At 35.7% G+C, this 72,089-nt stretch overlaps 2 protein-coding genes and 4 long non-coding RNA genes across 12 annotated transcripts; 3 read left to right on the forward strand and 3 right to left on the reverse strand.

Moving 5' to 3' along the window:
* Nucleotides 1-28,207: 28,207 nt before the first annotated feature.
* On the reverse strand, nucleotides 28,208-28,736 carry LOC144999600 (uncharacterized). Its single transcript, XR_013660919.1, has 2 exons — nucleotides 28,598-28,736; nucleotides 28,208-28,453 (listed from the first exon to the last, which is right to left on the reverse strand). It is a non-coding gene; the product is annotated as an uncharacterized LOC144999600 (long non-coding RNA).
* A 14,228-nt stretch (nucleotides 28,737-42,964) lies between these two features.
* On the forward strand, nucleotides 42,965-43,996 carry LOC145000093 (uncharacterized). The gene is made up of 2 exons (XM_078959241.1): nucleotides 42,965-43,282; nucleotides 43,370-43,996. The coding sequence occupies exons 1-2, from the start codon at nucleotides 42,998-43,000 to the stop codon at nucleotides 43,994-43,996; spliced, it is 912 nt and encodes a 303-aa protein (XP_078815367.1). The 5' UTR covers nucleotides 42,965-42,997.
* A 1,362-nt stretch (nucleotides 43,997-45,358) lies between these two features.
* On the forward strand, nucleotides 45,359-46,906 carry LOC144999853 (uncharacterized). Its single transcript, XR_013661022.1, has 2 exons — nucleotides 45,359-46,486; nucleotides 46,587-46,906. It is a non-coding gene; the product is annotated as an uncharacterized LOC144999853 (long non-coding RNA).
* A 1,284-nt stretch (nucleotides 46,907-48,190) lies between these two features.
* Nucleotides 48,191-49,632, reverse strand: LOC145001855 (uncharacterized). Of its 2 annotated transcripts, none has more exons than XR_013661734.1 (2): nucleotides 49,039-49,632; nucleotides 48,191-48,526 (listed from the first exon to the last, which is right to left on the reverse strand). It is a non-coding gene; the product is annotated as an uncharacterized LOC145001855 (long non-coding RNA). The 2 variants fall into 2 exon arrangements; XR_013661733.1 differs by having other exon boundaries at nucleotides 48,191-48,576.
* A 2,605-nt stretch (nucleotides 49,633-52,237) lies between these two features.
* LOC145003193 (uncharacterized) lies at nucleotides 52,238-56,781 on the forward strand. Of its 6 annotated transcripts, XR_013661884.1 has the most exons (7): nucleotides 52,238-52,521; nucleotides 52,930-52,974; nucleotides 53,809-54,137; nucleotides 54,320-54,488; nucleotides 54,955-55,172; nucleotides 56,012-56,288; nucleotides 56,368-56,781. It is a non-coding gene; the product is annotated as an uncharacterized LOC145003193 (long non-coding RNA). The 6 variants fall into 6 exon arrangements; XR_013661883.1 differs by lacking the exon at nucleotides 52,930-52,974 and having other exon boundaries at nucleotides 52,242-52,521; nucleotides 56,368-56,776; XR_013661886.1 differs by lacking the exon at nucleotides 52,930-52,974 and having other exon boundaries at nucleotides 52,242-52,521; nucleotides 54,960-55,172; nucleotides 56,368-56,776.
* A 439-nt stretch (nucleotides 56,782-57,220) lies between these two features.
* Nucleotides 57,221-60,291, reverse strand: LOC145000846 (receptor-like protein EIX2). The gene has a single exon (XM_078960132.1). It carries the CDS (start codon nucleotides 60,145-60,147, stop codon nucleotides 57,322-57,324), a length of 2,826 nt encoding a protein of 941 aa, XP_078816258.1. The 5' UTR covers nucleotides 60,148-60,291; the 3' UTR covers nucleotides 57,221-57,321.
* Between the last annotated feature and the right edge of the window lie 11,798 nt (nucleotides 60,292-72,089).

The raw sequence follows: 72,089 nt of genomic DNA on the forward strand, positions 1-72,089 counted from the left end.
CCAAATTAACCCTATGATAGTTTACTGGAAGGTAATTGGTTGTTCAAGTAGGTTTATACACTCTTACTACTCAAGGGTGTGAGAAACTACATGAAAATTGTAAACTATAACATTCATACATATATAAGAATATAAGTGTACATGCATAGTTTGGTTCAATAATGTAAAATGGTTTTATAAGACCTCTTATGGGTTTTTGAACAATAATTAACAATGACTTGATGTCATTTATAATATACATATCAAAGGTAAAACAATTGATAACAATGCGTTTTTAAGATTTAAAACCATTTCATGCATCACATTTTGTAGTATGTGAAATCTGTTAAATGACAAACACAGTTATAAAATACATAACAATGATTTAATAACATGTTTTTTTCTACTTGTATTCCCCCCCCCCCCCTTTAAATCATTTAAAATCATTTAAAACATTGATTAGGGGTATGAACTCACCTGTAGTTGGTGATTGGAATGAACTGAACGGTATCGGATTGCTAGGTGTCAAGCGAGGACTTGTGAACACACTACGATCCTAATGAACATATAATCACACATATATGCACTCAATTAGACTCAAATGACTAATTGATAATGTTTAAGACATCCTAGACATAATAAACACTGTATATAAGTGTTTTAAGCCTTAAGGATTGCATCTAAGCTATTGTGGGACAGGGTATTTGTGTTTAGGGTTTCCAAAGGGCCCTATGTGAGAGTTTACTCTCTATTAACCATCACAGATGGAGTTTACGGTTGTAAACTATTGAGTTTACGGCCGTAAACTCCCAAACATGTGTGTTTGCTGTGTTTTGAAGTCCCAAATGCTTTCTAGAATTGTTCTAACTTAGTGGCTAAGTCCTTGGAAGGGTTTAAGGTCTAGAAATACTCCAATTAGGAGTTTACGGCCTCAAGGCCATTACCCTTAGAGTTTACGGCCGTAAACTCTAAGTATGGTGGGTTTTTGTTGTTTTCAAGTCTCTTGCATTTGAAGGATATGTTCTAGACAATTGTTTAAAGCTAATGAGAACCTTAGGCACACTTTGGTGCCATTCTTTTGAGTTTACGACCCAAGAGCATTCTCTTGACCGTAAACTCACTTTGATGAGTGATTTTTATGTATTTTGGTTCTTCATTTTTGTGGGAAACAATTCCATGAAGGGGTCTAGGGCTTTAGGTGTCTTGAAAACACCCTTTTATCCATTCTTATGGAGTCTACGGCCTAAGATACACTTGGGCCGTAAACTCACATTTGTTTGTGTCTTTTGATGTGTTTAAGGCCTTACACTTTATGGGAAAATAGCCTGGATAAAAGCCTTTAAGTCTTATAGTCCTTAAATCACCATTTTGAGCTTGAAAAGGGAGTTTACGGCCTAAGCAATTCTTGGGCCGTGAACTCCCCAAACTTGGGTGATTTGTGGTTGTTTTCTTGTCCCTAACATGTATACATAAGCATCTAAGGCCTTATCGTAACACAAGTGTCGGTTTTGGCTTCGTTTCGGGAGTTTACCGCTCAAGAACACCTTGAGGTGTAAACTCCTAGATTTCATGTTTTAGCCTTCTAAATCATGTTATAGACACGTATAAAGCTTTCTAACATTACTATAAAGAGTTACTCACGTTTTGGTATAAAAACCCGAAGATCCGTCAGAGAGAAAATGGCTTTTCTCTAGTCGGAAATGCGAATAATGAATGATTTTGGTTTAGAAATCTATTTATAGTCCTGAGATATTTTGGCAGAAAATATTTTTATTCCTGAAATGATCCCTAATAAAATAGAGTGTTGGAATAACAGTGTTGCACAAAAACCCTAGTGCACCCACTCTCCTGATATTTCCTGAAGTGTAAACCCTGAATTTCTCAAACTTACGCGAAGAGTCTGAAAATTAACTGTGACTGCTATAACTTCTATTGAAGTGATATAGTTTGTACAGAATGGAAATTTCGGGTTGCCACAGTCCAAGAGTTTACTCCCTTGGAGTTTACGTCCCAAAGGCCACTCCTTGGGAGTTTACGGTCGTAAGCCTCATGGCTTGGTCGTGAACTCTTGTTTACTCCCCCATTTTGATGTTAAAGCCCTTAAATCAATCCCTTAAATTTTCTAGTGAAGGTCTAGGGCTAATGTCACACCCCGAAAATCAAAGGCGGAAACATTTCCGGGGTTGACTCCAAGTTGTGTCAAATCCAATGTACATAGTAATCACAGTAAACAACCATTACATTACATATATTTGAAAGTTTACATTTGTTTCAAAAGTAAATTGTACAAAAGTTATACATATATCATATGAACAAAACGAGACGAGTCTTCCACGCACCCTGTCTTCACCAAAAGAGATCACCGGGTACCTGTCTAATGTGGACCTGAGAATACAAGCAATTTGAAAATCAGCATAAAGCTGGTGAGTTCATAAGCGGTTTTTGTTTTATGAAAATGTATCGGTTTCCTTTAGTTTTCCGAAAAGGTTTGTTACAAGAAAATCCCATATTTTCTTATGTAAAGTTAGTTTGGTTATCACTCGTTACAGTTCAGTTACGTGTTATATGTTAACCCCAGGAAAATCCCATATTTTCCTAAATGCAAGATTGATTAAATAATACAGAGTATAGTTTAATACACAAAACTATATATTGAGAATCAATTAGATATGAAATACCATAATATACACGAACTGTAGATAGAAAGTAGTTTGAAAACCTTGGGACTAACATCCCGAACTAGTTACAAGATAGTTTGATATACTAGGAAATATAGATTGAAAACCATGGGACTACTCTCCCGAACTAGATATAAGATTGTTTGATAAAACCATGGGATCACTATCCCGAACTAGATATAGATTCTAAAACCAAAGCTGTGAATAAACTTATATTAATACGTATTGTGAGTCGGGTAACCATGCTGATACGACAACGAGACCTCCTTGATGTTTGTCAGACGTCGGACGATATCCAGAATTTGTCACCCCAGGCATGCCCGCCTAACTGTAGCTAGCAATTAAGGTGTGGGATTGTCAGTCCCGAATAGATCTATTCACAAATTCCTCGCTCTCCCTCCAGGAGACTCTGGTTACACTTCCGGGGAGGATTTACTGATCATCCATAAAGGTTAGTGACTAACTCACAAACTAGTACTAAACTATTCACAGGGTTCCCATACAATATCAAACATACAAAAGATTATGAAACATAATACAATGAATATAGATACATACAATGAAATTATCTGGCAATACATTCAAATGATACGGAGATAAATTGAATCAGACATAGTTTATCTAATAACTTTATATAGATACCAGAACATGATAGAAAGAGAACTACAGAACCCCAAATTATTCCCATAATAATTTGATTAGTTTGGTTATTTTCTTAACTAAAATCCATTTAGTTGTAATTGATAAATCATTCCTTATGCTCAACATAATACATAAGGAGTAAAAGTTTTTATAAATTTGCCAGGTATTATTTGAAACATATCAATGTTATGATTTGAAAACAGTTATAGTTTGCTTGTATTCCCCCCTGAAAACATTGAAAAACACGGAAAAGGCGTAGGGGTATGAACTCACCAGACAAGAAATGTGACGATTTCGGATGCTAAACGTTGGTCCGGGGCTTGCAAACGCACGAGGTTCCTAAGTATAATGTAAAGATACACATTTGTATCTAATTAGGACTTAGATTTATTATTTGATAGGGACAATTGCTTCTAGTCGTGAAAACACCCCGATACAAGTGTTTGGAGGGACCCGGGTGACATCTATGGACATGAAATGGCACTATGGACTTGGAACTTCAGTTTACTCCCCATGAATAAACTTATACAAGAGTTTTTGGTCTAAACACCCATTCCCCATGAGTTTACGGCCGTAAACTCATGGTGGGGTGGTTTATGGTGCAAAAATGGCTTAAAACATTTAGGGAATAATTTCTAGGTTTGGTTTAAGGGCTTGGAATAATTTTTAGACACCAAATAGACACATTTAAGGGAGTTTACGGCCTAGCATGGGACTCATGACTGTAAACTCCTATAAACCCATGAAAAATTGTGTTTTTGTATTCCAAACAAATCACATGTGATTCCTAAAATTGTTCCAAGGCCTTACATGAATTTTTATGGGACATTTGGGGAGTTTTTGGAGTTTACGGCCCATGAGACCCCCTCATGGCCATAAACTCTCCTAGAGAGGTATTTATTATGTTTTAAAGCCAAAAACTTGTTTGTAACACTTCTAAAAATTATTCTAAGGCTTTAGGGGTGTTAAAGTGGCATTTCTAACACCTTTGGAGGAGTTTACACCCCAAAATGAAGGGTTTACGGCCCAAGCACAATTCTTGGCCGTAAAATCTCAATTATCCTTCAAATAATGTGTTTAAGGTCCCCAAACTATTTTTAGATGGCTCTAGAATTTACCACAAGGTTATTGGTTAAGTTTGAAGGCATTTGGACATGTTAAAATGAGTTTACTCTCCATTTTTGAGGGGTTTACGGCCCAAGCATGAACCTTGGCCATAAAATCCTATTTATTCCCCAAAAATTATGTTTAAAGTGTTCCAAGGCTAAAACCAATATTCTAAAATTCATATCTAAGCCTTATTAGTGTTTTAGAAGGGTTTAAGGTCATAAAAACCCCATATATATGAGTTTACGGCCCAAGCATGTGCCTTGGCCGTAAAATCCTTCAAATCCTTCAAAATTCATGTCTAAAATGTTCTAAGTCCATTCCATGAAGTCATTTAGCCATATCTAAAGTCTAGTTGTGGTTTGGAAGGGTTTTAGGGCTTAAAACCCCTTCAAATATGGGTTTACGGCCTAAGCATCATTCTGGGCCGTAAACTCATATACAAGGCCTTAATTCATGTTTAAATCTCGAATTTGAAGGTCCAATATGATACACAATGAGTTTAGGAAGGTACCTTAGAGATTTGAGGCCTTAAATTTGAGTTTTGGACCCTTGAACTTAGATTTAGGAGAGAGGTTAGAGAGAGAGTAGAGAGAGGAAGAAAAATCTTCAAATGAATGTTTAAACACATTTATATAGGTCCCAAAACTTGGACACGGTGGAATTTTACCCGATACCGGCATTAAACGGGGCTTTAGGTCGCACCCGATTAAGTTTCCGTCACCCGGCGGGGACGTTTCTAACTTTTTGAAATAAACATTTTTGGGCTAGATTTATGAGTTCCTAAGAGGTTTGGACACTCATTGGATTATAATAAACATATAAATTTATTTATTTTAACCCAAAACGGAAACAAAACGAATTGATTAACGACGAATTTTACGGGTAGAACGGGTTTTTGACAATGGAAAACTTCGGGTTGTTACAGCTAATTAGGGGGTTTAAACCCTCATTTGGTGAGGTTTGGGGGAGTTTACGGTCCTAGCTTGTTTTTGGGCCGTAAACTCTAAATTACCCCTCAAAATGTGATGTTTAATGGCCCCAAACTCGAAATGGAATTTCCTAAAATCATATCTCAAGCCTAAACATGCATTGGAAGGGTTTTGGGGCATTTTTACATGGAAAAATGGTGTTTACGGCCTAAGCATGTGCTTGGGCCGTAAACTCTCTTTAAGCTGCGCTGATACTGCTGGAAGTGTAAATGGTTTGAAAGAAGAATCATATATGAGAGAGAAAAGATTTGGCCAAAAGGATAGCCAAGAAAGATGCCTGCCCGACTTTCCCAAATGCCTACCACTGGCCCTTCCCCTTTCCGGGTGAAAGACTTGATTCACAGCAAACGTTATGTCGGGCCGAGTCAACGTGAAAGACTTTAGGCCTCCTACCACGAAGATATGAGTAAAAGTAGGTAACAGAAGGGGAGGGTTTGTTGTTCAATGATGGCTAAATCAATGCCATCAGGCTCTCTAGAATGTTTGCCCTAAATGACATGGTTTTGATGCTCAAACACTCCTAAGTAAAATCCCTAACTAGTATCCAAGCTTAAAAGAAGGAAATTTGGGACTTTTGGCCAACTTTTGAATGTTTACGGCCAAAGGAGATTCTTAGGCCTTGAACTCCTTTTCCATGTCCCAATCATGTGATTTTTGAGCTATAAAGACAATAATGTATGTTTAGAACAAGTTAGGGTTGAAGATCTTACGTTTAGGAGTTAGAAATTGCGGTTTTGGAGCAAAAAACGAGCTAGAGAGAGAAAGTAGTGAGAGAGAGTGTGTGTTTGAGTGGTAAAAGAGTTCAAGGAGGTGTTTACCTTCCTTATATATGCCTCGGGTATTACACCCGATACACGACTACCCGATGCTAAGTTTAACGGGGTTTAAACTTTTTACCCGGGTTAAAAGTGGTTGAAAAATAATATACTTTATTTCGTTAAATGGAACTAACATTAACGAGTTATATTTATTTTTACTAAAATGATAATCCCATGAATTATAAACAAATAATCAAATATTCATTTATTTTATGACTCCAAATTATGGAACTTTCATAAATGACATATTTCATTAGCGGAAACGGAAATTGTATAACGGACTTAATGTTGGGTTGTCACATCATCCCCCCATTAGGGGAATTTTGTCCCAAAATTTAGAATTCATACAAATAAGTTATTATAGTACTACTAAGCGAAGAGATGGGGATATTTGAGTTTCATTTGATCCTCGCGCTCCCAAGTGAATTCCGGTCCCCGCTTGGCGTTCCACCAAACCTCCACAATTGGGATGCGGCTTTGTTTCGTTCATTTTACTTCTCGATCCATAATCTCCGCAGGCTCTTCAACGAAGTTGAGGCTCTCGTTGACCTCGATCTCGTCAAGCGGAATCACTAGAGTCTCGTCGGACAGGCATTTCTTCAGGTTTGAGACGTGGAAGGTAGGATGTATGTTACTTAGCTCGTGGGGTAGGTTGAGTTTGTAGGCTACAGGGCCGATTCTAGCGAGAATCTCAATAGTCCCTATGTACCTTGGGTTCAATTTTCCATGCTTTCCGAAGCGTATCGTGCCCTTCCAGGGCGAGACCTTCAAAAGGACTTGGTCTCCCACCTGGAATTCCAAGGGTTTTCTTCGCTTGTCTGTGTAGCTTTTCTGTTGATCCCTAGCGGCTTTTAATCGTTCGCGAATCTATACAATCTTCTCGGTTGTCTCTCGAATGATCTCCGGACCAATGAGAGCGCTGTCAGGAACTCGTCCTTTAGCTAACTGATTGTCACCCACCTCAACCCAGCACAAAGGGGATCTACACTTCCGGCCGTAGAGGGCTTCGAATGGAGCTGCCTTGATGCTCGTATGATAAATATTGTTGTAGGAAAACTCCACATGGGGTAAGTGTGTATCCCATGATTTTCCGAAGTCAATCACGCAAGCTCGCAGCATATCTTCTAAGGTTTGGATTGTCCTCTCACTTTGTCCGTCAGTCTGCAGATGGTAGGATGTACTCATGTCCAGCCTCGTCCCTAGTGCCTTTGTAGTGATTGCCAAAATCTCGACGTAAACCTACTATCTCTATCCGAGATAATAGATATAGGGACGCCATGCAGTCGTACTATTTCCTTAATGTATGTTCTTGTGAGTTTCTCCATGTTGTCCGTCTCCTTGATGGGTAGGAAGTGTGCAAACTTGGTCAATCTGTCGATGATGACCCAAATGGTATCCAACCCACCCGTTGTCTTGGAGAGCTTGGTTATGAAATCCATCGTGATCCGCTCCCACTTCCATTCCGGTATCTCCGGTTGTTGAAGGAGACCTGATGGCTTCTGGTATTCGACCTTGACCTTCGCGCAAGTAAGGCACTTACTCACGAAGGTAGCTATCTCTGCTTTCATGTTAGGACACCAGTATAGCTTTTTGAGATCCAGTTACATCTTATCTGAACCTGGGTGGACGGAGTATCGAGTGTTGTGTGCTTCCTTCATGACCAAATCTCTGAAACCTTCGTGGCGTGGAGTCCAGATTCGGTCCATGAGATAGTAGGCTCCATCACCCTTTACCTCCAAACTCTTATCCATTCCGCACAGGGATTCTCCCGTCACATTCTCAGGCTTTAAGGCTTCAAGCTGAGCCTCCTTGATCTGTGCGGATAGATGCAAATGGATAGTCATTGTTAATGACTTGGTTTTTCGACCATAATACTCTTTCCTACGTAGGGCGTCTGCTACCACATTGGCTTTCCCCGAGTGGTAACGAACTTCACAGTCGTAATCGTTGAGTAGCTCGACCCATCGGCGTTGTCTCATATTGAGCTCTTTCTGGTTCAATATGTGTTGGAGGCTTTTATGATCAGTGTACACTATGCTCTTCGTCCCATACAAGTAATGTCTCCATATTTTTAGAGCGAAGACGACGACCCCCAACTCGAGGTCGTGAGTGGTGTAATTTACCTCGTGTGTCTTTAGCTGTCTTGAGGCATAGGCGATGACCATGCCTCGCTACATCAAGACACAACCGAGCCCCTGATTCGATGCATCGCAGTATACAACAAAATCTTCTGTTCCTTCGGGAAGGGATAATACTGGTGCGGTGCATAGGGCTCGCTTCAGGGTCTGAAATGCCTTCTCTTGTTTCTCTTCCTAGTCAAATGCTACGCCCTTCTGTGTCGACATGGTGAGAGGTTTCGCAATCCGAGATAAGTTTTGGATGAATTTGTGGTAGTAGCCAGCGAGGCCTAGAAACTGGCGAATTTCTATAGGCGTCTTTGGTGCTGACTAGTTCTCGATAGCTTTAATTTTAGAGGGGTCCACGTGGATTCCTTCTTCACTGACCACGTGTCCTAAGAATCCAACTCTTCGGATCCAAAATTCGCACTTAGAGAACTTCGCATATAACCTCTCTGATCGTAGGGTTTCCAGGACTCGTTGTAAATGATCCATGTATTCTTCCTCGCTCCGAGAGTAGACGAGTATATCGTCAATAAAGACGATGACGAATTGGTCCAAGTATGGACGACACACTCTATTCATCAAGTCCATGAACACTGCGGGGGAGTTAGTCAGTCCAAAGGGCATCACCACGAACTCGAAGTGCCCGTAACGGGTTCGGAAAGCTGTCTTCGGAACATCCTCTTCAAGCACCCGTAACTGGTGGTACCCGGACCTAAGATCAATCTTGGAAAAATAACTTGCCCCTTGTAGTTGGTCGAATAGGTCGTCGATACGAGGGAGAGGGTAGCGATTTTTGACCGTGAGCTTGTTGAGTTCCCTATAATCGATGCACATACGGAACGATCCGTCTTTCTTCTTTACAAACAAGATCGGAGCTCCCCATGGTGAGAAGCTCGGTCTTATGAAGCCCTTGTTGAGCAGCTCGTTAAGTTGACCGGATAGTTCTTGCATCTCGGCAGGCGCTAAACGATAGGGCGACTTAGCTACGGGGGTGGCTCCTGGGATTAAGTCGATTCTGAACTCAACCTGACGTTTGGGAGGTAGACTTGGAAGATCCTCTGGGAAGACGTCAAGGAAATCACATAGAACGGGGATGTCTATTGGATTTTTCGCTTTCCGGCTTGTGTCGACGACGTGAGCCAGAAAGGCGTGATATTCCTTACGCAAGTATTCTTAGGCCTGAATACTGGAGATGATACGAAGGCTCATACCGGGTTTGTCTCCATAGATCAATAGAGTTTCGTGATTCAGAAGATTCAGGCGAATGACTTTGTCAAAGCATAGGATATCGGCGTGATGAAGACTCAACCAGTCCATACCAACAATGACATCGAAATTCTTGATTAAGACTGGTATAAGGTCGATTGGAAATGAGTGATTGTCTAACGTGAGGGTACAACCTATGTACATTTCATTAGAGCTGTCAGTCTTCCTGTTAGCCATTTCTATGACGAATGTTTCTTTTAGTGGTTGTAGGGATTGTTTGAATAAGTGTTTAAAGTTTTGGTTTATGAAGCTCCTTTCTGCACCATTATCCAAGGTGATCCATAGCCCAAATGCAATTATCTTATAGTTACAGTTCCAGTCCCTTAAGTTTAATTAATCTTTTTTAGCCACAAAATTAATTATCAATTAATTGTTGACTAATATTAATTAAACAATCTGATTTCTCCTTTAATATATTATTCTCATAATATATTAATAAATCATAATTAATCTTTTCTCTTCATAATTCATCCTATCAACTTGCTTTGGTGAAGGCAACCCAAAAGGACCATGCACCATCGGGTCAAGTACATACCAAAATAGTTATGGACTTTGTCACAACCCAAAACCGATAACGGTGGAATACGTTTCGGGGTGGAGGACGTCATGTATAGTATCATCACAATTGCATAATAGTAAAAACAAGAAAGATACAACCATTTCATTACATAGTGAGTTTAACTACAAGTGTGTTCTGTAAAGTTTCAATAGACACCAAAAGTAATACAAAAATAAGAGATGGATCTTGTATGCTCCATCTCCTCCAAAATGCTGTACCTGTACCTGTCTATCTTTGACCTGAGGATACAAGTTAATTTGAAAATGAGTATCAGCATAAAGCTGGTGAGTTCATAAGAATTTAGTGTGGATTTTGTATAAAATGTATTAGAACATATAGTGTGAAAAACTGCAATTTACATTTATAAGTAGTAGAAAACTCTAGAAAATACATTGTAAGTGAAAAACTCTAAGTTGCATGTAAGTTTTATCATTGAAAACTGTTTATTGTAAAAGTGTGGTACTAAATCTCCAATATGTAGGGTAAATAGAAGAAAGTTATGCCTGTGGATAGTGATAGTGGTGCGAACTTCCATTAGTAATAGATACTTATTTACTTCGGGATATTAACTGAAACTTTAGTCTCAGTATTTTAGTGTGGATATAGTGTATTCCTTTTATGTGACCAATAGTGTGAGTAATAGAGGATCCCATGACCTTCCCGGTCATACACAATGTAGTGAAGTAGTGCCATCCCTGGGCCTGCTCGGCTCGGACTGAAGTTATCAGTCGGGATCTAATAGTGTCTGCCCCGTATAGATCTATACATGTAGCATCGCCTTCCTTCCGGAAAGTTTTGGTCACAGTTTGTAGCGTGTAGAGTATCTTATAGAGTTAGTGTGTTATCTTCCGGATTAGTGCTTTCTCTTGTAATATAGTGTAGTAGTCTTGTATGTAGTTCATAGTGTGTTCTCTTATTCGTGTATCATCTTGTATAATAGTATGAATTATAGTATGTATAGTAGTAGCGGTAACAAGTAGTAGTGACCTTAACTATACCTATTATAGTTAACTTAGTGTGTATGGTTCTTGGAAATTAAGTAATATAGGCATCGAATGAGGTGAAAATGCTTGTATCTAACACCAATATACATGATATATAACTAAGAAATCAACGACAGTCGGACGGATAACAAAGACCCTAAGCCCACATCAAACAAGAACAGGAAATAAGGCGAGCTATCAGTCTTAAGTCCATCAAGTCTTACTTATATAAATATCTTAGTGTAGATACATTTTATAAGAAAAGTAATTTAATAAAAATCTTGACTAAAGAAAGCATTTAGAAAATAGTATATTTTTCCAAAGTAGTTTTGAAAACGTAAAGTTCTTTTATAAAGCATAGTGATAAATCACATGTGATTTGAACTACGGATAGTAAATCACATGTGATTGGTTTTCATAAAAATGTATATTTGACTTGTATCCCCCCCCCCTAAAACATATGAAAACATTAGAAAGGTTCATTAAGGGGTTTGAACTCACCTGGAATCGAGTAAATCGAGTGAAAGTGTCGGTTGCGCGTTTGGTGTTAATTTAGGACTTGTACACCTTTTAAGTCCCTATTAACATATGATATATATGTTTTACAAGAAATTAGTCACTTATACTTTTATTTAAAGACTTTTACATATTCTAAATTGATTCGAGGCCTTATGGATGAGAAGTGGTTCTCGGGGATTGTACAAGGCCAAAAGGGGTACTAAGGGGGGTCCAAGAGTTTACTCCCTTGGAGTTTACGGCCCAAAGGCCACTCCTTGGGAGTTTACGGCCGTAAGCCTCATGGCTTGGCCGTGAACTCTTGTTCACTCCCCAATTTTGATGTTAAAGCCCTTAAATGAATCCCTTAAATTTTCTAGTGTGTTCTCTTATTCGTGTATCATCTTGGTGAGGTTTGGGGGAGTTTACAGTCCTAGCTTGTGCTTGGGCCGTAAACTCTAAATTACCCCTCAAAATGTGATGTTTAATGGCCCCAAACTCGAAATGGAATTTCCTAAAATCATATCTCAAGCCTAAACATGCATTGGAAGGGTTTGGGGGCATTTTTACATGGAAAAAGGGTGTTTACGGCCTAAGCATGTGCTTGGGCCATAAACTCTCTTTAATGCCCTAAATGACATGGTTTTGATTCTCAAACACTCCTAGGTAAAATCCATAACTAGTATCCAAGCTTAAAAGAAGGAAATTTGGGACTTTTGGCCAACTTTTGGGTGTTTACAGCCTAAGGAGGTTCTTAGGCCGTGAACTCCTTTTCCATGTCCCAATCATGTGATTTTTGAGCTATATAGACAATAATGTATGTTTAGAACAAGTTAGGGTTGAAGATCTTACGTTTAGGAGTCGGAAATTGCGGTTTTGGAGCCGAAAACGAGCTAGAGAGAGAAAGTAGTGAGAGAGAGAGTGTGTGTTTGAGTGGTAAAAGAGTTCAAGGAGATGTTTACCTTCCTTATATATGCCTTGGGTATTGCACCCGATACACGACTACCCGATGCTAAGTTTAACGGGGTTTAAACTTTTTACCCGGGTTAAGTGGTTGAAAAATAATATACTTTATTTCGTTAAATGGAACTAACATTAACGAGTTATATTTATTTTTACTAAAATGATAATCCCATGAATTATAAATAAATAATCAAATATTCATTTATTTTATGACTCCAAATTACGGAACTTTTATAAATGACATATTCCGTTAGCGGAAACGGAAATTGTATAACGGACTTAACGTTGGGTTGTCACAGACTTAGACACTAATCCAACAGTCTCCCACTTGGATATGTCTAATAACTATTCTGCGTATGACTTCATATCCTGATCTGCAATCGTAGCTTTCAAAAAACCGTTGTCAACTCTGATCCTATCAAAAGCGTGTCCTTTAGATAAGGGATCATATATTCCTTCATTCTAGATATCGTATAAACGTGAGACATGGATTTCAATCATTCTCTCTATATTGTTTCTTGAGTTCTGATTTATGACGACTGACAATAGACTACATTTGAACACATCAAATTAGTCTCGATTTGGCCAAGCGCTTAGGTGCCATCACTAAATCATCGAGGGCCCAAAGATATCACTTTTATCCTACTTTGGATAAAAGGAACGGATAAACTTAGATTCAATGCTTGCTTGCACTCACTCACCGAATCACACACTACAATATGTTTTATAACACCAAGTTACTGGTGCGTTTACATATTATCAATGTGTAACCGACTCGCAAGATACAACTCACACATCTCGGTTTCAAGAATATAAGATATTATCGTCTCACCAATCACTCGTGATAAAATCCATGAAGTGATCCAATGAGCGTGGGTTTAATCCAATGCTCAAATCATATTCATAAGCACTCGTGAACATTGCAGCAAACATTTTCTTATGTCTAATATGTTGTATTAATGTCTAAGTCCATAACTATAATTGGTAAGACTTGACCCGACCCGGCATGGTCCATTTGGGTTGCATGGCATCATGCATTTGGGTTGCATGGCATCATGCATTAGTATTGATCAAGAATTAATCTAGAATTAATTAAGTGATCAAAAGAAGACTAATTAAATATATGGGTTGATTGTGTAAATCATCCATACTTGTATAGTGGGCTAATGCTCCATGGATTATCAAGTTGGGCTAAAACCCATATGATGCTTCATGGATGCTCCATGGTGTATTTGAACCCATGGATCCAAGGAAATGGAAAGCCATGACAATTAGGGTTTACCCTAATTGTAACAACTATATAAGATCATATTCTTTGACAAAATCGGCCACTAAGGTGAGATAGAAAAGGGCTAGCCGATTTCAAGTGTTCTACATTTTCTCTCAAGGTTATTCCAAAAGCAATTGATGTTGTGTGAACCATTTGAGGTGTCAAACTTGGGGCACTAGGCACTCAAGCTTCATGAGGACATTCTACATCAAAGAGGTATGTATTCTATCTTGTTATATTCATTGTTTTGTATGATAGATTAGGATAATACCTTGGATGTTCATATTTGCATGTATAATAGAGAAAACATAGATCCAAGGTATTTAGGGTTACATGTACACTTAGGAGTGTTAGAATGCTCAAAACCCAACATAATACACTTTAGACAATCCACACTCCAATTCACGACAATCTTCATTCATACCTACTTCCAACATATGAACGACTGTGGTTCGTTCGAATAATTCGATTGTTTTGAACCAATTTAATTATTCAGGAAGTCAAAACATGCAAAGTGAAACACAAGAATAATACTAATCCCATATGGCCCCAAACTATGGGTATAAATAAAACATTTTATTTAATCACCATATTGATTACTCATTATTTGTTGTTTCGGGTAATCAACTTCTTACCTGAATTATAACTACACTTGTCCCATGCTCTCAGTATGCACACAATGTTTATCTACAGTCCTTACTTTGTGAAATAGATCAAATGAAACCATTTCCAATCATACTCATTTCACAACTCCCAATCCTTATCATAAGTATAAGAATATCAAATTCTTGTTACTTATGCTAGATTCTAACACTTTATGTAATGATTCTTTCGTAAGGTCATAGCTCAAAATCATCAAGACTTGGCCAATCTCTATCAGAAACAATTCTATAGATATGGTGTCTCTCACTCAAAGTACATTCTTTTGAACATCCTTCTTGCATAAAAGTTTCTAATCTAGACATAGATTCTCAATATCCAACTCCCAATATGGAAACATTTCCATATTTTTTCATACGACAACTTATTCTTAATAGAATCTTATCTATTCATAATAATGTCGATATGGTCCATCCAATACCATACTTCCAACTACTCACAAGCGACCAATCATCAGCGAGCTTTGGATCGTCCTTTGATAGTTGTTTAATTATTTTAGTCAAAACCGATTCTTGTCCTTTTTCCCTCAAAATGCGCTAGACACTTGGAAAATTTTAGTATGGTCAAATATAATAGCATTTGCAATTGATCCTATACCCGAAGTGTATGGAACTCAATACATAATGTCTTACATAAAGATCTGATACTTTATCAATCTTCTGTCATAATATTTTATGTGCCACGTTCTCACAATTCGAACTATGAAGAGGGATGCCATAATCATAATCGAAATTTGAGAACACACTATGTATCCTTTACTAAATTTATTAACATTCCACAACCTAAGCCTTTAGATTTGAAATGAAGCATAATATTCTCTCCCTTAATTATAGCAAAACAACTATTCAACCCTTACGACTTTGCAAAGTATAACTCTTGTTTTTTATAATTAATATTTCTAACTTGCAATACTTGTCTCAATAATCATACTAACACAACTTTTATGCTCCCACTATCATGATTATTATTATCATATAAGCATAACACTTATGCTCCCACTAGCTTTGACATGTATTCAGAAAACAGCTAAACTTCCAGAAAACAATACATATTGAATTTCTTAAGTTCATATTTCTAATACCTAACGCTTGGATAATCTTTTATCTAAGCTTCTTAATCTTATACACCTTTGCCTTAGATAGCTCATATGTGTGTCTAAACAATTCAGACTAATTGCCAAATCTCACAATTCGGATTATGGAAAGGGATGCCGTAACCATAATCGAATTTGAGAATACAATTTCACAATCACTATCTTCTTAAAATCTCTCTTAGTGAAAGCATTTCCTCACAGTCATCTTCATGATGGAGGGAATCTTATGACACTTAGATTTCAATGGTGTATGTGTTCTTATCCATGCGAATTTGTCAAAACCAAAGTTTGCGACAAATCCAAACTCATATGGACCGAACATTCTCAATCTTGATCTCTTGCCTTATGGTAACACGGCTGCCCACCATGTCTTCCAAGTAGTTACGCAGCTCACCCTTTCCTATCAATGTACTTTTCATTGATCAAAGTGCTTGCCTTTTATGTGTTCAAATGAGAACTCATAGAGCTCACATACATAATTAACTCAATTGGAACCGCACAGATTCAAGATAGTGTCAACACGATAGGTTGTAAACCTCAAGTCGTGTGCTGGTGATGATCGATAAGATTTATTCTTGATTAGTTCTTGAAACATTTCAAGACCATTAAGACTCCTACTGGCTCCTTGACATATAAGATTTTTTTTGTCAATAAACATTTCTCGACAAACAAATATTCAAGAGGTAGTGTAGCTTTTAGCAAGACAAAACACTTCACAAAATTGGTCCTAGTTGGTCTTTGTCTTATCCAAGACATCACAACTTTCCAATTTCAAATGTGCAAGAATAAGAAAACCTTTTCAAATTCTACATTTGATGAATGTTATAAACCTTCTTAAGACTTGTCACTCAATGTTACAATCTTAACTCTAAGACTTGTTTTGGAACGAAGTATGATTGGCTTCTTGATTTAACTATTTCTTCAATTCTCGATTCCTCTTCTTAGACATACAATTGCACTAAGAATCACTTAGAGGATCAATTGAGATATGGTTCTTAATCATTAAGACCTATCATAAAACATAATAAAAGGTACTCTCCCTTCTTCTTAGAATAGAGAAACTTTTATCTTTCTGCCTACTTGATTCTTCTTATTCGTTCTGCTATTGATTGAAACTCTTTCAATCAATTCAAAATTACACTTAATCTCATAAGTATAATCATATTTACTTAACCTTATTAAATCATGACGAATATCTTTGTTACTCTTGTGGTGGATTTGATCAACACACAACTTTGTGTTCTCGATCTCCTAGTCCTTCACTTGACACTTTGTCAAAGAATTTGTCTAAATTTTCAAATATGAAATTTCTCATTCATCATGCAACCAAGTTGTATAATTCCAAGTTTCTGTCCAATTGAAACTTGGGCGATGAGAAACTTTCCCTATTTGGTAAATTCTTGACATTTCCACAAATAACATAATTAAGAATTAAATCCATTATTGCTAATAATAGAAAGTTACAAACATCAATTTTCATACACGCCATTGCAAGGATAAATAAATAATATAAAATCAAAATTTATTTTATTGCGGAAAAATTTGTCCTTATAATGCAATTCAATTGAAAACTATGTTAATACATATTTCTTAGCAATCTTATTTTAACTCCAAGTAGTAGCTCAAGATTCTATCTAATCTTCAAGTAATGCGATCAAAATCCATCTCTTCACGATTAGATTCCGCTCACTACTTCCCTTAAGCTTCCTCTCTTTTCTTCGATCATACAAAACATCAAAATGTAATCTTATCACATCATGTATTAAGAATCTAGAATAGGAACTTAAAAGAGTTAGTTAATGGATTTTACCTAAAGTAGAGTCATACGTTTTGACTCTCCCATCTCTTAGATCTCTTAGGTAAATAGGGCAGCTTCGTCTCCAATGCCCCTTCTCTTGGCAATAAAAGCAAATTGACTCTTTTGGACCAACACACTAAACTACTTCTGACTTTGCCTTTCTCTGATGATCAAACTTTTCGATCATGGCATGCCTTTCGTTGCCATTTCCTATGTCCATAGAGGTCTGGAAGGCAGATCCACCAATCAACTTTGCTTTTCCAGTGCGCCAAATCATTGTTGGTTCAACAGCAATAAGCATATAGGTGAGATAGATGAGGGTTACGTCATGGTTCATTATATAATACTCTCTTACGAACTTACTATATGAGTTAGTAAGCGATTGAAGAACCCAGTCAACAGCCAGCTCCTCACACACAACGGATCCCAACATTCTTAACCTATCAATGTGTGACTTCATCTCTAGGACGTGTGCACACACTGACTTTCCTTCTTCATGTTTACTTGCCAAAAGGGCTTGAGTGAGCTTGAACTTTTCAAGCCTTTCAACTTGTGGGTTAGGGAGAATAATTGGAGGAGGTGGGGGAAGTGAAGCATGATCTCTTGTTCCTCGATCGAATCATGGAATATCATCTTCATGTGGAAGGCTTGTCCCACGGGATTTAGGAAGACCATACTTGTCATACTTTGACAACTACAAAACGGGAGAAAAATTCAAGTTAGTTGATTGATTGAGTCCTTAATAAATCACCCAAATGAGATATTAAGGCTAGGACCCAACACAATATTCTACAACTTGGGAGAGGGATGCCGTAACCCAAATTGCAGAACATTTAAAGGTAAGTGAATGACGATTCACTAATTTCCACCATGAAAAACGAAAAAGAAATTTACTTTTTAAATCTATTGAAAATTCCTAGATCTTTTGAGATTCATTGAACTTTTCAATGGCATGTTTAAATCTCGATATGCCCTTCGATTTGTGACTGGGATGCCGAGGATCACAAAACAGGGTGTGAATAACCATGCAAACTTACATGGTGCCCTCAATGTTACAATCACCTATTCGATGTGCCAGTTAACCACACACGCTCCACCGAACTATGACAAACAATGAGTCACCCTTCGCTACCTTTGCTTAGAACCATTTAGTGTGCCGGTTAACTACACACGCTCTACTAATTTCTTCGCAAGGGCACAAAGTGTAATTTCATGGAATTGCATCAATTCACTTTTGCCTAAAGTAACTAAGATTGGGAATTTTGTAAAAGCATTTAGTTACTTTTATACTTCATTATACTTATAATGGAAGGTTTCTGTCCTATCCTACCCGTTCGGCTAACGACCCTCCACTGGTCAAGAGTGCCGTGGGTAAGAGTGGATACCCATTCAATCGCCATTTTATAGGCAATTTCCTTAAACACACCTTATAGACCAGCTTCGTGAATGAGGCCTACTAACGGTAAGACTAACTATTTACTCATACATATATAATACTAGACTTTTAATGTTATATATAGTATAGGGTGTATTTTACACTTTTAAAATACTAGGTGGTCAAATTTAATAATTATACTTTTAATTTAACTAAATTGTAAACCAAAACTTTATGGATTTATTAAGTCTCTTTTAATTATACACTTTAATTAATTAATAAAACCATAAGGGTGTGAATTGAACTTTTCAAAACAATACTATGGTTTTAGAATTTAACATTTCTAAATTAAACTTTTAATCAACTTTTAAATTCCAAAACTTGAGGGCAAGTTTTGAAAAATTTCAAAACATTTGGGTTTAACTTACATATATAATACTAGACTTTTAATGTTATATATAGTATATGGTGTATTTTACACTTTTAAAATACTAGGTGGTCAAATTTAATAATTATACTTTTAATTTAACTAAATTGTAAACCAAAACTTTATGGATTTATTAAGTCTCTTTTAATTATACACTTTAATTAATTAATAAAACCATAAGGGTGTGAATTGAACTTTTCAAAACAATACTATGGTTTTAGAATTTAACATTTCTAAATTAAACTTTTAATCAACTTTTAAATTCTAAAACTTGAGGGCAAGTTTTGAAAAATTTCAAAACATTTGGGTTTAACTTATTTAAATTTCAAAAACAAAACTTTTAAGTTCAAATTTAAACTCTAAAACCTAAAGGGATTAATTTGAAACTTTTCCAAACTTTATCAAGAATATTCTAGATCACATAATTCAAATAAGACAATTAACAATTAATTGGTGGTTATCTAATTAGATCTAGTTAAAATTCTTGCAAGATAATGATCAAATAATTCAAATAATTTAACATTTATCAAATAAGGTTACAATTATCTAATTAGATGACCAAAATCTTTTATTTTGACAAAGATAATCATAAGGAATAAATAAAATTCGTATTTTATTAATTTTAAACAATTATGGCAATTATCTTAAGTCAAAACAGGTAAAAATCCTGAAATCTGCTCTAACTGACCCTCGAACTCGCCGAGTTCCTCTATGGACTCACCGAGTTGGAGCTACTTGTCGAGTCCACATTGGAACTCACCGAGTTCATTAGTCAGGGGGCCAAAAAATCGTTTTTACAACAAGAATGAATGTACTAGGCATCAATACAATAGAAACCAATCAAGGCTCTGATACCACTGATGGGTTTTAGCCATAAGAACATCCTATGTGCTCATGTAAACCCTAATGCTTGGATCTAGGTTTCTCTATTGTACATGCAATTCATCCAAGATTTTAAACGCTAGATCTAGCATACTATTAATCATATTAACATAAGAATGGGGCTTAGATCTTACCTTGATTGTGATGTAGCAATAACAATCTCAAATCCTCCTTTTAATGGCTTTAAAAAGCTTAGGGTCACAAGTCTCACTCCTCTAATGGCTCACAAACACCAAGAGCAAGAGGATGAAGAATAAGGAGAGAGGAGGCTGCCCAAAAACATCCAGAAACCCTAGTGTAACTCTTATCCACTTTTTTTGGGGTTTAAGGGTACTATATATACATGTATGCTATTAGGGTTTTCAACTAGGAACCCCTAATTTGACTGCTTAAGCCCTAAGCAGCCCATGGACCCTTTTAGAATATCCCTTGGACGATTTCTAATGGGTTTCCCCATAGAATTCATCCAACCTATTATTCCAAGGTGATCCATAGCCCAAATGCAATTATCTTATAGTTACAGTTCCAGTCCCTTAAGTTTAATTAATATTTTTTAGCTACAAAATTAATTATCAATTAATTCTTGACTAATATTAATTAAACAATATGATTTCTCCTTTAATATATTATTCTCATAATATATTAATAGATCATAATTAATCCTTTCTCTTCATAATTCATCTTATCAAATTGTTTTGGTGAAAGCAACCCAAAAGGACCATGCACCATCGGGTCAAGTACATACCAAAATAGTTATGGACTTAGACACTAATCCAACAAAATCAGAATAGGTGAAGTTCGAGAATAGCAGTTGCTCTACATGGATAGTGTAGAGTGGAGTTAAACTCAATGGCACGCGCAGGCGCGTAAGAGTTGTTGAGTGGATTTCCTGGAAAGGAAAAGGTATGTAGCTCCGGAAGGAGCGTGGGTCCTCTGTTAGGGGAGGAAGTGGAGTAAATGGATGACCGTCGTGCCTTAGTCGTTAGTAGGAGGTACTGGATTGTACTAGATATATGGAAGCACCTGCGGGTTGGCTGCTCGTTGAGGTAGTGGCAATTTTGAATAATGCACAACCATATTTTCAGTCCCCTTGGAAAAAGAGAAGGTTAGTGGCTCCAGATTGGAGATTCGAAACAAAGGAAGGTGAGACAGCAGGTTAACAAACTCGGGAGTAGTTTGGACCGATGTTGAGGACGGTATTAAAGATTTCGGTCGGAGGCCAAGGACCTAGAGAACGTGATAGAGAAGATGCGGTAGTAGGGTTGTAAAAACCTGAGTTGATATAGAAATCAGAGTCTGCAGTGCAAGGGTTGTTCTGAAATGTATACTGCAGTAGGCTTTGAGGGCGAAGCCTAATTTAAGTGGGAGGGAATTGTAACGCCCCGTTCTTAAAATATCTATTTATGGGTTCCCGAGATCAAGAGTAAGGGCGTTTCGGTCTTTCATGAGCAATGGGTTATTATTCGGGAAGTTTTCAGATCGAGGTGTGTTGCTAGAAGCGTAGATCTTCTCGCCACCTTTCCGTGTATATAAAGTTCGTTGGAAATGGATCAAGAATGAAGGAGTTATGACATTTTAAAGATATTGACATTTATGGCCCATAATGGAAAAAGTGATGAAAAAGACCATGCATGCATTTGGGGACACGCGTGGGTACGCCCAGCGTAGTAGGGTGAGTGATCACGGGTACCAGGACGCGTACGCCTAGCGTACGCTTTCCCTTTTTTCTTTATATAATTTATCTAACGTAAGTTTTGTAGAGGGGAAGAAAAAATGGGGAAAGAAGAAATGGAATATATGTCGGCTTCAATCTGTGTAGACTAGTCTAGTGCTCGATCATCATTAAAGAAGGAGGAATGATATAGAGATAATTTTTTTTGGATTCTAATTTAATTTGGTCGTGGTTTACATCAATTTTGGGTACGTTTTAGATTACGTTTCTTTTATTCTGTTTCAACTATGAAGTTCCAATCTATAAAACTTTTCGATTTAAGTTTAAATCCATAATGGTTACATTTTCTGAATTTGCTCAGATTTTTGTTCTTATGATCTGTATTGTTGATTTTGCTTTTTTAAGTTATAGATATCTGGAGAGCATAATGATGGACACAGCAACACCGCTACCTCTCATCCATTGTCTCAATTTGAAAGATATGTCCACTAGGTAGTGAATTTGTATATGTCAATTTTCTTTATTATTTTTACATTTTTGTATATTCATTTAATCAATGATATTTTTGTGACTTACCAAGTTGTGAATGATGATATACTCGAGTCAATATCTGTAATGCTTTACCCATCCGATCCCTTCCTGTATTTGGAGATGGAATTTAAACCCTTATACCATTGCGTGATCCACATATTCTACAACTCAAAAAACCCAGTAGTGATATGTGTTTTGATTTATTTTAAAAAAACATCTGTAAAAATACAAAGTGGGCATAACCAGCATAAACAAAAAAACCACCACTACCAAAAAAAATGAACACAACAAAAATACCCAACAACACCAAAACCCAACAACAGAAACATGTCTTAAAAGGAGTTAAGGACCAGATTAACCCAACAAGACGATGTGAGAGAAGAGATAATTGTACTGCTCCTATTTGGGATTAGTTTGACATAGAATGGATAAAGGATGAAGATGGAATTGAAAGAAAATGGGACGAATGTAACTATTGTTTAAAATTACTTGTCGCGGATGCAGACCAGAATGGCACAAGTTCAAGAAACAACCATTTTAATGGCTGCATGTAAAAGGAACAAAAGTAAATTATAACAATAGTCTCTAAAAATAGCAAACTAGGAATGGTCTTTATGGTTTGGAATTTGCATCGATTGGTTTCTAACTCTATTTTTTCTATTTTTTCCAATTAGAAACTTCTTATTATTTGATTTTATTTTGAATTTAGTCACTAATCAATGTAAAAAGACAAAAATAATAATTAAAAAGCATTTTCATTATTCCATTTGTCTTTGAATTGCTATCAAAATGCTTTCAAATTTTAGGCAATTGCTATCAAAATACAAAATATACTCTCAAAATGTGTTAACTTTAGTCGAATGTTGTACATTCTAGAAAAAAAATGGAAGAGGCTTATATATTGTTTACAACAATACACACATGAAAACGAATATATACTAGAAAAATAGTTTTAAAGAATACATAAAAAGAAAGCTATAAAAAAATTATCGAAAATTGTTAAAAGATTGAACCAAAACTCTTATAAAAAGAAAGCTACAAAGAACTATGGAAAATTTGTAAAATAAAAAATCGAACCAAAAATCTTAATAAAAGCTAAATAAAAAATATCCCAAAATGTAAAGAAAGAAATTTGAGGAACCAAATACATAATAGATCACAAATGAATTGGAAGGGTAACCAACTATATACTTTATATATATTTGGCCGCTTAACCTTTTTAAATGCATTGTAAGCTCTTAAATTTGTATTTTTGTTTAAGACATATCATTATTACCGACATGTAAACTTGTTTTTATTTATTTACTTATTTATTTTTGTTTTTTGCGAGGGAGGGGGGGGGGGGGGGGGGGGTATTTCAATAATTTGTCTCACATAATTTTTAAATGAACGTGTCAAATAAACTACTAATACAACCATTACAATCGGTGGAAGCATTTATCATATTTTAAACACCATTTAAACCATGCCCTTAGCTACCTTCTGAGGTGTAGAATACCAACAATATAATCGAATGCATTTACATTTTGAAAAATGACGGCAAAAAAACAACAAATAACATACATTTCCTTCTTCGTTTCAAAGACTCTCAACCACCATCTTTTTCTCCAAGCACTTACAATTTGGACTCAAACAATTACGACTCATAAGGTATGTCAATTGTGAACTCTTTCTTGCTCTTAATACATAACAACTTTCTCTAATCTTTGTGAATATGTGTAAATTCCCACCACCATCGTATTAATTCATTCTTTCTTTGATTACGAAATTTGTGTTTGACGTTTCCACTGTCTTTACCTTTAAGCACTTAAAATTAGGAATCCAACAATTCCAATCGAAGGTATGTCAATTCAAACTCTTTCTCTATAAATACTATTGATTTTTGAAATACTATATCGCAATTCACATCTACGTAAGCTCTTTATTGTTTATATCAGATTGGTTTTCTGTTCCATTTCCATATAAATTTCTTCCTTTCCAAATCTATACGTTTAAGTTTGCATTCTAGGTTTAATGTTTTTGTCGCCAACAAACGGTTTCCTTTGTATCCACCTTCAACCGACTACACTCAATTGCAGTTTGAATTTCTAGGTATGTTGTATGTCCTTTGTATTTGATATTGATTTCTATCCATATGCATATTCAATTTCAATTTTTCTCTCTTTCTTCCTTGTCTCTGCAAGTTAGACATTTTAACACCCATTGGTTTCTCATGAATTTATGTTAATATAAGAATTATAAACATTTTGTGATACATGAATCTATTATTCAACTCTACCTTGGATCTTCGGAAATTGGGTAAGTTGTCTTTAACCCTTTCACTGAATATGTTTTGTGTACATAAGTTTACAAATTTGGTCCTAAATCAATACTCAATTACAATAATGGTCCTTTAGGCATAAATTTTTATAGAATGGTCCTTTTTTCAATTTTGTCCTTTTTTCAATTTTATCTTGTTTACAAGCTTTAGTTGAATATATAGCATTGTCAGTTGGTTAATGACTAATTTTGTTGTTCCAAATATATTTCTTATCCTTGACGTTTAATTAATCCATGGGTTAAAACAATTATAGGGTACGCTATTAATCTCTTCTAAATGTTTTTTAATATATACTCCAAAAGTTATTTACTATGCATAATAGTTAGTTTCAAATATACGTTTTTAGAATCTAATTTTCCATATGAATTACATATAAAGTAAGTTAAAAGTCGATGAAAATTGGATTTCCATTTCAATAAATGCCTTCTTGTGATGCCTGCAAAATGGCGACAAATGACTTCTACTTCCAATACAATAGCCCCCCGTCATTCACGCAGGAGTTCACTTTTAGTAGAGACACCAACTTTGCATGTTTATTATGATTGTGGAATTATTCCTGTATGTGTGAGAATTGTGGGGCATTTTTTTGGTATCAAGAGAGAGTGTTGTATTTATCCCGGGCCAATCATCCATGATACGCGAAATGTTGTAAGTCAGGAAATATTGCTCTTCCCTACCCTGTTCGTCCGCCTAAAATGCTTATGCAGTTTTACGAAGATGATCACTTTATGTATAACATAAGAGCATATGATTCCATGTTCTTTATGACATCTTTTGGTGTAAATGAAGATCAATCAGTTAACAAAGGTCGTGGGCCATATGTGTTTAAAGTCAGTGGTCAAATTTACCATTGGATTGGATCCTTTTGTCCTCAGGACGTTCATCAACCTCGACTTCTACAATTGTATATGTGTGATACTGAAAATGAGGTTGCTAATAGACTTCATTCTTTTCATGGTAAGGGTGAAGTACTTTTGTCTGCAGATGTTGTCGATTCATTGAGTCATATGTTAAACACACATAATAAGTATGTTCGTACATTCAAGACTGCAAAAGAAATAGCTCAGTCAATGAATTTAGATTCATATGGTGTGCTGTTATTTGGTAATGTACCTGACAGAAGATATGGGCCACCGGCCCCTACAAGTTTGGGTTGTATTGTTTGTGGTGATGATGTTACTAGGGCTGTTTATGGCATTGTTGTCTATTCAAAGTCTGGCTCAGCTTGGCGAGTTATTAAGCTTCATCCAACTTATATGCCTTTACAATATCCATTACTATTCCCATATGGTGAAGAAGAATGGTCTCCCACCTTGCATTTACGTATTGACTCTAATAGAAGTTTAACAAATAATATGTATTATAGTTATCAAATTCATGATTGGCAAAATTACTCTCTTATTTTACGTGCACGCCGCCTTTTCCACCGGTATTTACTGGATGCCTATACTTGCATTGAACGATCTAGGCTTGACTTTATTGAACACCATCAGCAGCAATTGCATTTAGAGTACATCATCGGTGTTTACGATGCTTTGTCCAAAGGCGATACGGACAGCCGTGTCATGGGTAAGCGTGTCTTTCTACTTGCAACTTTTGTGGGCGAACCTAGGTATATGCATAAACACTATTAGGATGCTCTAGCCATATGCAGGGTTCATGGTAAGCCACAATATTTCATCGCTTTCACTTGCAATGTCAAATGGTCTGAGTATAGAAGATACATGGATGTTGTTGGTCAGCATGATATTCAAAACAAACCAGATATCATGGCACGCATCTTTTAGATCAAAGTTCATGCTTTCATTAACTTTCTTAAAGAATACAAAACATTTGGAGATGTTACTGCATGTATGTTTCTAAGCACTTATTTCATTCTTCTTTTTTTTCGCTTTCTGTTCCTTTTATGGCTTAGAATAATATATTATATTTTTATTACAGACTTTTACACCATGAATTCCAAAAAAGGGTTTTAGCACCTTGTCATACGTTATTGTGGCTTACATCGCCCTTTAAAATACAAGAAGGTGCAGATATTGACAAATACATATGAGTGTAAATTACACACATAGAGATAGAATGGTTCAAGTAAAGACAATAATTGAGAACGCGTAAGAACAAATTTTTTTTTCCTCTTTTTTCATCAATATGGAAACATATTTTAAGGCTACAAAATAATAAATTCTGGTTTTCTTTAATAATGTAAAACACTGTATGATAAAAAATCAACACCATTCATCAATGAATACAATTTTAAAAAAAATATATTTTTTATTTCAGTATGGATGTTTAATTGTAAGGCCTAATAAATATAGATTTTGGTATATTTGTTAAAAATAAATAATTAACATTCATCCGTCAAAACAACATATTCATCAATGAAGTAAATTGCTATAAAACACTTTTGATATCAATATAAATGTCTATTTTTATTTCAGAAAAAGATATTTTGGTATATTTGTTTTTTTTTCGAAAAAGATATAAATAATTAAGCAAATTCATTAATGAAAACATCGTATTCATCAATGAACAAACCATTAATAAAGACTTTGTATATCGATATGGATATCTAATTGTATAATCAACAAATATATAAATTTGGGTATTTTTGTTTTTATTTTTCAAGAAAAATATATATATTCTTAAAAAAATAAAAGATAACAAAGGATAGGCATGTTCATCAACAATAGTTTTGTTATTTCTCATTTTTAGAAAAAAACTATAAGAAAAATTAGAAAAACAAAATTGAAATAAACTGCCCCAAATCCAACGTTAAAAGACTTATACATCGCGTGGGCCATAAAACCCTTATTTTCCTTTAAAATAGAACCATTTTATAAGGCAGATTAGAAAAAGAAGAATTGAAATAAATTGCCCCAAATCATACGTTCAAAAACTTATACATCATGTGGAGCATTAAAGATGAAAGATTGAAATGAATAGCTAGCCCCATATTAGACGTTCAAAGACTTCCAGGTCTTGGAAATTTGTATTTTTCTTATACATATCTTTTTTCATTTTCTGATATCTTTTGGTCCTCATGTTTAACTCAAAGTGGAAAAATAAATAAATAAATAATAATAATCAGCCTCTACGGGCCTAAGTGCTGAGTGATAAATGATGTGTCTTCAGAGAATGTTTTTGGATAAAATAAGACTAATTGTTTTTGTATTTTGCAAAGAATAAACCGTTCAAATTGGCAATTTTACCCTTGTATCTAAAAGTGATGTAGAATTAGAATAGCAAATTGTTGTTTATTTGAGAAATATTGTAATTTGAAACTAAAAATCAATGTGATGCGACCATGAGACTTGTATATGTTTGTGAAAAACTACCATAACTGTCTTGGTCTTGTAGTTTTTAAAGAAGTTGAGACACGAATGAACGCAACATGCATGCTGTAGAAGACCTTTATCAAAGCAAACTTGCAGTGTAATCTTACCAATTTGTCAACATAATTTGGAAATATCATATGAATTCTTTCCTACAGATAAAGCAGAACCTTTTTCAAAGCATGGTTTCCCAGTATAACAAATCAGAATGCAAACGAGTTGTTATATTCAGAAACATTCAATTAAAACTCAATCTAACAAGAATTTATGCATCTCGTCTTCCTTTTCAGTTATTAAACAACTTCCATTTATGTCTAATTGACACAATTCTTCCAATCCTATGCAGATTTACTATCCTAAACAGATTTATGATACCATTTATAAAAGTTCCAACTTACAACGTAAACATAAACCCATAAACAACTCTAATTTATGGAATCTATTAAAAATTGTCAATTGAAGCAAAAAGGCACCGTTTAACGTCAAAACTGAAAATTTTCAAAGAAACAGAGAAACATTATTAACAGAAATGGGAGAACAGAGAATGGAGAAGAAGAAAAATCGAGATTGAGAGAACAAAAAAGAGAATAGAGATATCGAGAATGAATAGTTGAGATGATCCAACAACTTACCTGATGGAAGACCGAGGGAGGAACGACGAAGACATCTTGGGACAGTGATGGAAGATGGAGAAAAGTAGACGAAGCAAAGGCTGTAAAACCTAAAAAGAAAAGTAGGGTTAAAGGACGAGGGTGAACGAGTAAAAATCAAATTCATAAGCTAAAAGGGGCGAACAAAACCAAACCCACAGACCAAAAAATAAATACAAACCAATAAAATCAAAAAACCAAAAAACTGATCCCAAAATACTTTGAGTTTTTAAATAAAATATTGGGTTTGGTTTCACTTTTAAAAAATATAAAAACTAACAAAAACTCAAGGTACGAAATATATTTATTAACTGAATTATATGGTATTAATTTATTTATTTATTGCGTGAGAGATAATAATAGGGATGAACATTTGAACCAGAAAACGAAAACCGGCCTGAACCGGATAGAACCAATCGGGCCGGGACCGGAACGATATTCTTGTGCATTTTTTGAACCAGAACCGGTAGGAACCGGTCATTGGAGTTGGCCCAAAACCGGAACCAGACCGGATTAAATATAACTCATGTCTGTGGAACTTCCAATAGTTCTTGGAGGCCTTAAAAAACGATCGGTCCATAGTAAGTAAACGAACAGCTATACAAACAAAGCATATTAGATTAAAAAAAATCCTGCTTGAACCCTAGCGACAACTTGTGTAACGCCCCATTTCTAGTATGTAAATTAAATATAGTATTTTCCCTTTCTTAAGAGGAACTCGACGAGTCAGTAGCCCGACTCGTCGAGTAGACACGGGATTTGCACGCGTCTTGAGTGAGCAACTCGACGAGTTCGTATCCCGAACTTGGCGAGTCCTCCAGGATGAAACCCTAAATCCCAGGGTTTGTACCCTATTTAAATGTCATTATAGCCTCCCACCCCAGCCTCCAGCACCTCTAGAGCATTTCTCTGTAAACCCTACTCCCCATTGTTGAGCTTGAGTGTTTTGTGCTAGCTTGGAAGTTGTAGAAGAGAAGGGAGGAAAGAAGGCCTATAGAAGAGAAAGGAGATCCAAAATCTAGCTTCCATTTGCTACACATTCTGGTAATAAAGTTATTACCTTGCTTATTCTTCCATCAAACCATATTTTTATGCTTGTTTATGGTTCTCTTGGAACTTTATATGATTCAAACTCGAGAATTGAACTCTCCTTAGGATGGAGACCATAGATCTGGATGTTATTGAGCTCTAGGAGCTCAATGTAGCTACCTTTATGAAAGTATAGCCTTGTTCCAAACTCTAAGTGCTTATTGTTGGATGATTTTGGTGTTTTAGTCCCATTCTCGTGTGCATGCACATAAAGTTGGAAACTTTACGTCTAAAACCAGCCCTAGAAGCCCAAATATATGAATTGGATGCAATAAAACTGACTAAAATCGACTGTATAGTAATGGCATGCATGGAACTCGACGAGTTGTTCATACAACTCGTCGAGTCATAGTCTGGACGTGTTCATATGATAAAGGAGAACTCGACGAGTTGTACATACAACTCGGCGAGTCGAATGAAGTTAGACTCGATGTTAGTATCAAAGAAGAACTTGTCGAGTTTTTGCCAAACTCGACGAGTTGAAGCGGTTAGAGGATTAGAAAGGATGTTAGGGACTTGGCGAGTTGGAGGCCCAACTCGATGAGTCCAGTCAACTAAAAGTTGACTTTGACCAGAAAATTGACTATGAACAGGGGTAAAATAGTCATTTTACCCTAAGAGTAGTTATCAGTATATGATTTAGTGTTTATGGGATTTGTAGTCGGGGAGTTCCAGAGCAGCAATCAGCCAGTTTCAGATTTAGCATCTCAGCAGCCAACGTTACGAGGTGAGTTTCCTTCCAGTAGGAACGGGTCTACGACCATAATGTCAGGCCGTTTAGTTAGCAGTAGTTCCGTACTTCGGTCTGATGCAGTAGTTTGGTGTGCTTGATGTCTTTGTGATTCACACATTTCTTTGTGTTATGTGTTACGAACTTCGGTTCGATGCAGTATGCAGTATATGTGTTTATGCTAGTAGATATGATTACGATATGCTATGTTCAGTCAGTTTCCGGACTTCGGTATGATGCAGTTTCCGGACTTCGGTCCGATGCAGAGGGCAAGGCCCTGGTTAGTTCCGAACTTCAGTCCGATGTAGTTTCCGGAATTCGGTCTGATGCAGAGGGCAAGGCCCTGGTTAGTTCCGGACTTCGGTCCGATGCTGTTTCCGAACTTCGGTCCGATGTAGTGGGCAAGGCCCAATACGTGTTTATATGTTATTGTATGGTATGTGGTAGCTTGGGGGAGCTCACTAAGCCTCGTGCTTACAGTTTCAGTTTTGGTTTTAGGTACTTCAGCTGGCAGGGGGAAGGGCTCGGGATGATGGCATGGCACACACCACAGTTTAGCCTGGGAGATTGACTCTGATATTTTGATATCATCTTGACACTAGTTTTGATTTGATAGTTTATTATGACATTTGATATACATGATTCTTGGTTTTTATCTTTTGATATTTGATATTATGGTTTAACAATGTTTTTTAAACAAAAATTTTTAGGTTGTATTTTTGGGATGTTTCAACTTCAAAATGCATGACTAAACCAATATCAAAGAAAAAATTAAGTAGGCTGTTCATGTTGGACTTCGATTGTTCGATCATCAATTCATCATCATCTTAAATCGACATATCCACATCTTGATTCCATCCACATATGCTCTTAATCTTAAATCAACATTTATTATCCACCAATCCACCATCATTGATCTAGTTCTTAATGCGTAACCATCAATAGGCAATGCCAAAAGGTGAAAAAAGTAGTCTACAACCATCAACTTCTCAACAATCAGCTTAAAATAATTCGATATACAGATGCTCATGAAGATCAAGTAAGATTATATATTTGTATTTCATGTTTTAAGTTCCATTTAACAATGTAGTTTGTAGTTTATTGATAGTTGATTTTATTTACTTCTTTTTATAGTTTATTTTAACATATTTCATCCATAATTTAGTTAATTTCCATGCATATTTTCCTTTTTGTTATTTTATGTCCATTTCGGGTACTTTCTAGTTTTGTGAGCTTAATTGCAGATTTTAAGAAGATTAGTGGAGTGGGATCTTTAGGAAGCGATTGGACTTAGAGGATGTCAAGTATCTTGGGCTTTATAATAATGGAGTTAATGCATGGAGTGGGCTTGATGATTATTTGAAGGCTTGGAGAAAATGAAGTTTGAATTTGTAAGATGCGGGAGAATATTCAAGCGTGCGTAGATCATTAATCGGGCGAGTTCACGAGCTTTGGAGGATTTGGAGAAGTCGAATTGGGCTTAAAATGAAGAAAACATGAAGAAAAATGGGCTAGGAGCTGATTGGATACGAACTGGGCCAAGTGAGCTAAGCTATGGAGGCCCAAACCTCAAAGATGCTACGTCCAGGGACCACGCGCGCAACCCCCTGCAGGGGTAATTACGAAAATTCTTCTTTTGAGCTATATGGGGAAGGTTGGTGTGCCACTTTTGCAAAACTCTTAGACATCCGACTTTGGAGCATTCTCTCTGGAGTTTTGAAGATTTTTGAAGGCCAAGAACACCTCAAGAACATCATCTTTTCACCTCTTGATTCTTGTTTAGTGTTTGGTACAATCTTCTCTAACTTTATTTCTTTGAGTTTATTCATGCTTGGCTAAACTAATCTTGGTTGACTTTTGTTGAATCCTTTGAACTTTTGTATAATGTTGAAGAATCCATGAACATGTTCTTAAATCTTTATGGGAATGTTTTGTGTTTTAACATCTTATCATTACTTGTATGTTTTTATTCATGAGTTTAAATGTGTTTGTGGTGATTAGTTGGCTAATTTGTTGATTAAATAAAGGATCCTCAAATTAGCAAGCAACATATGATTTTTGTGTTGTTTTTGCTTCACACAATCATAAAAACATTTTCTCCAACATGGTAGAGAAAGCATTCGACTCCTCTTGGATTTGGTGAATTTTTGGTTCTTAATGCTAGTTGACTTTCACTAATTACATGCTTAATGGAAATTGTGACTTTAACTAAGGAAATTGTTATGAGCTTCTCTAACCATTTTAACAACTAAGAAAAGTGTAGGTAATCTCAAGCTTCTTGGATTACTATATCCAAATTAAGGATTTAAAACAAGTATTGCACCATTGGATTCTAATGATATGTTCATCAAAAGTCAAAGTGAGGAAACCTTAAGTCAACCATCTTCCCCTTATTGATTTTACATCAAACTTGTATTTTGTTGAAATTGTTTATTTAAATCTTAGTTTAATTATAGTTTATTTCAAGTATTTCAAAAGACCAATCCCCCCATTTTTAATTTATTGTTATTTTACAAGTATTTTTACAAAGAGATTTTTTCATAGAGTTATAAAATTGAACCAATCTCCGTGGATCGACCCCTTTACCACTATACACTATTTTAGTGTAAAAGATTTAGGGTTATTTATTTTTGTTGTCCTCGACAACCACCAAATTTTGGCGCCGTTGTCGGGGATTGGTTTATTTTTAATCAATTTGTTTCTTTATGCCTAGATCTCATTGTGCAGGTACTCAAATTTAAAATCCCGAAAAAAAAAAGTATGGTTCGAAAATGAACACTCCTTGCACCGAAGACCAACTTTCTGAGCTAGCTCTGTTAGTTATGATGATTGAAAGTGACCAAAGTGTGCAACCCACACCTCTTCTTTGCGATTTTTGTGCCCAAAATGGACATCATTCTGACATGTGTCCATATTTATAAGGAGAATGGGGAGACGTGCAAGAGAATGGAAGCTACTGCTAGTCAAACCAATCGAGTTATGATCAACGTCAACATGATCAATGGTGGGACAACAACCAAGTTTGGGGAAATAACCAATACCAAAACTCATACCAAACTTGGGGAAATAACCAATACCCACCAACTCCGCAGTTCCAAGAACTCTATCCTTACCCTCCTCAACAAACTGAAATGCCAAGCATGTCATTAGAGGAAATTGTTAAAAGCATTGCCACTTCTACCCAAATTTTCCATGAAACAACCCAAGTTGGCCTCAAAAGCTTAGAGCAACAAATAAGACAAATTGCTCAATCAATTAGTATAATGGAAGCTTAAGACAAACTACCATCAGAAGAGAGCCCATCACATAGCGCATGTTCCATTCCTTTGAAAGATGGGAAAATTTTTGATGGCCCAAGAGTGTTATATGAAGAAGAGGACGAAGAAGTAGAAATGGAAGAGGCTGTCAAAGAAGAAGAAGAAATTGAAAAAGCTGACAATGAAACTATAGAGGAAGTGATAAGGGTTAATGAAAGAGAGGTTGAGCCACCGACTACCATTAAGAAACTATATCCATTGGTAGACCAACCACAAGAGCTGGAAGCGATAAATTTGTCGGACTCTTCAAAAGATACGTATCCCAAGAAAGAAGACGCTCAACCGGTCACCTACTCGAAAACCATGTCAAAGAGGGAAGAGTTGGTCACATTAATGAACAGGTACAAGAAAGAATATGGTTGCATGATTGCTTTTATCAAAGGTCTAAGTCTGGTGTGGTTCTCCCATAAAAAGAAAGTCAAATACAAGAAAAGAGTCTCAATGGAGGTGTGGAAACTAAAAAATGTAGACACGGGGAAATTTTGCAAGGTTAATGGACATCGATTGAAGCCATTTAACGAGGGTTTTGATTCAAATGTCCAAGATGTCGTCCATTTGGACGCCCCAAAGTGTTAAAGTGAAGTTTGGAGGCGTCTCGCCAAAGACATCAAAGAAGGGCATTTTTGGAAAGCATTGTGCTTTCGTGTTTTTAATTTGAATAAATGAGTTTTGAAGATGTTTTTGGGATTCAAAAGAGTTGTTTTTGAATAAATCAAGAGTTTCTAGGTGTTTGGGGCCTTCCAAAGCAAGAACGGGTGAAAAACGAAGAAAAATGAAGCAAAAATGAAGATCAGGAAGTTGCACGACCCGCGTGCTGTTGCGCGGCCAGGTGTGATGAAGCGACATTGGCCCAGGAGTTAACTGCAAGGTCCGCGTGACCCTCATGCTACTCTGCGCGACCCGCGCACTGTACTGGGCATTTTGGGCTATTTTTGGCTATTATTTGACCAGGTGTTTACCAAAGGTTTTAATGAGTTGACCTTTTGACTTTTCTTGACCAACATTGACCATTGTTGACCCATAGATTAAAATGTTCAGCTTCCCTTCTTCTTCTTCATTTAACCATCTTGACCTCCCACTCCATTCCTCTCAAGAACATGACCTTCCAATACCCACCTTGCCGAAAAAATCAAGATTCTCGGAGTTCTACTGGTCGGAATATCACGACACCACCATGGACACTTTCTGTCGCCCGATCCTCCAATTTAGGTCATTTCTACCCTTACCTTAAGCATTGAGGACAATGCTTGTTCTTAAGCTTGGGGTGAGGCATTTCATTTTCCTTCTATTTTTTCATGCATTTTTAGTTAGGTTGCATATCATTTTAGTTTTAGGCTAATTCGCATTCATTTTTTTTTAATAAAATTTCAAAAAGATTTTATTTTCTTCTTTTATACTTTTTATTTTTTGCATAACATTTATCTTAGGGCATTAGCATTCATGCATTTTTGTTGTCTGTTTATTCTCACCCCCCTTAGATACCATGGAACAGGTTCACAGTTATTGTATCATTATTGGTCCAGGATCTTGTTGTAATCTCACCCATCGAACCGGGACCACTAGCTGCAGTTTGGGACTTCATACTCGGGATCATATGCTGGAAGCTTAAAGGGGTAAGTGATCATGGCCAGGTAGCTTTCATGAAGAATTGTGCATGCGATACTAACAACTGTAGGATATACTATAGCAATGGATGGTTTTTTTTGCCTTGCAGTCAATACTGCCGAGAGGATCACACTTGATCATGTTTGAACTGTTAGGATGAAGCACTGGTGCTTGTCCCCGAGTAGAATCTATATCCGGTCTCTTTACATCACCATATCTTTTTCGCGATTTTTTTTAGGGTTTTAGAGAGTCTTTTAGTCCGCATTTGGACATTTTCATTATGATTGGAAAACTCACAAGTTTGAAGAGGAGCCTACATCTTTATGCTCCACACATGGTCATTTTCACACTTAGACCATTCAGATTATTATTTTTACTCCCTCGATTCCACTTACATAATTCTAGGAACCAAATTTTGAGTCAAAAGTTTTCTTGATAAAAGCAAAAATTCAATATGTTAGTTTTAAAAAAAATCAAAAAAAAAATCTCAAAAAAAAATCTTAGATAGGTCATAGGTTCAATTATTGAACAAATTTCCCTTCATTTTGGTCACCCAATGTTTGATATTTATTTATTTAGGATTGTCTTATTGTATATAGATCGAGTTGTTGTTTTTCGCAAATTGGTGATGTTAGAGAGACTGTTGAGTCGGATACTACGGGAGGTTTGGGCCAACACTAAGTGAACCGATTCCTACAATGGTGACTGAGCGATTAAACCCAATTACACACGAGAGTAACAGGCAGATGTGAGATCACGCAACTTTCGTGATAAGAGTGTACACTTAAAGAAGAGCTCCACATGAGCCCATCCAACTACTTTCTCCCTACTACAGATGTTCTTCATTGTATGCATGTTCCATTGAGGCTGCGACTGACCATCCCTCCTTACACACCTAGAGGAGTTGTCCTAGCTGTGGTTTATGGTCCCATTGTCATCGGATGAAAAAGTAATGAGATAATAGCAAGATCAATTTTGACCATGTTGACTAACGGTGATCGGGTTCTATGGTTCTATCCATTCTTTTTATTTCCCTTAGGATAGTTCATCCCAAGTTCATCTTAGTCTTGTCTTACTTGAGGACAAGTAAGGTTTAAGCTTAGGGTGATTTGATAGTTTATTTTATTTACTTCTTTTTATAGTTTATTTTAACATATTTCATCCATAATTTAGTTAATTTCCATGCATATTTTCCTTTTTGTTATTTTATGGCCATTTCGGTTACTTTAGTTTTCTGAGCTTAATTGCAGATTTTAAGGAGATTAGCAGAGTGGGATCTTTAGGAAGCGATTGGATTTAGAGGATGTCAAGGATATTGGGGTTTATAATAATGGAGTTAATGCATGGAGTGGGCTTGATGATTATTTGAAGGCTTGGAGAAAATGAAGTTTGAATTTGCAAGACGCGGGAGAATATGCAAGCGTGTGTAGATCATTAATCGGGCAAGTTCACGAGCCTTGGAGGATTTGGAGAAGTCAAATTGGGCTTAAAATGAAGAAAACTTGAAGAAAAATGGGCTAGGAGTTGATTGGATTTGAACTGGGCCAAGTGGGCTAAGCTACGGAGGCCCAAACCTCAAAGATGCTACATCCAGGGACCACCTGCGCAACAGCACGCGGGTCGCGCAACCTCCTGCAGGGGCAATTCCGGAAATTCTTCTTTTAAGCTATATGCGGAAGTTTGGTGTGTCACTTTTGCAAAACTCTTAGACATCCGACTTTGGAGCATTCTCTCTGGAGTTTTGAAGATTTTTGAAGGCCAAGAACACCTCAAGAACATCATCTTTTCACCTCTTGATTCTTGTTTAATGTTTGGTACAATCTTCTCTAACTTTATTTCTTTGAGTTTAGTCATGCTTGGCTAAACTAATCTTGGTTGACTTTTGTTGAATCCTTTGAACTTTTGTTGAATGTTGAAGGATCCATGAACATGTTCTTAAATCTTTATGGGAATGTTTTGTGTTTTTTAACATCTTATCACTACTTATATGTTTTTATTCATGAGTTTAAATGTTGTTGTTTTTGCTTCACACAATCATAAAAACATTTTCTCCAACATGGTAACGAAAGCATTCGACTCCACTTGGATTTGGTGACTTTTTGGTTCTTAATGCTAGTTGACTTTCACTAATTACATGCTTAATGGAAATTGTGACTTTAACTAAGGAAATTGTTATGAGCTTCTCTAACCATTTTAACAACTAAGAAAAGTGTAGGTAATCTCAAGCTTCTTGGATTACTATATCCAAATTAAGGATTTAAAACAAGTATTGCACCATTGGATTCTAATGATATGTTCATCAAAAGTCAAAGTGAGGAAACCTTAAGTCAACCATCTTTCCCTTATTGATTTTACATCAAACTTGTATTTTTGTTGAAATTGTTTATTTAAATCTTAGTTTAATTCTAGTTTATTTCAAGTATTTCAAAAGACCAATCCCCCCATTTTTAATTTATTGTTATTTTACAAGTATTTTTACAAAGAGATATTTCGTAGAGTTATAAAATTGAACCAATCTCCGTGGATCGACCACTTTACCACTATACACTATTTTAGTGTAAAAGATTTAGGGTTATTTATTTTTGTTGGTCTCGACAACCACCATTTATAGACATACATGCAAGATTTTTGTTAGATTAGTTTGTAGTATGAATGTATGATTGTCAAAACTAAGAATTTGTTTAGTAATATAATTAATGTATGATATTGACAATGTAGGATTTGAATGGGTTACCAAATATACCATCATCAAGATACCGAAAATCGGATGTTCATGATGCTAATAATCAAGATGACATTCCGACTAATTGGATTGGAAAAGACTTTGATGACCAAGTAAGAATTGTACTTTTTTTTTTGTTTCAACAATCAATCGTAATATGACTTTTTCTTAAAATGTTTATATCTCACGAATTTGAAGTGGGTTTGACATTATTATTTTTCTTACATGTTATTTAGGTTTTATAGATAACTTTAAACTATAAAATCTCTTGATTTGGTTAAAAATTGAATGAGTTACAAGCCCCGCAAGGAAGCATATGAAATCAGATTTTTTTTTTTTTTCTATTTCAACTTTAAAACGTAATCTGACTTTTTCTTAAAATGTTCATATCTCACTCATTTGAAGTGGGATTGAGATGATTCTTTTTTTCTACATGTTATTCACGTTTTGTAGCTAATTTTAGACGATAAAAACACTTGATTCGGTAAAAATTGAATGAGTTACAAACTCCGCAAGGAAGCATATCAAGTTAGATTTTTTTTAATTTTGTTTCAACACTAAAACGTAATCTGACTTTTTGTTAAAATATGCATATCTCACTCATTTTAAGTTGGATTGACATGATTTTTTTTCCTACATGTTTAGGTTTTGTAGCTAATTTTACACTATAAAAACTCTTGATTTGGTTAAAAATTGAATGACTTACAAAGCCCGCACGAAAGCATATCAAATCTAACTTTTCTTGTTTCAGCAGCATTTAACAATGTAGTAATTTTATGTTTTATTTTGAGAATATAGGATTATGAAGAAGATACAGAAGAAGTTTCAGTGACATGCCATGTTATGCTAAGTGACGAATCAGAGCAAGAACAGGGGCATAAGAACAACAACCATAAAAAAAACCAAAATTTGCAATCCAATAGAAATGAAAACAACAACAACAAAACAGCACACGCAAAAAAAACACCACTACCAAAAAAGCGAACATGACAAAAATATCAAACAACACCAAAACCCAACAACAAAAAAATTTCTCAAAAGGAGTTAAGAGACCGGATTAACCCAACCAGGTGATGTGAGGGTAAAGGTAATTGTACCGCTCCTATTTGGGATTACTTCGAGATAGAATGGATAAAGGCTGAAGATGGAATTGAAAGAAAGTGGGACAAATGTAATTATTGTTTAAAATTACTTGCCGCGGATGCAGATCAGAATGGGACAACTTCAATAAACAAACATTTTAATGGCTGCAAGTAAAAGGAACAAACGTAAATTATAACAATAGTCTCTAAAATTAGCAAATTAGGAATGATCTTTATGGTTTGGAATTTGCATCGATTGGTTTCTAAGTCTATTTTTTCTATTTTTTCCAATTAGAAAGTTCTTATACTTTGATGTTGTTTTGAATTTGGTCCCTAATCAATGTAAAAAGACAAAAAATAATTTAAAAACATTTTCATTGTTCCTTTTGTCTTTAAATTGCTATCAAAATGCTTTAAAATTTTAGACAATTGCTATCAAAATACAAAATATACTCTCAAAATGTATTAAATTTTAGTCAAATGTTGTACATTCTAGAAAAAAAATGGAAGAGGCTTATATATTCTTTACACTTATACATACATGAAAACGAATATATACTTGAAAAAATAGTTTTAAAGAATATATATAAAAAGAAAGCTATAAAAAATTAAAGAAAAAATATTAAAAAAATTGAACCAAAACTCTTATAAAAAGAAAGATACATAATAAAAAATACATAATAGATCACAAATGACTTGGAAGGGTAACCAATTATATACTTTGTATATATTTCTGACATTCCTTACCTCCAGCCACACTTTTAATCTGGGTTTTTTTTGGGAGGAATCGAACACAACAAAATCAGAAAATGAACTCATAGAACACAGCCAACTCTGTGTTCTTGGTGTTTGTGTGTGAAAATTCAAATATTAAAAAGGAAGATAAAACTGTTTGAGGTTTTATTCCTGAAATTGAAGCTGATGAAGACAAACACATGAAAGTCCTAAGGTTTTTCTGGTTCAATATTCTCCAGATTTCGATAAAGAACCCTAACACCTCGTTCCCTAGTGCCATTTAACGAGGGAAGTTGAGAGAAAAGGAGGGAATCCGAGAGAAAGAGGAGTACGATCGTGTTCCCAAGTTATTTTATTGGGATGATTTGGGCAGAAAAGAAAGGAAATCAGAGGATAATCTTCCCTCCTAATCTTCCTCCCAAATTGGAGAGATTTGGAGAGAAGAGAATCAAGGATAAAGATTAGAACACACGGTTTTTTTAACCTATCTATATAATCACGTACATAAAAAATCATCCTGCATCTTCTCTTTGGACGTCCGCTACAGCTTCAATCCTCGATCAGGTTACACTGTCTTCTCCAATGAATTTTTTGGTTGTTAAATCTTGTTCATTAGGTTACACTTATGTTACAACCTTTTTTTCTGGTTCATATAATATGTTTACTGTTCATTATTGTTCTTATATGTTTCAGATCACATTACCTGTGATAATATGTTCTTATAGTTTGTTTCTTCTCATTTTTTGTTATTAAAGTTGAATTGATTCATTAGGTTATTTGTAATAATATGTTTAGAACACCATTACATGTTTCCTCTTATGATATTATGTTTAGAGCATCAATACAAGTATCCTCAGGTTCAATATATGTTTACAATTTTTTTTTTCTGAATTTGTTTCTTCTTCAAGATCCATTGATCCGATCCTCATACACACTCATTCTGACGACCAAGGGATGTATAACATGTCAACAATATTTTGTGATAGTTCCTTTCAATAGCAAATACGTGCATTAACTATTACTCAATGCAATTCTCAAAGTATCTCTTGTTGGACTATTTTGCCCTTGCTTTTATTTTGGATGTATGGCTGTTTTTGCTGCAAAAAAATAAACAAAAAATTTTCTAATGATTTTTATAGAGTGTTATGAATAGGTGGGTCAATTACACGTTTAAAGATGAAAATAATAAAGCTTTTTGTTGGCCTAAACGATGACATAATTGAAACTATAAACAACTTATCAAAGTTTACATACAAGTATTGCAAAATATTTGATTAAAATATCCAACACTCATATAAACCGGATATAACCCAAGTCAAAAATTCATGCCTACCAAAGGAACTATGAGTAAATTTTTATTTACTTTAACTTTTCAAAAAGCTAAGGTGATTCCTCAAATTTTTCAAAGGTGGTTCCTAAGTTTTTTTCTACAATAATTATAAATAATTTTAAAAATTAAGGTGGGTTAGATGACCCATGTAAGCCCTTCTTAAATTTTCCATTGCCTCTTAATAATCCTTCACATTTTTTACGTAAAATAGGTCACATTGATTTCAATGGATATTGACCTTCCTTCACCCGCTCATATTTTGAAATCAAGACAAATGCAAGTTGTTCATCTAATTTGCTTGTTGATTGCTATTCTGGTACAATACAAACTTACCATCAAGAATGGTCCTAATTTACCTACTAGAGAAACTCTTTTAAAACGTCGACGTGTACGGGAAGAGTTGTTACATAACCTTTCAAATGGTGGTCAATGTCGCCAGCTTATCCGTATGAGTGAGCAAGCTTTTAAGAAGCTATGTGTTATCTTACGACGTGATGGTGGTCTTCGACCTACTCAACGAATGTCTGTTGAAGAGCATGTTGCAATATTTTTGCACATTGTAGGTAATGATTTGAGAAACACATTTGTCTCTTGGATGTATCGGCGCTCGAAATCCACAACGAGTAGGTGTTTCCATAGAGTTTTGCGCTCGGTTATAGCATTAGAAAGTCTTTATATTCAACAACCACAAGGTGATGTTGTCCCTAAAGAAATTCAAGAGAAAAAGAGATTCTTTCCTTACTTCAAGAACTGTGTAGGAGCAATTGATGGTACACATGTTCGTGTCAAAGTACCTAATAGAGATGCCCCTAGATATCGTGGCCGCAAGGGTTACCCAACGATAAATGTGTTAGCTACTTGTTCATTTGATTTAAAGTTTACGTATGTCTTAACCGGTTGGGAGGGTACTGCATCAGACTCAAGGATACTAAAGAATGCGCTTAATAGAGATGATAAACTAGTAATACCAAATGGTAATTTCTAGTATCAACTTTTTATTTTTTAGTTTAAATTATTATTAAAAAACTAATTACAATTTAATTATAGGTCGCTATTATTTAGTAGACGCGGGTTTGCCTCACTCAACTATATTAATGGTGCCATATAGAGGTGTTAGGTATCATCTAAAAGAATATTCCACTCGGGCACCACAAAATGCTAGAGAGTTGTTCAATCTTCGTCACGCTTCATTACGTAATGCTATAGAAAGGGCATTTGGTGTTCTAAAAAGAAGGTTCCCTATCATCAGAAGTACACAAGAACCTTTTTATTCTTGTGAAACACAATCAGACATTTTTTTGGCGTGTTGTATTTTGCATAACTTTTTGATAGTTGAAGATCGTGACAAAGATCTTGAAGATGAGGTATTACAGGAAGTGTTAAGTGCACCAACAGAGGAAGTCAGTCATAATTCAAGTGGTGCGCGTGAGGGTAACAACATGGCAGAGCCATTTAGGAACTCAATTGCAAATCAAATGTGGACTAATTACTTATTGAATCCAAACAATGAAATAAATATGTCAACATAGTTTAAGAGTATTTCGTTATATTACTTCATTTGCGATTTGAATTTTTATTGAACATTGTTTTGTGAATTCATTTGTGTTATTTTAAATTTTTGTTTATGTTATTTTTGATAAATTGTACACTTTATAACTATGTTCTTTTTATAATAATGTATGTTTTTTTATGTTATGTAGAACCCGATAATGAACAAGCAAGAACCTATTGTAAATACTGGTAAGAAATCACTCTTGAACTGGACAGAACATATGGATGTTGCATTTGTTTATGCAATGGTACAACAACAAGAAAAAGGAAATAGGCCTTATGGAAATTTTACATCACAAGCGTATGCGAATATGGTTGAGGAGATCAATACGAAATTTACAATGAATTTAACTAAAAGTCATCTAAAAAATCGTTTGAATACTTTGAAATCTACTTTTTCACAATGGTATGACATGTTCAATGGGATTTCCTTGAGTGGGTTTGGTTGGAATGCTGATACCCAACTAAATGAAGCAGATGAGGAGGTTTGGGATAACTTAATTAAGGTTAGTTTTCATTTAAGGTTGTATATAGTTTGTTTTTATATTATGTTATTGTTAATAATTTTAATGTATTTTGGGGTTTTTAAACAGTCAAAGTCCGATGCAGTTGCACTGAAGACAAAAAAGGTGGCCCACTTTGAACAAATGTTGGTATTATTTGCAAGAGATAGAGCTTCAGGAGAAAATGCTGAAACTGCAAAGGAGAGCAATGCTAGGTTTAACAACACTACGAACATCAAAATAGAAAGTATTTCAGAGGTTGATTCTTTATTAGCAAGTAATGATGTTAGATTGGAGAACCAACGTGTAGATGATGATGAAGATGACATTCAAGTGGTGTCTCCTACACCTGAACAAAATTCAAGTGCGAAAAAATGTAAAACTAAAAAAAGAAAACTCGTAGATGAAGTAGAACAGGAAGTTGAACCTCAACATCAACCTGAACCTGAAACATTTGAAACAAAGATTATGAATGCTGTTAGTGATGTGGCTAATGCAATGAGGGAAGGTAACAAAATTTTTGAAAGAACTTACCATCATGAGTTAACAGGTGATGAAATTTATCATGAATTGCAGCCGATGGGATTGGAAGCCCATGAAATACCAGGTGCTCTCATGTATTTGGCTCGTAACCAAGCAGATGCGAGGACGTTGTTTACTTGTCCAATGAACATAAGGAAGGATATACTAAAAACAATGATGGGTGCAGGTAAATGATGAATTGGGAGAATCGGTGTTTATTTCTTGGTTCTTTGTTCAACTTTTTTTGGGTTTCACGAATTGAATTATGGTTTTTCGAATCGTAGTTGAATTAAGTTGCATTGTTTTGGATGATTTTTATAGTTTGGTTTCTTTTCAATTAGACAAATGCTATTAAAAGATATCCACAACTTTTTTTATTTTAATATTATTTATGTGTTGCTATTCATTGGTAATTTAATTTAATATTATATGTAGGTTGTATTTGATAAAATATATATATGTATGTGTGTAAATGAATGTTTAGACAACAAATATGACGTTAACATGCAAATCAAATTTTTTTTTTCAATTTCAACTATGTATGTAATAATCTTGCTAAAAAATAGGATAAAATTGTAATGTTGTTATTTAGCTTTCTTTTCTTTTCTTTTCCTTCAAACTCGGGAACACACTTTTTAAAAAACTTCCCTTCCTTTCCTTCGGACTCGGGGACACGAAAAAGTTGATCATTTCCTTCCCCTCCCTTTCTTTTCTCTCCATATTTTACTTCCCTTTCTTTTCTTTCGTTTAATGAAACTCAATTAAACTCGGGAACAAGGCGTAAGGTTTTGAGAGAGAGAGAGAGAGAGAGAGAGAGAGAGTTGTGTGTATATATATGTTCTTGTGTATGAGAGAAAGAGGGGTTGGCCCTCTTTTATTTTTTAATTACTAAAATAAATAAATAAGTAATAAACTTTTTAAAGAAAATGAAAGAAAAATGGAAAATAAATACACCAAGGACGTTATAGTCATTTGAATTTTCGGAGGGACCAAATACACAACGAAACTAACTCAAAATAACCACCGATTCAATAAAAAAAAATGCATACCATAAGGACAATTTTTTCAGTTTTATGATTTTATCTAAGTTTTGTTTCTAAATAGTACGACGGCATCACGCTATTGTGAGTTTAATAATCTTATATTATCTATCCAATACACAGAATAATATCTATAAAACATGGGGACCATGTTGGTAAATTCACTATTAAACAAGTCCAATTCTATAATTTTGTGAATCTGTATGACCCTTTTTTGTTATTTCGCTATTAGGAAGGGACTTTTATGTACTTTTATATGTAAATTCGTTGTCATTTAAGGACTATTTCTTTAAACCCCTTACTAAACAGGGGTTATATTGTAATTTATTAAGCAAAGAACCAATTCTATAATTTTTTTTTTTTTTAAATCAGATAGGAATCACTTTTTAATTTCCTGATATACATACAGAGACCGTTTTTGTAATTTTGTGACATAAATGGACGATTTCTATAAATTCACTTTTAATAAGGAATCATTTATATAACTTTTTCAAACATAAGTACTATTTCCGTAAATTCTTTATTAGATAAGAGCCATTTCTTATAAAATACATACAATTAATTCCGGTAGACTTGACGAACAGTATCACGAATTTGCCACTGTATTATGGGTAACTTGTCGCTTCCGGTCCCTCCCTTTCACTAAATTGACCCGGAATTGTGCATCGGCTGTAGGTTTGGAGGTTAGCTTCGGTGTTTGCCGTTTTTTCTTCCAATCGCGTTGCTTCAGTGATCTTCCCTATCCTCCTCACGCACATACTCATGGATGATGGAACCCTTCCTATTAAACATCTTTCTTCATTACTGAATACACATACCAATGATGATCTCGTTGTCTGCCAAGAACAAATTGGGTTTTGTTGATGGAACAATTCCTAAACCTCTGATTACTTCATCGTCTTATTCTAATTGGGATCGAGCTAATTCCATGGTCATTAGCTGGATTTTAAACTCTCTATCGAAGAATATTGCTGAAAGTGTTCTTTTTCTACAAACTGCTTATGAAATTTGGTCAGAATTGAAACAACGATATGAGCAGTCAAATGGAGCCATGCTGTATCAAATTCAGCAACAGTTGTATTCAATTTCTCAAGGTAATGATGATTTTTCACTGTATTTTACCAAATTGACCAAGATTGATTTGGGACGAATTACGTGTTGTTCAAGATCTACCTCCTTGTTCTTGTGCTGCTGCAACTGCAATTCATAAATTTCTTGAAGAACAACGTCTAATTCAACTTTTGATGGGACTAAATGACTCGTATAAAATACTCAGAGGTCAAATTCTTATGATGAAACCATTGCCAACTGTTTCTACTGCTTATTCTCTCATTATTCAAGAAGAACAACAACGTGGAATTAATAATCTATCGATTATTAACAATGAAGCCATTGCGATGCTTGCTTCTTCTAATAATTCTTCCAAGAAACATCTTGTCTGTTCTCACTGCACACAAAAGCTCAATGTTATCGATTAATCGGATTTCCATCCAATTTCAAGTTTACTAAAACAAGGAAAGATGAAAATAAGTCTATGGCTCAAAACGTTGAAGTAATCTCTGCATCATCTCCTTCAATTTCTCCTGAACAATATCAACAACTCATGGATCTGGTCAATTCTCACAAAATTGGTCAAAGGAGTGTTGTATGTTCCTTGTTTCAAATACAACCTCATTTCTGTGCCAAAACTTACTGCACAATTACAAACTTTTGTTATTTTCACTGACAAAGCTTGTATGCTGCAGGACCCTTTATCGAAGAATGAACTCTCTCTGTCTCTTGGCATTTTTGGCACACAAGTCAATGATTTGTATATTTTTGATCACAGACTCATCAAATCAAATTTGTCATTCTCTTTTTCTGTATTGTCTTCTTTGGTTACCAATAAGACACTTGCAATGCATGCTGATTCAAATGTATTGTTGTGGCATAGACGTTTAGGACATGCTCCATTACATATTCTTCAAAATCTTTCTGTTGTTTCTTCTCATTGTAAACTCACGTGAACTTCTTCTTTAGGATTTGGTTTTATGTTTGAAAAAAAAAAGATGATTATTTACCCATCTGTTTAATTAAATTTTTTATTTTTAATTCAGGGATTTGCAATATGGCTCGATTTACTAATTTACTTGCATCACCATGGCCATTAATTAAGACAAACTCCAATGGCACTATAGCAATGCTATTTCCTGCATATTCTCTTTGACTTTGAACTATGTTTTAAATTCAAAATGCATAGTACCTTTGACAAAAAAAAAAAAAAAAAAAAAAAAAAAGCTTTAGTTGTAAATTATTATATAGTCGTAAATTCAATTCTGGGTATATTTTTCTTTCTTCTTTATGTCCTAATGCTTTTGGATTTAGTAAAGTGTGTGCTATATTTTTCGGTTACGACACACTTGTTCCATTAATTTATTTATATTAGCATCATATTTTCATTTTTTTTTCTGATTACAGCACTGTATTTTGAAATATTTTCTCATTTGGGTAGATTTTTCAAAGTACATTGCCTTAAGAAATATAACTGTTACTCTTATTTGGAATGCTATGCTTCTGGATTGAATTTCAAAGTAGATTCACAATTATAAAAGTCCCTGTGCAGAATTTTTTCTACAACAAATGGTTCACATGTTAAAAAAAATTAGATAAACTGTGCAGAACTGTATAACTTTTACAAACAAGATTCGAATTACGAACAAATTCCAAACCCCCCCAAAGCAGACATTGGAACCTCTGAGTTTTGCAACCCGAATTGGAAATTACAGGTAATTGCTGGTTGTTAATACTAAGTAATGGGATTTAACATTTAACTTAGGTAAGGTATAATTTAATGTAACAATGTGATTCGATGAATTGAACATTGATTTACTCATGCACAGATAAGGCCTTTGGAAACATAAAGTGTATATTATTATATACTCATAAAGAAAAGAAAGGTATATGAATGGATAATCGTTCTAGCACTATATTTCCTAGAAAATTTGTCCATCCTAAGTATATTTGTCAAATGTGTATAAAAAAAATAATTGATTAAATGTGTACAACTGCAAAACTTCATTACTCTCACAAGTTTAATTGTTGACGGTGAAGTGGTTGGAAACCAGGGTAACCTTTAATTACAGATCATAATGGTACTTTTTTTAATACTTTAAGTAAGTTTAATGGTCACATGTGTACAAAAATAACTGACTAAATGTGAACAAATGTGATAGATGGTTACCCTCATAACACATTTTCCCTTTTTATTATATACCCTTAATGGTTATTATTAATTTTTTGTTAAAAAAAAACTTTCTTAAATATAATTAGAAAATATAAACTTTTTATGATGCCTTATTTCACACAACACTAGAAAATGGCCACCCGTGGTGTTGGTGGCAATTTTATTGATAACTGGGACTTAAAAACCCATGCCAATTACAAAAATGAAACATGGTTTTACATGACTATCTATGTTCTTCTTTTTTTCAAATTTGCAATGAACACCACCACCTTCACATAAACCCAATCTTTGAAGCTATCAAGAAATATAAAAAACGCATATCTTCCACGACGGTTGAGGAGTAAAGCACCACATGTTATACAAAATCGAACAGTGAAACCAATGGCCCCACCAATATGTTACCAGTCAGCCCCTCCTCTACAAAATCTTCTCATCTTAGGTCCGGAACTTACCCTTTAGTCCCTGCTTCCATAAATCCTTACAAATTATGTCCCAAAATTACACTTTAACCCCTGTAGATTCAAATCTTGACATTTGACTTCCCGAAACCAACTTCCAACGAATTATGATTTGGACAATAATAATATAAAATAATAATAATAATTACTTCTCAGGGTTTCGGGTTTATCATTTAAATGTTTTATTTAAAACGGAATGTTACAGATACAAATGATAAATACAATTAACAAAGTAAATAACCAAAATGACCTTTTGGTAAAGCGAAACTCACAGAATATATCCTATCTAACCATGGGGTAAACCCATTGGAACAATTAAAGATGATGTATGAAATGAAGTAAGTTAAGCATTTTAACAAACAATTTGTGTGCAAAAAATTTTGTGCTTAAAGGAAATTTCATGTAAAATCACTTCTTTGCCTACTGTGATAACAATCACATGAGGAAGTAAGTAATAAAAATCAAATCCTAAAACTATAGTTGCTAGTTTATCAGGGTGGGAATCAAAGAGCTTACCGGAGTTGAGGATACGCCAGATGCACGGCGACTTTAATGGTGGACGAAAAAGGGAGAGCATCGGGCGCAGATGGTGAACGGAGGAGTGAGAGATGCATATTAGGAAATGATTCACGTGTTGCCGAATTTCTTGTGTGTTTAGAAATGATATCCAACTTAAAACATCAACAATCCCAATGTATTGGAAAATGCCATACGAATGCCACGTATCCATGAAGCCGAAGATGGAAAATTGACAAAACTAAAAACCATGTTTTGTTCATCGGCGGAAGCAAAACCACCTAACTCATGCCAAACCTTCCAAGCCGTGAGCTCCAAACTTATAACTATTCATAAGTCGTATCCACACTTAATATGTTACTAGTTGTGAGAACTGTATATTATACGGGTTAATTAAAACAAAATGTTAAGTACGAACGATTAAATAGAAATTTTATTTGAATTTGAAATTGAAATAAGTGAAAATTATGTGAAAAAAAACATGCAAAAAATAAATTAATTAAAATTATGTGTTTAGTGTAGTAACCGAGTTAATTATGATAAAATGTTAAACATAAAGGTTTAAACTGTAAATTTATTTGAAATTGAATTTAAAATTTAAAATTTAAAATTAATAGTAATTATGATAGGTTTAATTTATGGAAACTAAATTAATGATAGATTGAAAATGAAAATTGAAGCAATGATAAATGGAAAATAAATATATATCTCAAAATTATGACAAAATTACATGTGGCTAATTTTATGAGAGAATGACATGTGGTAAAGTCATTTTCATTTATTAGGGTAGAGATATAATATCCTACAAATTGTAAGCACAAGACTAAACTGCAAATTTGGTCCCTGTGGTTATCAAGAAAATATGGACATGGTCTAAAATTTTTTCAACTTGCACCATTGGTCCAAAATTGAATTCTTTTTGTGGTTTTGGTCCCGAGAAAAGTTGAAATGACCTTTTTGCCCTTTTACTTTTATTTTTGAATTTCTTTACTATTTTTTTAACATTTAAAAAAAGAAAAAGAAAAAATAAAGTGGTCAATATTCTACCCACCCGTAACCCTGCTCTCTTTTTTACATTCTTCATCTCTTTAAACCCCCTCCCCCTCCCGACATTCTCATTCCTACCACCACTATTGTTGTCTTCATCCCTTGGCTTTGTCTATGTTAAACACATTAACCTGCAAAACTTACCTATGTTCTTTACGTTCTTCACAACCATTAATCAAATATCAAAACACAAAAAACACTTCACATGTAGATACACCTACCTGCAACTTAGAAAAAACCTACCCTGCCCTCTCCCTCTCTCTCTCTCTCTCTCTCTCTCTCTCTCTCTCTGATCTGCAAAATCCCTTTTACAACACAATTAATATGATCGATGACTACACCAAAATATCATGGAACGGTGGGAGGTTAATCTAAACCATCCATGTTAGAATCCAACCTGTAACATTTTTCGTAGCTATTCAACCTCTCCGAAAAAAGGTAGAAACTGGTCTCTAAGATATGAAGCACAAAAAAAACTATGAGATGTATCAGAACAATGGGGAAGAAGTAAACAAACTGATTCCCACCCCCAGTCTGTTCCTGTCTCTGCCTCCTCCATTCACTCCTCTACTCTCTCGTTGTTGGTTACCCAAACACCAACAACCAAATGAACATAGTTAGTTCCTCACGAATCCCCAAATTGAAGATGTCGCACATAACCTAATCAAGTAAAAATGAGATTTCTTCAACGGAGATAATAGTTGAAGCAAGCCCCACTTCTAATGAACATAATGAAGAAACCCAAAATAGAAAAATTAGTTTTTTTTGTCAACAACTTCTCAAGCATTGGAACTGATCAAGATGCAGGTCCTAAAGTAGAAACAATCTTCGTTTTCGGCCTCTACATACCTACTAGTTGCGGGCTCTAGTCAATCGTCATTTGATCCATATTCTTTTTGATCGATTGGCTCTGTTATATTCTCCTTGGAAAACACCACCAACTCCTCATTTGCATCATGTACATCCCTTGGGGACAACGAAATGGGTCGGTGCTGGAATCTCAGCTTTCTTGTTGGTTTTGGTTTTAGTGTGTTTTGGTTTTTGATTAGGTGAAGAAGTGGTGAAGTGAAGGAGTTCGATGGGTATCATGTTCCAAATTAGGGATACAAGGTAGAAAAAATGGGATAAATAAGAGAGAGTGAGAGAGAGAGAGAGAGAGATACTGATAAGGGTACATATGGTGTGGGTGGCCCACTTTCTTTTTTCTTTTTCATTTTTTCAAATATTAAAAAAAAAGTAAAGAAATTCAAAAAATAAAATTGAAAGGGCAAAAAAGTTAATTCAACTTTTCGAGGGATTAAAACCACAAAAAGAATTTGATTTTGAACCAATGGTGCAAGTTGAAAATTTTTTGGATTCTATCCACATTTTTTTGATAACCACAGGAACCAAAGTTGCAATTTAGTATAAGCACAACTGACCACTCTTACAAATTTAATATAATATATATCATTTTATAATTTTGTATTAAACTATTATGAAAGTGGTTACTTATTTAAAAGTTTGTAGAAATCACTCGATCTAGGCTAATTGGTGGACTGGGGTCAATGGTTAATCGGTTAGACGGGGATTAATTGGAGACCATTAAGTATTAAAAAAATTATTAAAAATTAATAAATATTACATTAATGCTAAGAATATAAGTAAACAAGTTAACAAATAATAAATATGTACTACATAATTTAGTTTTATTTTCAATTTGGCATGCTAGCTAGAAGCTTGATTATCACGAATGTCATAAACACCATAAGAACCACATAATCCATATCGATCACAATTATCCATTTGTGCACTTAAAATCAGGTGTTTCTACTTCCACGGATATCAAAGCAGTGTGTGCTTTCCCAACCCAATTGAATGAACACAACATAGTTCTTGATAGCGAACTAAAAGCATAGACCATGCAAATAATTGAAAACTATGATGAAGCAGACATTAAAAATCGATAATAGATAGAAATGTAATTAACCAAGATCAAGCAAACATTAAAAATATGAGATCAAGCAGACATTACATACCTTGAGTAAGCCTTGAGTAATTGACCATTCCCAAACGGTGTCTGATGTTGTAAAATTCCTTTAAACCATCAACAATGTTGGTTGGTTGCAACATTATATTCTACAATTGTCGAGCACCCTTGTGATATTACCTTTTTAACCTTTTTCTAAAGTTCTAACTTCCTAAAAAGCATCATCTCCCTTTCTTCAACTTCAACGTCATCAGAAGAGCTAACACTAATATAAGGATTATTAGGCTTAATGACTTGTACCCCGTCCTCTGAATCAACTAGCTTCCCATCTTCTTCATCCACAACTTCATCTACATCGTTTTCTAGCCCAATTTCTCTATTTCATTCCTTTTATTCTTGAACTCCATTGCAGGTTTGCATCGCTAGTCAGTGTCATCTGAATGAAAAGAAAGAATTATCTTCAAAAGGTCGGTCCGCCTTCCAAGTGTTTGATGAAATGTCTGAAAGAAGTGAATACTGATTGCTAAGAATAAATTTGTTTCATGTGTTTGATCTTGATTTCTAATTCTTCATTTTTCTTCTGACCTTACTATATGATCTTGTTTTGAGTAATTGATCACAAAATGTTATGTCCAACTACATATCAGTCTTCTGTTGTGCTCCTATTAATGATACCATTTGAGAACATCTTTTTCAAAATAGTTCATCGCAACCTCCTAACTTTCATCACTGGACAATCGATTTAGGGAAAAAATTTGGTTTTGGTTCTTGAATTGCCCTCTGTTTCTTGATCTTTATCCATCTTCAAATGTTAATCTATTTATTTTATTTGATTCTTCTTGAAATAGCACAACTGACATATTTTCCTCTTCCAGGTACCCCATATTTTGTTCTTGCTGATAATTTTTTAAGAGATGAAGGTTTTGTTTCACTCTTTTAGGATTTGTTCCTTTTTTCATCTTCTTCCTAAACATCAGCTGACTAAAGAAACTTGGATGCACTGCTCTTAGTTATATCAAAATATGTATTATTTTTTGTTTAAGAGGCTTATAAGGTAAAGCTGACTAAAAAAATTACTTAACAAGTGACATTAATAGCAAAAGATGAAGATGAAAGTACATACATGGGGTAGTGTTCTGTGGCCTGTGTGTATGTGTGTGTTTTAATTAGGGGAAAAAAATTGTTTTTATTAAGAAAACATGCTTCAAAAAGAAAACATGAAACCAGGATGCTAAAAATAGGGTCAATTGAAGTACATGCTATTTCCAGCATATTCTCTTTGACTTTGAACTATGTTTTAAATTCAAAATGCATGGTACCTTTGAACAAAACAAAAAAAAAAGGTTTAATTGTAAAGGATAAAATAAAAAGGTTGGATTTTAACATAGACATTTATGTTGTGATCGTTTGAGGGGTGACAATTAACTTTTGTCCAACCAGAGTTTAACCAACTCATCTTCAAAGGGCAATATAACATACTCACTGCAAATTCGTTTCTGGACTTCAGACATACACTTAAGTAGGTTTATTCTCACTACTGGAAAACAGGTAATTTAATACACACAAATGAAGAAATCTAATACGCTTAATTAGGTGTACTAGATAATTTTACCAATTAAAATTTGTATTTTTACAATTATTAACAAACTTTAGCCTTTGCATCAACCAGAATGTTTAACAAAACATGTTCATTTGACGCAACATCAAAATTGAATTGACCGTTCATTTGTATTTTTCCCATTTTGCCCCTGTAGATCGCCTTCACTCTTTTCTGGTCAAGCGGCTTACTTATCAAAGCATCGATGAACGACAACATCAACTGCAAAATTGATCACTCTCTCTCTCTCTCTCTCTTCTCTCTCTCTCTCTCTCTCTCTCTCTCTCTCTCTCTCTCTCTCTCTCTCTCTCTCTCTCGCACACACACTCGATTGCTCAATCGATCGACATACTACGTCGCCTCTCTTCACTGGGGAGCACCTCTTCAAAACTCATCGTCAATCCAGCTAATTCAGTGTCTCTTCATCGCCGATTCAAAATTGATTTCAGATTTAAATTCGCCGGGTCTTCAGTATTGAACAACCAGGTGTTCTTTCTAATAAGTTGTTTAATTAATGTCACAATACATTAGCAATTGATAGAGTTAATTCCGTGTTCAAACTGTTCATTCTATTGCATATTTGGTCATTTGATTTCCGTTTATTGGAGTACATTGACAACTGTATATGCATGAAACTTACGTTTCTTCATCTGGTTCGTTCTTTGCAGCTCAAGTTCCTCACCCTCATCTCCAACCTTCATCAGAGAACCTTCCGTAACTATTTCCCATGGCGTCTGCTTCTCTCTGCACATTTCAATAACGATTCCGATCTCCTCAGCTTCAAATCCCCTCTCCTTTAGCAACATTTCTTCAATTGGATTTTCTGAGAGAAAGAAGGTGTTCATTCTTAACTTTGTTCCTAATTTTTTGATTTTCTTAGCATCATTTTACATAACCAGTTGAAAATTTTGGGTTTTAGCTACATGTTTTCACTATGGTTTGAATATAACCTGTCTTTTTATAAAATGAAATAATTAACTGAAACAAACAAACTGATGCCAAACCGAGATTAGTATGAATCTACATATCTGCTAGATAATAATAATTGATTATATTGATTACAAACGAGAGTATTCTCATTCTAATGATTTTCAATGGATAATGAGATTGGTGTTACATCTGCCACTAACTTTGATATCCTTATCCGCTTTGATTAATGTTAAAATTGTTAAAATGGAGATTGTTGTTGGTAATGTGGTATAGACCCCTTGTAATTAACTTTGTTTATCTTAGTGCATAACTAAAATTTGACTGTAGATTTCAACATTCTAGAACTGAATGATAGCTATGGTTTCTTGAATAGTGCAGGAGCATCCAAAATAATCGGAGTTTTGTTCATAGAATCATGTGTTCATCAAAAGAGCCACCCGCAGAAACAGGGCTCACATCAAAAGCATTTGAATCACTAAAGATTGGGTCAACAACCATCATAGTGGAAGCTCCTAAAATGTTGAAGACAACAACTTCTTTGCCTTGTCTCAGAGTTAATTCTGTTTTAGTTAAAGCCGATGATGTTGGCAGGTAAATTTTTTACCAAACATCTATAACAAGAGAGCTTTTTGGTGGAATTTTTTCATTATAAAACTTTAAATGAAAAAGCTCCTTTTATCTCCACAATAGAAACGTTATTTTAGTTTGTTATTTGTGGGGACCTTGTATATGTTGTCTATATACAATTGGTTGAAAACCCATGGATCCACCAAATCTATGAAAGCTTGTTAATTAACAAGCTCTTTGAAAAAGATCATCCAATAACTTCTTCAATTTTCTTGAATTTTTTTTTTACATGAAAAAGCTCCTATTGTGATGTTTTTATTAACTAGTTATTTGGTTTCATTTCATACCTTTTTTAGTAAATATCATATATGCTTAATAAATTTGGAACCAGTTAAAAGGGTGAAGGCTATCTTTAATTAATATACACTAACAGAGACAATGGTGCGTTTAAAGAGAAACTTATTAATTTCATGAACAAAAGTTGATCTATATTATAGCAAAATTTTTTGAAGGTTGTGTTCAAAGTAAAAAACTGATTTTGATATTTCCATTTCTAAACTATACTTAAGAGTATTACTTTGATGGAAGATCATAGACACATCCTCAAGATTATAGTTTTTGATTAAAGTAAAAAAGTAAGAATACACATTTGATATATAAGAAATAAGGAATATTATCACCATAACTATAGCATGCCACCGATGTTATCTTGTTTAATGCACCTTGTGTGCAAGATTTTATTAAGGCATTGTATTTTTATTTTTTTTCGAATTTACCATTTATAGCATCGTACTTTCAATTTTTCTTTTTGTTTTTTAGATATTATTCTTTGAAAATTTTATCAACTACTTTGTAATTTGTAGAGATTGATCCTTCGCTCACAACTCACATGGGAGGGACAATGAGTTTTTAACATCATTATAAATGGTGATAACATGTTTCAAGAGATTAATATTGTCAAAATGAGTGGAGATATTAATAGTGCTCTTGTGCTAACAGTCCATGTTAGCAGGAGGAGTTTGACAATAATTTTGCAGCTTGTAAAAGGTAGTCATACCAGTCATATCATAATCAGTGCCATAGAGACCATAGAGATCTTTGAAATTGTTAGAGCCGAGGCCAATACTTCAATTGATTAAGGTACTTTTAAAACATTTCTTGGAATTTGAAGCTTTGAAAAGGATTCTTATGAAGTAAAAATTATTTTTTTATGTTGTAGTAAAAGCTTTGCAGAAATTGAAGAGTTCTTTTCAGTTGGAATGGCGATCCATGTGTTCCACAGCAGCATCCATGGAGTGGGATTGGGTGATGAATAAGGCTAGAATGCACAGCCGGAATGGGCTAGAATGTAATCAGGAATGGATTGCAGGAATGGGGGATGTGACATCAAGTACAATTGTTTATGGTGTATTAGATTCTTTTATGTGATGGTTTTAATACTATAGATAGGATACATATAGAGTACAGTTAAATTACAGGTAATTGCTGGTTGTTAATACTAAGTAATGGGATTTAACATTTAACTTAGGTAAGGTATAATTTAATGTAACAATGTGATTCGATGAATTGAACATTGATTTACTCATGCACAAATAAGGCCTTTGGAAACATAAAGTGTATATTATTATATACTCATAAAGAAAAGAAAGGTATATGGATGGATAATCCTTCTAGCACTATATTTCCTAGAAAATTTGTCCATCCTAAGTATATTTGTCAAATGTGTATAAAAAAATAATAATTTATTAAATGTGTACAACTGCAAAACTTCATTACTCTCACCAGTTTAATTGTCGACGGTGAAGTCGTCAGAAACCAAGGTAACCTTTAATTACAGATCATAATGGTACTTTTTTTAATACTTTAAGTAAGTTTAATGGTCACACGTGTACAAAAAAAACTGACCAAATGTGAACAAATGTGATAGATGGTTACCCTCATAAGACATTTTCCCTTTTTATTATATACTCTTAATGGTTATTATTATTATTTTTGTTAAAAAAAAAAAAAAAACTTTCTTAAATATAATTAGAAAATATGAACTTTTTATGATGCCTTATTTCACAAAACACTGGAAAATGGCCACCCATGGTGTTGGTGGCAATTTTATTGATAACTGAGACTTAAAAACCCGTGCCAAATACAAAAATTAAACATGGTTTTACATGACTATCTATGTTCGTCTTTTTTGCAAATTTGCAATGAACACCACCACCTTCACATAAACCCAATCTTCAAAGCTATCAAGAAACATAAAAAAAGCAAATCTTCCACGACGGTTGACAAGCAAAGCACCACATGCTATGCAAAATCCAACTATGAAACCAATGGCCCCACCAACATAGAACCAACCTTGAAGTTCGTCTATACCTTCACCCTCACTTTCACCAATGCTATGTTGTATTCCCGATTCTTCGTCTCCATGACATTTTTTGGTAAGGGGAGGTCCACAAAGCCCTAAGTTCCCTTCGTATCTTGAAGGGTCAAAGGTCTGAAGTTGTGTGCTGGATGGGATTCTCCCTGACAAGCTATTATCTGAGACGTCTAGGTAATTTAGCCAAGTCATTTGAGACATGCTTGATGGTATTTCTCCTGAAAACTTGTTTCTAGATAAATCCAAAGTTAAAAGGTTTTTCATCTGACCGATTTTCCATGGAATCTTTCCAAGTAGAGCGTTTTTAGATAAGTTGAGTGCAATCAGTTGATCAAGATTGGTAATCTGATATGGGATTTCCCCTGTTAAGCTGTTGCTTGACAGGTCGATGCTCCTCAACAATACCATATTACTTCTGATGAATTCCCGTTCGGTTCCTTGCCACTGGATCATCACATGGTCAATATTATATGAATATGTTCCTAATGAAACTCCACGATCTAAATTCTGTAGTTGAGAGAATCCTTGTTGCACCATGATCGTAAGATTACTCAAACATAAGGGGATGCTTCCATGGAAATGGTTCACTGACAAGTCTAGAATTTGAAGACTTGCTAATTGACATAATTGTAAAGGGATGCTTCCAGAGAAGTTGTTTGATCTTAACATAAGAACATACAACCCAGATAAGCTTTCCCCAATCCAAACAGGCAAATTACCAGAAAACTTGTTGGCCCCCAAATTCAATGACTTTAAGCTCGTGCAATTCTTAACAGACAAAGGAAATTCTTCGGAGAAATCATTCTTGTATAAATCCAATGCCTCTAGCTTAATCATAGATCCAAGAGAGGCAGGAAGCCTTCCAGAAAGATTATTGTGTTCTAAATTAAGAACTTGTAGTTCTTTGAAATGCCACAAACAATCTGGAAGTTGTCCGGTTAGAAAGTTATGAGAGAGGTCAAGAATAACTAAAAAGCCATGGACAACCTGGCATAAGAAGGTGATTCCTCCAGAAAATTTGTTTCTGGAAAGATTTAGTAATGCCACAGTGGAAGAGACATTAGTTATTGGACCATCAAAGCTGTTGAAGCTTAAATCTATCACTGAATTGTTATAAAAATTTGATGACAGATCTGGTATTTTCCCGCTTATGTTGTTGGAAGAAAGATTCAGGAATGTTAACCGGGAAGGCCATGAGTCCCAAAACTCGAGAGGAATTGTATCTGAAAAACCATTATTTGCAATTTCAAGATTGGTGAGATTTTTCAATTTTTGAATCCATTTGGGGAAGTGAGGCCCTAGTTTGCAAGAGCTTAGTTGAATAGATTCTATATGAGAACGGTTTGACATGTAATCTGAGGAAGGAAATTCTTGGAGTGAGTTTTCGGAAAGATCAAGATATTTAAGGTTGGGCAGTTCCCACAGTTTCTTACTTATAGTTCCTTTTAACTGATTCTCAGAGAGGTACAGATCTGTTAGGGATGTGAACTTTTGGATGTCATCAGGCAATGACCCTGTAAATTGGCTTCCTGAAGCATACAACCTTTGTAATGAAAGTGATGTGCATCCAGACAAGTTGTTGAGAAAATCAGGAAATTTGATAACACCAGAGTTGTTATAGAAGTAAAAACGTTCCAGACTACAGAGGTTACCAAGATATTTGGGTATCCCATCTAACATGTTGCCAGAGAGAGAAAGAATCCAAAGGTTATTGCTGGTCAATGGGAACAACCAACGATACATGGATGAGGTGAGATTGTTGTTTCTGAGATAAAGGACTTCAATAGATGAGGAAGAAGAGTTGAGAAATGAAGAAGAATATGGATACATGACCTGTGACAGCTCACATCCTGATAAACTTAAAAGCCAGAGTTTCGGGAGACTGAGAATAACATCTACCCAATGATTTGTTTTGGCCAGTGAAATCCTATCCATTGCAAGTTCCTCCAGATGAGATAGAGGAGACAACCACTCAAGATTCTCAACTCTACACCTTCCAACCTCAAAAAGGTAAAGCACTTGCAAGTTGGTGAGGTTTCCCAACTCTGGAGGAATGGTTCCATAAAGAGAATTAGATGAAAGGTCAAGGTATTTTAATTCTGTCAAGGAACCAATGGACCTGGGAATGGTTCCATAAAGAGAATTAGATGAAAGGTCAAGGCCTCTTAATTGGGTCAAGGAACCAATGGACCTGGGAATGGTTCCATTAAGATTATTGTAGCCAAGGTCAAGGTACCTTAATTGAGTCAAGGAACCAATGATCGCAGGAATGGTTCCATGAAAAGAATTTGCAGAAAGATCAAGAAGATTCAAGTAGGTTAAGTTAACCAATGAATGGCTAATCTCACCTACAAGACCACAGGACACAATTTCAAGCTCTGTGACATGACCTGTTTGGTTGTTGCATGTCACTCGACTCCATTGACAGCAGTTGTCTTGTTCAGCTGTCCACGTAGAGAGGCGATCATAAGGGTCTTGAAGGAGAGATTTGAAATGAAGGAGAGCATTTTTCTCCTTCTCAAAACACTTATCATCTCCTCCTCCCACTGCTGCCAATTGGTCGGCAGTTGTAGTCTCGAGACAAAACAAGAGAAGTGAGAATATTAAAAAAACACAAGGATGCATGATGTAAAATTGTAAATGCAAATCTTAATTGGTGATGTTTTTTGTTTGTATTGATGAAAATTTGAAGATGCCCCATGCAGCTTTATATAGTGCTGCCAACTGTGAAAATGAAGGATTCAATAATTCTCATGAGAACAGTAGGAACATAATGCTTTTTTCCTTTTTTTTTCATCAGTATGAAAACATTTTTTTAGGCTAAAAAATAATAAACTCTGGAATTTTTTTAATAAAATAAAACACTAAAAAATGAAAAATCAACACCATATTCTTCAATGAAATAAAGTGCTATAAAACACTTCCTATAGCAACATCCATATAGATGTCTATTTTCACATCATAAAAAGATATTTTGGTATATTTGTTTTTATTTTTTGAAAAAAAAAAAATAATGCCCTAATAAATAAAAAGAAAATAAAAACATCAGAATAGAGACTTTGCATATCGACATGGATGTTTATTTGTACAACATAAAAATATATAAATTTGGGTCTTTTGTTTTATTTTTCCCGAAAAGTAATATAACCTTAAAAAATAAAAGATAACAGGGATTAGGCATATTCATCAACAAATGGTTTATTATATCTCATTTTTACAACTATATTCTTTACAAAAAAAAAAAAAAAAAAAAAATACTGAAATTATTATTTTTATGCTCTAAAAAAAGATATCAATATAAAAGGTTCCTACCATTTTTAACAAGAATTATCTTTCTTGCGTTTACACTTTACACACACCTAGTGAGTTGTGATTCGTGTGGAGCATAAAATCCTTATTTTCCTTTGAAATAGAGCCAAAGTATGAAAGAAATTAGAAAAGAATAATTGAAATAAACTGCCCCAAATCAAACGTTCAAAGATTTATACACTCTGTAAGGCATAAAAGCCTTATTTTCCTTGAAATAGAACCATTCAAACTATAAAACAAATTTTTTTAAAAAAAAAAATGGACAATTGTAATGGATAGCTAGCCCCATATAAGACTTTCAAGGACTTTCAAGTCTTGGAAATTTGTATTTTTCCTATACATATCTTTTTTCATCTTATCATATCTTTGGATCCTCACTTTATGTCATTGTAAATCCACAAAAGCAAACTAATCATTCAGGAAAAAGGACAAATGGTGGGTTAGTGCCTGGAAACAACCATATATAGCTAGCTGTCCAGATCAAGTGCTTAATTATTAAGCCTATTAAGTCATAAAGAATCAGCCCCTAATGGCATAAGAGCTGAGTGATAAATGATGAGTCTCCAGAGAATGTATTGGATAAAATAAGGCTAATTATTTATGTATTTTGGATTGAATGAACCATTCGAATAAGAGAAAACGACCATTTTACCCTTTTATCTAAAAGTAATGTAGAATACCAAGTTGTTGTTAATTTGTGAGAACTATTGAAATTTTAAACTAAAAATCACTTTTATATATACGACCATGAGACTTACATATGTTTGTCAAAAACTACCATAACTGTCTTTTGTCAAAACAAACTTGCAGTGTAATCTTACCATTATTTTCTACAGATAGAGCAAATCCTTTTGGCTTTTCCAATGCATTGTTTCCCCAAACAACAAATCAAAATCATAATGCAAACGACTTGTTATATTCAGAAACATTGAATTAAACCCCAATTTAACAAGGATTCATGCCTCTCATACTCCCCTTGGGTTATTAAACAACTTCTATTTATGTCTAATTGAGACAATTCTTCCAATCCTATGCAGATTTAATCTCCTACACAGATTTTTATGAAACCATTTAGAAAAGTTCCAACTTCCAACATAAACATTAACCCAGAAACAACTCTAATTTATGGAATCTATTAAAAATTTGTCAATTGAAACAAAAAGGCACCGTTTAACATCAAAACTGAAAATTAATAATAATAATAATAATAATAATAATAATAAATGTGAGCAAGAGAAACATTATTCAACAGAAAATGGAGAACAGAGAGTCGAGAAGAAAAATCGAGATTAAGAGAACAAAAAGAGAATAGATATATCGAGTATTGAATAGTTGAGATGATCCAACAACTTACCTGATGGAAGACCGAGGGAGGAACGACGAAGACATCTTGGAACAGTGATGGAAGATGGAGAAGAGAAGACGAAGCGAAGGCTGTAAAAACTGAAGAAAAGTAGGGTTAAAGGAGGACGAGGGTAAACGAGTAAAAATCAAATTCATAAGCTAAAAGGGGATAACAAAACCAAACCCACAAACCAAAAAATCAATAATCAATAAAAACCAATAAAATCAAAAAACCAAAAAATTTAACCAAAAATACTTGAGTTTTTTTTTAAAAAAAGAAATATATATATATATATATATATATATATATATATATATATATATATATATATGGTTTGGTTTCAGTTTTAAAAAAATATAAAAACTAATAAAAACCGAACCTCGGATTTTATGAAATATATTTATTCACTGAATTATATGGTATTTATTTATTGCGTGAGAGATAATAAAAATCGAAGTTTTGTTTGGTGATTAAGCAGGGCTGGTCTTGCCTTGTATCAAATTAAGCAAGGGCTTAGGGCCTTGCTTGTTTACATTTAATTGTATTTACCTCTTAATTTTACATCTAAATATGAAACTGAATAAGTGTGAGGACGAATAAGTGTGAGGAGGAAGTCTGAAAGAAAAATGCACATGCTTACCCTTCCCCTGTATGTCTCCCACCAACAAAAAAAATTTATTGGGTTGTTCGTTTTTGAAAATCTAATAAGTTGAAAAAGTGTTTGACAAACTCAAAAGTATTTTTCATAATAGTTTTTCCATTAGTTTCAAAAATCATTTTTTAAAAAGCATGTAAAACTTGGTTTTTAAAAAATGCTTTTGACTTTTTAACCAAAATAACTTCAAAAAGCACTTTTTAAGCCAAACACATTTTAATTTATTGACTTATTGACTTTCTCACCATAAAAGTTAATCCAAACACTTTTAAAAAAAACTAATTTTACCACCACTATAAGCCAATAAACATTTTTATATATCGCCTCGTTCCGTAGTTTAATAAAAGAAAAGAAGAGAAGATAAAAGAAAGTCATGAGAGAAAATTAAAAAAGAGGAGAAAGGAAAAGAAAACAAAATTTTGTTTTGAGTTCTCGAGTTGGAGAGAAATGGAAGGAAAATGAATCATTTTGTTCTTTCTTTCCAAATCCTTCCAAATCGGAAGGAAAGTTAGGAGGGAAAATGATCCTCTCATTTCCCTCCACTTCCTTCCTTTAATGAAACTCAGAAACACCAATTTGTTTTATTTTCTTCTCATTTCCACCCATTTCATTTCCTTTTTCTCGTTAAGTTGAACTTGGGAACGGGGTGTAAAAGTACTTTGAGAGTTCAAAAAGCACTCACAAACACCCCTTTAATAAAGTATTGTGTTTCATATATAAGGCAACCCTTCTCCTTCATTGTTTTCTAGATAAACTCCTTTTGCAAATTATGTGTTGTTTGTGGTTTGTTTCCAACGGGCCTCAAACTACAAGCCTATTTGTTGGTCATTTATTTTAGCAAATAAGATAAAAATATTATCCAGCCAAGTGAAAGTACAATACATAAAATATTAGTTTAAATCTCTCTCTCGCGCACACAAACAAAATTCTTGTTTTTTTTCATCAACATAGAAACATTTTTTAAGGATAAAAATTAATAAATTCAGGAAATTTATTTGATAAATAAAACACTAAAAAAGGAAAAATCAACATCATTCATCAATGAATATAATGTAAAAAATGAAGTTTAATACCAATATGGATGTTAAAGTGTAAGACATAAAAAAAATATAAATTTTGGTATATTTGTTAAATATAATTAACATTCATCCGTTAGCACTACAAATTCATCAATAAATAAAGTTCTATAAAACACTTCCTATATATATATATATATATATATATATATATATATATATATATATATATATATATATATATATATATATATATATATATATATATATATATATATATATATATATATATATATATATATATATATATATATGCTTCGGTTATTCTATTTTATTTCATTATTGTGTGGATGTAAAGATGAATATAGACTAATGGTTTTAGTTCTTTTAAGTAATAATTTACCTATCTTTATATCAGGAGACACATGTTTAAATTAGGAAACACATGTTTAATTAATGAAAATTTCGGATTTTAAGGGATACTGATTCTTTTAATTTTGAATTCTGATTTTTTTTAATTAATTCATTTTTAATTCTAACATAGTTTTTGATTTTACTCGAATTTATTCTTTTAGATTGCAATTCTATTAGAACAATATTCTATCAAAATTCCATAATATATTCTAATAGAGTACATATTTTGATTGAAGTAACTTCTTGTAGAAAAACAATATTCTTGAAGTTTCAGTTGAAATATAACGTAATCTTTATATATTTAAATATTGAAATGTAAATATAGATTCATAAATCTTCTTACACACACAGAGAGAGAGAGAGAGAGAGAATGACGGTGAGGTGTGAGGCACAGGAAGAAGAAAGAAATATGTGTTTTGTATGGTCGGTTACGGTTTTTAATTCTTAAACTATCTTGCCTAAATTAAAGGGATAATTAAATATTTATTTAATTAATAAAATTAATTAATAGATAACATTAAAAATTTACCTTATTTAGGTTTTTAAATGATTGGTTCACATTGATTCCTACATCCACATAATAATTAGTTAGAATACTTGAACTTATCCCTCTCCCACTCTCTCTCTCTCTCTCTCTCTCTTGCTATATATATATGACAAAACTTCAAAAATGGTCCCTATGGTTTCACATAAATATAAAGTTTGGTCCCTAATTTTAAAAAACCTCACGGATGATCCATGTTGTCACGATCCAGAAATCACGACTAAAAATTTCTTTTAAAAACATTACTAAAACTAGATTTATAAACAACGTATCATAAGTCAAACATAACTTCGAGTGTTAAATTCAAAACATAATTTCATTATCAGAGTCAAACATTCCCAGGCTAACTGACTATGGTGTGTGCTTTGCAATCTTCCCGAGCTCCTCTTTTGAAAACCGAGTACCTGAAACCAAAACTGAAAACCGTAAGCACGAAGCTTAGTGAGCTCCCCCAAACTACCACATACCATACAATAACATATAAAGCACATACTGGGCCTTGCCCACTGCATCGGACCGAAGTCCGGGCTAACTGGGGCCTTACCCCCTGCATCGGACCGGAGTCCGGACTAATTGGGACCTTGTCCCCTGCATCGGACCGAAGTCCGGGCTAACTGGGGCCTTGCCCCTGCATCGGACCGAAGTCTGGACTAACTAGGACCTTGTCCCCTGCATCGGACCGAAGTCCGGGCTAACTGGGGCCTTGCCCCCTGCATCGGACCGAAGTCCGGACTAACTGGGACCTTGTCCCCTGCATCGGACCGAAGTCCGGGCTAACTGAATAGAACATAGCATAAACATATCAACTAGCATGAACACACATATACTGCATACTACATCGGGCCATGGCCCGGAACACATAACACCTAATTCTTGTCTGAGCCACGAAGGCATCAAACATACTAAATACTGCATCATATCAAAATCCGGAAACTACTACTAGCTAAACGGGTCGGCATTGTGGCCTTAGACCCGTTCCTACTGGAAGGAAACTCACCTGAACTGCTGAGCTCTGCTGATAAACCTCTGGCTGCTACTCGACAATCCCCTGAACCGCTGCTCCTCTAGCTCTCCGAGCTATCAATATACATATAACACTTAGTCTGACAACCAACTAAGTCAACTCTGGTCAAAGTCAAAATCCTAGTTAAAGTCAACCTTCCAGGTCAACCCTACTCGCCGAGTCCTCCTAATGACTCGCCGAGTTCATAAGCTCAGGTTCTTTCTATTCGCGACTCGACTCGCCGAGTCATTCTATGACTCGCCGAGTTCAACTAGTTCCAAGTCCTGTCCTGCCCAACTCGCTGAGTCGCCACCCGACTCATTGATTCGAGTCTTTACTCGAAGGGTTTGAGGTTTCGCGACCTGACTCGCCGAGTCCACTCACAGACTCGCCGAGTCCAAGGCAATCTTCAACCAACTCGTCGAGTTGTTCTTCCAACTCGCTGAGTTGATGCCTAACTTCATCCGACTCGATGAGCTGTTCATCCCACTCGTCGAGTTCCTCCTCATCTTCAAGATACTCGCTGAGTCCACTCGAAGGACTCGCCGAGTCTATTCAGTCCTTAATCCATGCAGTGGCTTTTAGAGCCAAGCAGGGCTTCCAACTCATAGATCCATACTTCTAAGGCCTATCCCCCACGTAAAGTGGCAAACTTTACGTGTAGATCAAGAGATCTAGGCTTAAAACACATTCAAACTAGGGTTTATGGCAACATACTTCTTCAACATACCAAGGGCTGATACATTAGGGGCTTCTAGACCAAAACAAACATGGATCTGAGGTAGCAACCTCAGATCTGGACCTCTAACTTGAAAAGGTTACTTATCATGCCAAAATGTCCAAAACTCACACATGAGAATAGATCTAGGTGAAAAAGGGATTCCAAGCAACAGCTTATTACCTCCAATTGGTCTGAAATGTCTTCTAAATCCCGGATCTACAGTCCCTTCTTGCACCTCCAAAGCCTTTCTTCCTTTTCCAAGCTTTAGTGCACTCTCCAAGGCAAGGTCTAGCTCTAAAACGGATATGGTGGCTAGGGTTTGGTGTTCTAGGGAAGAGCGGCAGTAAAGGAACCCTAGGAAGGAGAATGAGATGCTTATATAGGCTCCAAGTCCCGGATTTAGGGTTTTCCTCGTTCAGACCCAACTCGTCGAGTCTCCTTGGCCGACTCGCCGAGTCGGTCGCTTACACCTCGACCCGGATCCCGCTTGGACTCGCCGAGTCCCTCCATGGACTCGCCGAGTCTCCCCTCAAAATTGAGGTCTTCCTTCTTTACTTGACTTTCCAAACTTTGGGGTGTTACAACTCTCCCCCACTTAAACTAAACTTCGTCCTCGAAGTTTGCTATGACCAACTGTCCTGCGAACTGCCTCCAACTCTCTATCTGGAAAACTAACACCCTTCTGTCCATCACTCCAGCCACTCACCGTGCTAGTCCCTACTGTTGGTACATACTGAATTCTTCTCCTTTTCCTAATTTCCTCAATGTTACTTCCTTCGACTGAGAACTCTGTACCCCTCATCCGCCTACTGGATGCACTGAAACCACTCTGGTCCAACTAATCTATCGATATCTGAGTTACCGGACTCCCACCGGTCACTACACTCCATCGCAATCTCCTAGTCGCTTCCAACGACTCCTGGAGATACTTCGACTATCTATAATTGTTCTATCCATTCTGCCGCTCGTACTAAAACAATGCCGCTGGAATCATCTTGCTTATATCCCATCTGATTACTCAACTCCTACTAACTCGAGCCTTCCCTCCTGAAGGAAAAGCTACCTGCCTAACTATCCTTACAAATCACTTACACTTGGCAGAAGGCTCAACTGATCCTGATGAGAGAGACTTGCCATTTCCAAATCAACCAACTATACCGTCAGCACTTGCATTCCGACACAAATACTAATACTGTCCAAAATTCTGAAACCTTCCAAACACTGAACTGCCTGCAATACTGAACATGCCTGAAACTCTAAACTTCCTGAAACGTTGTACCGACTGAAACGCTGACGGCCTGGAACACTGAACTGACTGAAACACTGAGCTGCCTGAAACATCGAACTGGCTGAAACACTGAGCTGACTGAAATACTGAACTGGCTGAAACACTGAGCTGACTGAAACACTGAACTGGCTGAAACACTGAGCTCCAACTCAACTGTGGAGTCAAGGGGACTCCTTACTTAGTCGCTTCCACGACTTCTGAACGAAATCTTCCTCTGGGACTAGTTTCCACTAGTTATCCTGTCACTACGGCTCTAACAATCTTCCGATCCAACCGATCGGGTCCATACGTCACATCCTGACATCATCAATTCCACGACTAACAGCATGACGGCTCCCAGACTGACGGTAGCCCTTAACATACCCAAACCCCGACGGTCCACTGCTACCCTGATCTCATAACTGATGTGACGATCTATAGCCAAAATTGCTGACTTAGCCATAACTGTACCATTTGGGAAATCCGAAATCTAACCCGTGGATTCCCATATCGTCACTGTTGCACCCGAACTGGTGGGTACTACTGCTTTCCCGCGTCCAACACGCGCTCATGCTACCTACCAATCTGATAAAGGCTGCGACTACGCTCGCGGACTTGCAACTCTCTAATACTATCTGGCTGCTAGTGAATGCTACAGCTACCCCCGCAGACTTACAACACTACTACTACTATCTGACTGCTAGTGAATGCTACGACTACCCCCGCAGACTTACAACACTACTACTACTATCTGACTGCTGGTGAATGCTACGTCTACCCCCGCAGACTTACAACACTACTACTATCTCGAGGACATCCTGACTATCCCTAGTCCCGCTAGTGATTCCTCATCCCGATTTCCCAAAACAGCCCTCAATCTTTGAATACTGCATCATCCTCGACATCTTATATCCTTGATATACTTAGCGCTTCGTCGAGGAACTCTTTGGCTTGGTTCCCAAACCAACCGTCTACTAATCCGGATACAAGAAGCTTTCGTTGGGAAGTTTCCAAACTCCCAACTCCTGAATCCACGCAATCCGGCATGCTAACTTTGCCACTAGCTACTAATACAAAAACATCTCCTGCTATCCGTTCTCAGGATCCCCATTCCGACTCACTTGAGCCTCTACAGGTGGTCCTCCAATCCTGGATTCTCAACCAGCTTCTAATCATCTCGATTACATGAACTAATTACTGGGAAGGTCCTCGAACTCCAAATTCTAAACTTCTCGATCCATCGATCACTGTGCTACAATCACCTCAGAGGCCGCGCAATCATTCTGAGTCTACGTGGCTCTTATTCTTGTATACTTGGAAGGGTTCTCCCCCACTTGGATTCGACTAGATCCTTACTGCTCACTGGTCGAAAGGATTTCCAAGCTTCCTTTCATTAGAAAGGCGATATGTTGTCCGCCGACGTTTACCCTTGCCAACGCTCCAACTAACTCTTACCAGATCCGCACCCTTCCTGCTATCTGACTAAGCACCCTTCGGTCCTTAACTGAAATTGCTTTAGGGACTACATCCCGAGATTCTGCGTTTGGGGGTGCACCTCCCCAACCCACTTTCTTATTGACCGCTAGCTACTCCACTAAAAACTCTGAACTATCACAACTGAGAATATAAATGATCATTACTCGACTAACGCCCTCCGAAAGTAGTAAATCACTACTGCATCTTACACATACATGCTACAAATACTGAATCCGAAATAACCTGATCTAGAGGGAACGATCTCCAATTCACTATTCGAATTCCAAGGTATGCAGATGGCATAAAACTCAACCATGAGCAGGTAATGCAGCAACATAACAATAATATCACAATAATAGATGACAGAAAAGCAAAAGATACATACCTCCATCACTCAGTGCTGCTCGAATCCTTGCTGAAATCTACCGGAAAACTCGGCTCCGAGCCGTAGGCGCCCTTGCCCGGCCCCGATGTCTGTTGGGCTCTCGAAGTCCCAGGAGCAGGAGCTGACACCTGCCCTGCTGTATACAAACTCGGACAGTGGGCCTTTTTGTGGCCCCTCTGACTGCAATGGAAACATAACGGATCAAGTCCCTGGGCGATGGTAACAACACAGTCTCTGCTAAAATGACCAATCTGGCCGCACTTGAAACATCCAGCATCGCTACGACTTCTACGCCTACACACACCCATGTGCGTCCTTCCGCACTTCCTGCATCGACTGCGGTTCTGATAGTTCCTCGCCCTCAAATCCGAACCCTTGGGCCTCTTACCCGAACCTGAGGCTACCCAAGTCTCATCCACTTTCCTCTTCCTTTCCGACTCCCTGCCCGCCGACTGAGCAACAACTGTCTGATCCTGGAGCCTCTCGATCAATCTATCAGTGATCCTCACGACCATGTCGGGCAGATCCTCGCGAATGGCTCGCGAAACTTCCTCAACTATCCAATCATCCAAAGGTCTCTCTTGAAGACAGGATGCCCGACTCACTCCTATCCCCTGATGGCAGAAACTAGAAATGGGATCTCCCTCCCTGATGGATCCCTGAACTCCATAAGATTCGGGACCTAGACGAGCCCCAAACTGCCCTGAAACTATCCCGACCTTAAAGGCCTCAAGATGACTGTCCATGAGCTCCACAATGGCCTCTCTAACCGAACCGAAAATCACTGGAGTCTGATCAATGATGTTGCGCGTGATCTCTGCGAAAATGAAATCCCTCATCTGATCGTCAAGCTGCCCGGCTCTAAAGCCCGAGCCAGATCCCTCCTCGATGTCTGAACTGCTAACTGATATCTCGCGCAACGTCACCATGCTGAAAATATAACAATTCCTGATCAATTTATACACTACTGCTGAGGGATTTCTCACATACTCTACCATTTCCTGGTTTCGTCTTGGCCCCTCTTGAATCGAGTACGGATCCTCTACTTCCAGTAGTATGGGCCCTTACTACCTTCCACATCTATCCACACTTTCCTCAAGAGTTACCTCAACTCCACCAAATCACGTCTACTAATACTGATCTCTGCTACTCTCATCCTAGGCTTGACCTAGGGAACCTCTGACTCTACCCAAACAGTCCTCAGCTGCTGAAGGCCTCATTGTAATGCCAATTAGCCACCACCTGAATACCATCACATGCAATGAGGCTCGGATAATCCTTCGAGTAAAAGTCTCGTTCCTACAACGGTTAGACTCAGACGAGAGCTGCGCAGTAGGGCCAAATCCAGCACTCTGAGATTATTCAACCCTGATCACATGTGATGTGACGTATTCACCTAATGGTTAACTCCCATCACTCAGAGTCCCACAAAGCACAAAGCAAGCAACATTCGGATAAAGGAAACGTACTCAGGCAAAACCATTCTCATAACAAGAAACTGCACTAGCATCCAATGCTAAACTCATACTATCGGGCATAACCTACATAGGCTATCCTACCACTGTCTACTCAATACTAGCATGCAATTCTCATAACCTACATAGGCTATCCTACCACTGTCTACTCAATACTAGCATGCATCGGACCGGAGTCCGGACTAATTGGGACCTTGTCCCCTGCATCGGACCGAAGTCCGGGCTAACTGGGGCCTTGCCCCTGCATCGGACCGAAGTCTGGACTAACTAGGACCTTGTCCCCTGCATCGGACCGAAGTCCGGGCTAACTGGGGCCTTGCCCCCTGCATCGGACCGAAGTCCGGACTAACTGGGACCTTGTCCCCTGCATCGGACCGAAGTCCGGGCTAACTGAATAGAACATAGCATAAACATATCAACTAGCATGAACACACATATACTGCATACTACATCGGGCCATGGCCCGGAACACATAACACCTAATTCTTGTCTGAGCCACGAAGGCATCAAACATACTAAATACTGCATCATATCAAAATCCGGAAACTACTACTAGCTAAACGGGTCGGCATTGTGGCCTTAGACCCGTTCCTACTGGAAGGAAACTCACCTGAACTGCTGAGCTCTGCTGATAAACCTCTGGCTGCTACTCGACAATCCCCTGAACCGCTGCTCCTCTAGCTCTCCGAGCTATCAATATACATATAACACTTAGTCTGACAACCAACTAAGTCAACTCTGGTCAAAGTCAAAATCCTAGTTAAAGTCAACCTTCCAGGTCAACCCTACTCGCCGAGTCCTCCTAATGACTCGCCGAGTTCATAAGCTCAGGTTCTTTCTATTCGCGACTCGACTCGCCGAGTCATTCTATGACTCGCCGAGTTCAACTAGTTCCAAGTCCTGTCCTGCCCAACTCGCTGAGTCGCCACCCGACTCATTGATTCGAGTCTTTACTCG

Source organism: Lactuca saligna, chromosome 6 (assembly GCF_052625555.1).
Source record: "Lactuca saligna cultivar CGN05327 chromosome 6, ASM5262555v1, whole genome shotgun sequence".
Lineage (NCBI taxonomy): Eukaryota > Viridiplantae > Streptophyta > Magnoliopsida > Asterales > Asteraceae > Lactuca > Lactuca saligna.

Coding starts and splice junctions, on each gene's coding strand:
- LOC145000093 (XM_078959241.1), top strand. CDS start 42,998: ATGGATGTTGCATTTGTTTATGCAATGGTACAACAACAAGAAAAAGGA. Junction 43,283..43,369: donor TTTGGGATAACTTAATTAAG/GTTAGTTTTCAT, acceptor GTTTTTAAACAG/TCAAAGTCCGATGCAGTTGC.
- LOC145000846 (XM_078960132.1), bottom strand. CDS start 60,147: ATGCATCCTTGTGTTTTTTTAATATTCTCACTTCTCTTGTTTTGTCTC.